This window comes from Pogona vitticeps, chromosome 3 (genome assembly GCF_051106095.1).
Source record: "Pogona vitticeps strain Pit_001003342236 chromosome 3, PviZW2.1, whole genome shotgun sequence".
Classification (NCBI taxonomy): Eukaryota; Metazoa; Chordata; class Lepidosauria; order Squamata; family Agamidae; genus Pogona; species Pogona vitticeps.
The window spans coordinates 68,721,159-68,793,247 of NC_135785.1; the positions used below are offsets into that span (position 1 = coordinate 68,721,159).

Genomic DNA, 72,089 nt, shown 5'->3' on the forward strand with positions numbered 1-72,089 from the left:
TAAACTTATGAGGTGGGCTTTAAACCTGCAAGATTATGATTTTGAAGTGAAGGTGGTCAGAGGGTCAAGGAACTGTGTTGCTGACGCATTGTCAAGAAGACCCGAAGAGTGAAGACGGCGAAGAAACATGGACTATGTATATTTGGTGACCAAAAGTTAAATGTACCTGTTTTTTTTTATCAGTCTTGGTTTGTATTAATAAAGGTGACTTAATGTATTGTAAATGTTAATGTTTAAATGCCTAATTGATATGTTTAACCTAGAGTGTAAGTATGAGTAAGTATGGTATTGTGTTATTGTATAACTGTTTTTGTGTGTTTTGATCCTGGTTGTTTTTTGGGAGAAAAGCACTTTAGCTTTCCCCCTGCAAAACAACTTATAAAGAGGGGAGGTGTTACATACAGCACTGATGGTACCTGTCTGTCATGGGGTTGGAGGGAAAGTTCCATCCTATGGGGAGTGGAAGGCGGGACATCAGGGGGGAGGTGCTGTACTGTATATATATGTGGAGCTTGTGTGGAGAGTTGAGGAGAAGCAGGAGTTGGAGTCTGTGTGTCAGACTGAGTACAACTGTGTGTCAGTTTGTACATACCTGATAGGTTCAGGTTTCTTTATAGGTAGCCAGAACTGATAGGTTCAGGGTCTGTGCTTTACTTTAAAGTGTTCTGTGTGAACCAGTTTGTTGTATGTATATGTTTGGGACGTTGCCACGTTACAGTATCTTATTTACTTGATCTTTTTATTTACCCTGTTTGTTATTTAAATAAACCTTGTTCTTTTGTTTGTTAAAAATCCATTCCTGGTCTGTGTGACTCCTTATAGGGAATGGTTGGTGGCAGCATAATTAGAGTGTGGCATACTCCAGTAGGTCTGGGGTTGTCACAATAATTTAAGATATGTAGATGACATAATATTATTCACAGAACATACCTATGACTTGAATCAATTCCTAATGAAGCTGAAAGAAGGAAGTGCAAAAGCTGGACTGTTGAATATTAAGAAGACAAAAATAATATTTATAGTATAAGTGCATAACTTTAATGTTGACAATGAAGCAACTGAAATTCTTAAAGATTTTATATTATCTATTTCAGTCATCAAATGGAGCCTTTTGGAAATCACTAATTCATAGTGGCATCGTAAGGTAGACATGCCCTGACAACACATAACTACAATGATGTTCCAAGAACCCAGGTTGCGGACCAGAACTTTCAGTTTTCATCTTTTACATTGTTGAGCATTTCAGTTCCTGGATGAAGAGGATACTCTAGTTCCATTTCAGTCTGGTTTCAGGCCTTGTTATGGAACAGAGACAGCTTTAATTGCCTGGACAAATGTATCTATGCCAGGAGCTGGATAGGGAGAATGTTTCTTTGTTGGATCTCTCAGAGCCTTTTTATACCATTGACCATGATAAACGTCTGGAGTATCTTTCTCAGATGGGTCTTGGTGGCGCTGTTTTACAGTGGTTCATATTTTTCCTGTATGGCTGAACTTGGAAAGTGTTGGTGGGAGATTCCTATTTGAGGTCCTGGCCATTGGCATGTCCTGTCCCCCATGCTGTTCAACAACTTCATGAAACTGCTAAGAAAGGTTGTCTCAAGTTTAGGGGCTTGGTATCATCAGTATGGTGACGACACCCAAATCTATCTCTCCTTTTCATCTGATTCTAAGGAAGGAATAGATTGGTGTCTGTTATCAGAAATGGTCTAGAATGATGAAGGCTAATAAGCTGAAGCTTAACCCAGACAAGACAGAGGTGCTCCTGGTCAGTCAAAAGGAAAATCATGGGATAGGGATTCAGCCTGTACTTGATAGGGCTACAGTCCCGCTGAAGACTCAGCTTTGCAACTTGAGTGTACTCATGGATTCAACTACGAGCTTGGATGGACAGGTCTTAGTGGTGGCGAGGAGTACAGCTACTGCTGCATGAGATGGAAAGTTGGCTGGCATGCCCCCCCTTCCTGCTGTTTAGTAGCCATTGCCCACTGTTTAATTTGGGGGTCCAGGAGGGTTGTGAGAACATGTTCCTCTTTTCATAAGGAGGCAAACCTGTAGTAGAGCAGGTCCTTTAGCTCAGAGGATTTATAAACAGATATGCACACATTTCAATTGGAAAGAAGCAGTGTGAAAAAAATACCTTCTTGTTTCCATGCCTGTTTATAGATTTCATTGGTCCAGACCAACATCATTTAAAGGTTTTGCTCTCACTCTCAATCAAGAGACACTGAATTATCTGCTCCCACCACTCTTGGTGCCAGAGGGTCTTTAAGTTTTATTTCTCAAGAAATCATTCCAGGATCATTCCAGAAATAGGTTTCACTTTCACTTCTTCCTCTAGCAAGCAGAAATTTAGCTTTCTGCATTCTAATGTATAGGAGAAAATGGGACTCTAGATATTAAGAATTATTATTATTATTATTACAAATATTTGGAAGTATCACATTTGAATTTGGATATATTCAGAACTATCCTAATAAGGTATTATTTGGTGATTTCCAAATATTTCTGAATCCAAATGCACATCTCTAATCTCTCCTGTTCTGCAGAATAAAACCTTTGAAAAAGTCCCACTTAGTCTTTGACACTTGACTCTCAGTTTCAGGTGTAATTGGGCAGACCCCCGGGGCTACACAAACACATTTTTGCAACATTAGCTTATATAGGGAGAGAAGGTCCTTCAAATATTAATATATCTGCAAAGGCTTTCACGGCCAGGCTCTAATGGTTGTTGTGGGTTTTTCGGGCTCTTTGGCCGTGTTCTGAAGGTTGTTCTTCCTAACGTTTCGCCAGTCTCTGTGGCCGGCATCTTCAGTCTCTGTGGCCACAGAGACTGGCAAAACATTAGGAAAAACAACCTTCAGAACACAGCCAAAAAGCCCGAAAAATCCACAACAATCCTTCAAATATCCTTTGTCTGATTCAACATATCTTTTTTATGTCATTAACAACATACAAAAGTCAATCTGTGAATAATGTGAAGTATTTGAAAACATAGAATGATAGAAAAGTGAAGGTGGAAGGGGCCTACAAGGCCATCAAGTCCAACCCCCTGCTCAACACAGGAATACAGTCAAAGCATATCTGCTAGGTGATTATCTAAGTTTGTATTCATATATTAAATAAATGTTAAAATAAAGTACTTTCCTGAAATACACAATCTCTTGTAAGAACATTTCCAGTATTCTGCAATGCGTAGCATCTGAACAACTTTGTATCTTTTTTGGGAAAAAACTCAGAACATAAAACAGCAAAAAATTTGGTTTCCACAGCAATGCTTCTGTAGTCTTGTCATATAAAGAGAAAGACTGCAGGGTGAGAAACAGAAACTGAAAAAGAAACTATATGAAATATTCCAATCACATTTTCCTTTCTGGCAACTTGCAATGCTGGTAAAACTGGAAATAATCTACTAAAAAAAAGATAAATGGGAAATGAAAGTGGTAGAAGTAGAAAGAACATGATAGGCTTGGAGGATAATGCTGCTTTACAGCAGAGTGACTTGATTAAATGACCAGAGAATGTAAACTAGGGGAAAAGTGTAAAATAACAACATTTCTAAGGAACCAAGTCGCTGAATGGGAAAATGTGGGAACTTGCTTTGTTTTAATATGAAAAGCTACTTCTGCTTTGAAGGATACTCAGCAAAAAGGTGAAAATATTCAATTTTCTGATCAAAATAACCCTCATATGAACTCATTCTCGGTGCTGAGTAGAGATGGACATGAACTGGGGTGGGGTGGGGAGGGAGAATCGGGGTGGTTCGTGATTTGTGGCTATACATGAACCACCCACAAACTATGGAAAAATGAACCAAATCATGGTTTGTTTTTTTCAAGTTTGTGCCTGGGGTAGGGGAACCTAATGCCTCCACCATCTCTGACACCAGCCCACCACCTTCTCACTGCCTCCGATCACCTCCCTCACTGGTCCTGCTGCCGTCTCCTCTTCATCCTCCTCCACTGCTATCTTTGGAGACAGTGACCCAGCTTCCCTTTCAGGAGCTAGGTCGGGTGTCTCTGCACATGTGTATGCGTATCAGTGGAATATGAAGAACAGGAGGTGGCAGGACAAGGTAGAGAGGTGACGGGGGGCAGCATGAAGGGGTCAGGGCATCCATATTGCCAAAAATGAAGCGCTGAGTGGACAAAAGTTTGGTGCTTTTTTGTTTCAGCGAACCAGGATCCCTGAACTGAACTATGAGCCAAACCATGAACCAGGCTGATTCATGTTTTTTTTTAAATTTGTAGTTTAGTTTGTGCCTATCTCTACTGCTGAGCTACTTATCTCAGTATTGCCATTCACTGAGGGCAATTGCAGACGTGATGATGAAATACACTGAGAAAGGAGGTGAGAGATATTTGCTTTTCATGCTTTCATGGAACAATCCACAGGGGAACTTTTACTTCTCCCCAGGGAGGTGAATGATTTGCTTCCTGCTACCAATGTACCTCATATTCAGGGTGATGCACAAATTCCTATTTCATCTGTTTGATTAGAAAAAGGGGGAGGCAAGAGTTATTGATATATGCTTTTACAATATTATTGTTATAATTATTAGAATAGCATAAAAAAAGAATTAAACAAGCCCTAAAATTAGTGTATTTTCCATGTATAAGACAATGCCTTTGTCTAAAATATTTAGATTAAAAATTGAGCATTGTCTTAATCATGGAAGTAAGGAGGGGGGAGGGATCAAAGCACTTTGATCCCTGCTTCCCCCCTCCACTTTTTGTGAAGAAAGTGGAGGGGGGGAAATGGAGGGGGGAAGAAAGTGGAGGGGAAAAGCAGGAATCATCAAGGCACAAGAAAGTGGAGGAGGAAAGCACTTTGTTCACAAAGAAGTGCAAGAAAGTGGAAGGGGAAAGAAAATGGATTTTTGAAACCATGCTATTTCAGCAAGACATGACCATCCAACACACATCACAAGAAAATATATGAGAAAAGAAAAATTCCAAGGCTTTTCTTACCAGTGTCACAGGGTTCCCTGTGTAAAAGGGCTCTCCCATATTATGCCGCCTTGCAGAGCTTTCAGGCTCTTCCAGAGGTGGTAATGATATTGGTGGAATATTCTCAATGTCAGCATCTGTACTCATATAACACTTCCTGGGCTTAGCTTTGACTTGAGCAGTTAATTCTACGAGCCTCTGCAGGCTGAATGGAACATCCCTCTTTTCCCCTCAGAGAGTGTTCAGCATTGCCAAAGCTTTCCAGCCACCCCACATGCTCCCTAGGAGTTGCCCCAGCAAGCCCCAATGACCACCTATTTCAGAGCAGGGTGACCCACCTCTTCTTCTGGCCTCACAAACCATTTCATCCACCCACATTCTCCCAGGGGCTTGCCGGGGCAAGCCCCAAAGATCACCTATGAGCTACAGGTCCCCACCCTCCTCTGGAGAATGGGTCTTGGGGTTGGCCTTCTGCCTAGGGTTGGGATGGTCAAGCCCTCACTTCCCTGAGGATCCTGACCATGTCATCAGGCTGCAACAACTGAAACTCATCCATTAGCACAGGGGAAGCAGGGGGCACAGTTTCATTCACAGGACCTGAAAGAGCTACAGCATCCAAGTTGGCATCCAACTTGGCTGTCTGTGTCTTGGGCATCTCTCTGTGAAATTAGTGCTACATCAAAAGTTGTCTTTCACAGTTCTCTGGACTAATGTACTGTAAATGAGTCCTAATGAATGCCAAATAGAGGGGAGTTAGTACTTCATGGGATTTGGAGATTATAGTTCTATTAATGCAGCCTAAAATACAATTGGCCTTTTTTGCAACCACATTCCATCGTTGGCTCATATTCAGCTCGTGATCTACAACAGTTCCAAAATCCTTTTCATTTCTAAAATTACTGAGCCAAGTATGCTTTATTTTGTAACTGAGTCTTTGTCCCCCTCCCCAGATTTGCATTTATCCCTGTTAAATTTCAATCTGTCATTTTCAGCCCAGTACTCAAGCCTATCAAGATCGTTTTGAATTTTGTCCAAGCTAAGTCTTGCTCATCAGTAAATCAGTTAAACCTTGCTCATGAGTGAACTGGTCATCCAAAAACCTGTGTAGCCCCTTCTCACAGGAGAATAAATATCTCCAGTGGGAATGGACTGATGGCTCAAGTGTGAGATAAAATAGATCACACTGAAGATAAGAAGCTTTTAAGCATGAACCAAACCACTCCAAATCCCCCTGTCTGGAGAGGCCTGGATACTTGGTTGAGTGGTACTCTGACTATATACACAATTATTTAAAAGTTGAAATAATCCAAGTCAGTGTTTTGTAGCCCAACAGTTTGTAGGAATGTAAATAGAGGGGGATAAATCGATGTTTAAAATTTCTACAGAAAAATGTCTAGTGGATTTATGATGGGAAATGCACCATTACATGAAGAATTTTGCTCCTTGTTTAGCTTCCATAAAGAAAAACAGAGGAAGCAAAAAAGAACGTCCTTGGGTCATCGGAAATGTTTAATAACAATTCAATGTCATCAAGTCTATTCTGGCTTATGGAAAACCTTTTCAGCATTTTCTAGGTGTAAAGTACTCAGACATGGTTTACCTGTGCCATTCTATGGCAGCTCTCTATAAGCTTGCCCAGGGGGGCCACATAATCTGGCTGGTCTCCCAGAAGCCACAGCAGAGAAGTGAATTCCTGCCCCACTGCTCTGTAGGCAGATTTTTCTAGTTCTCATTGAGTTATCCAACCAGCTCAATGTAGGTTAGGCTCCTATTTATGCTGGGAAAGATTCCTAGGGTCCCTGCTTCCCATCTCCCTCTGCTGAACTTGAGCATTTGAAATCTGATTGCTATTTAGTATAAGAAAACAGATTGCTAAATGGAGTTGTTCTATAATAACAGAGGCTGAGAACACTTGCTTTACCATTCTTCTGAATAGCTGGAATTTTACTGCCTGAATCCTATTAGCACACAGCTATTGCATTCACTTCACTACATGGTGTGTTTCCCCCCCCAGATTTACAATTGCATTCTGAACAGCCACCTCAGATATCATTGTGAGACATCAGAGCAACTTCCTTTTGATGTCTGCATAGGTTACAGTCAAGATATTCAGACCTCTTCCCCATGCAGAATTACAGAATTCTCTTCACTGGTAGCAGTTACTGATTGCCTATTGAGCCAGAGGACTGCAAGTAATTTCAGTAGTTTTCTGGTAGAGTACGGTATATATTGTGCATAAAGATGTGAAGAATATTTACAGTTTTCCCCATCCTTAATAATAAAACGGGCATCACGGTACACTGAGATTCCGCATGCAAGCAGTAGAAATCAGTGGGAGAGTTTGTGTTCCTGCAGGGGGACGAAAGAGGGGTTTGCTCCAGAATGTTTGTTTTGTCTTGCATTTTGTGTAAAAATGTTTATTTTGTTGAAAACTTCAAGGTTTCTCATGCAAAATACAAGTACAGGGGCTGTAGGGGGGGGCAAAAGCACGCATTTCTCCACGGGGGAAAAATCCCTCTCACAGAAAATTTCACAAACACTGTTGTAATGTCACCCACTGGGGAGAAGAACAGCTGAAATATTACAATATTTTTACATCTGTCTTTTTTTTAAACTTAGGAATTGGTTGCTCAGGTTCAGGATAAGGTCTTTCCATTAGGATCTTAGAAAGATGGGCGCACAGAGCTGTGCAGAGCAGCTGTCAAGTTGAAGCACAAACTGCTTGGCCCTATGGTCTGTGTGACGTTTACCACGTGGCCTCTGCTTGTTTCACCAAACAAAGAGCTCACGCTATGTCATCCCACCAGCTGACGCCAATTGTGATGTTTCCCTCCTTTGATGCACCTAGGCGTTGTGTCCTCACAAAGGGTTCTTTTTTCCTCACTGCCACCAGTGGATTTCCTTTATCCACCATATAAAAGACTTTAGTCAAACACTTGTCTGGTAACTGCCAACAGAACTTATTTATTGAAGTGTATCAAATTTAATCATAATCACAGAAGTTCTTCAGATATTCATTGTACACAATCAAATCATTAAAATACCACATATCTTGCCACATAACCAACACCACTTGTTCTATCTATTTATCTTGACCAGCTTATCTCTATTAGTATCTGTTCCTTCTCTCTCTTCTCTCACAATCTGACTATCTACAAATTCTATATCTTCCTTTATCTTATCCTGCCAAACCTTTTTATATCAACTGACTCTGCCCCTCCAATCCTCTCATAGGCTCATGCAAATAAGATCCTGATTATGAGTGACAGGAGTGATGTGGAGCAATCATCACAGTCTGTTTCAGCATAAAGCAGTTTCATCTGTTTATATGAGGTCAATCGAATGCATGGAAAAATACCGTTTGGGCAAGCTGATGGCCTGTGCCAAAGCCAACGAAGCAACAGTTAATGGCACTTTCATGCAGACATTGACTTCTGTAGGAATTGCTTTTCGGTGGCTTTTACGTAAGTCTTCTCAAACTTTGACCCTCCACTATTTGGATGTCGAATACCAGAAGCCTGAGCTGGCATGGCCAATGGGAAGAGACTGGTTATTGAAGTCCAGAACCACTAAAGGAGCAAAGGTTGAGATTTACTGTTTAGCCAGTGCATCCATCAATCTTCTTTGAAGTTATACTCAGGCTGTAAACAACTACAATAGCTGCCAAGCAAGAGTAAGTGTCAGAACAGATGGCAAAATAATGGAAAGAGTAGGGGAGAATTCTGATTTCATGAGTGCTCTTAATGAATGAGATCAGGCAATCCCACCCATCTTGATTCAAGGCATATCATGTAGCCCTATTGAATCAGGTATTCCAGGAATGAATTTTCTGCTTGATAGGTTGCTGATTGTTAAAGAAAACCCTGTTCATCTTCTGAAGCCGATGACTGTTCACGCTTCTTGTGTTACTTTTGTAAATGTAGCAAGTGCTCTATCATTCTTATCCCCAAATTAATCCTGGGTCTCTGAGCTTGCCGTATGTTAATTAAGCAGCACAGTAGTTTCTATAAGCCCCAAAATGTAAATATAGTGAAAAAGAAAATAGATTTTTGACATCATATGAATCACATATGCAGTAACAGATAATGTGAAAGAAGCAATCTACTCTGGGAAATTAACTTTTTAATTCCAAGTGAGTGAATGGGGGAAATGCTAGCAATAAGATATATCCAGTCACCTGAAAAATGCTTATAATGATCTTTTGGAAAGAAGCCTATACTACATTTTAAAGCTCCCACAGGATATATTCACAAAATTAACTGCCAATTTAAACTGAATTTATTGAGAGATGTATGATTCTTTATGGATAGGCCTAGATTTTGTATCAGCATAAGTACATTGAATATTACAATTACATCTATACAGATCTGCATAGTTAATCATAAAATTGCTTTGTCATGAGCTACGGTATTGTTAGGAAAAGAAAACCCAGAACAGAAACTGATGCTGAAGCTAGAGTTATAAATTCCGACCTTGATTTATCCTCCCACACTTAATGTGACTCAGTATCACAATATTTTGCCTTCTTGCTAACTGACAGCAGGATTTTGCATATTTGGGAAATTGAATTTTGTGCTTCTCTCTCTATCTCATATACGGCGGGTGGGGCACACTTGACCCAAGTTATCAATCTTTTTTGTTGTTGTTGTTTAGATTTTAGTCATGTCCGACTCTTTGTGACCCCATGGACCAGAGCACGCCAGGCCCTCCTGTCTTCCACTGCCTCCCGGAGTTTGGTCAAATCTTTTAACCTGGCACAATTCTGGTCTGATTTGATAATGACCAATAGCAGTCAGTTTTCAGCAAGTACACATAGAACAGCTATAGGACTGATATGTAGAACTAGTTGTTGCTGTCTACATGAACCTAACACTGTTGCAAAGGTGAACTAGAATGATAGGGCTCCTTTCCATTGACGGAGGAATTGCATGACTGCCTCCAACTTGCTTCTGTGATCACCCTTGAATCACTTTTGACTTCATCTATTGTCTAGTGTCTATTTTTACACAGCCACCCAGTGTCTGTCTGTTTCAAAGTAAGACCTATTGCATTCAATAACTTTTCTTTAGTCCCTGAGTTCTCCCAGGAAATGGACTTTAGATTGCAGCCTTCTAAATAGTCCCTGTTCTTCATTCCATATCATGTTAAAAAACTGAAACATGTCTCTGGAATCTGCTAGCCCCAAGGAGATGTCTACCTTAAGAATGTCTCCTGCTGAAGTGTTAATGTAATCCTCTACTCCATGCTAGGATGGTGAAGCTCACAACTAGACATGGGGATGAATATAAAAATGAATTGTGATATTCAACGAATATCACTAATTCATCAGATATTCGTTGCTTTGTATTCTTAAGGTCCAGAGACACCGATGAATATGAAACAATGAATATAGCCCTTTTATATCCGTCTATCCCTATCTGCTTATGCCCCTGTGGATCAGCTGTTCCTCAGGGGCATAAGCAAAGAGGGTTTTTCCCTTTGGGCAGCTTGCTAAAGCCTACTCAAAGGGAATCCCAATCCCTTGTTTACAAAAACGGGGGGGATTGCTTTCCTCAGGCTTCCCCTGTCTTTCTATGCACCAGCAGCATAGACAGGGGAAGCCTCACCAAAGGAATTATCTCCACTGTCTTTGAGCACGGGGGGGGGATTACTTTGACCCTGTTTCCCCCATCTTTATATCCTCAGTCAGGGTCTTTGCAAAGACAGTGGGGTGGGGAATCTCTTGGATCAGGCTTCTCCTGTCTTCCTAAGCATAGGTGGGCATAGAAAGAGAAGAGAAGTGGGTCCCAAGTGATCCCACAACTCCCACTTGTGGGGGTACCATTCCTAAGGTTGCTAAGCCACATGGGTGTTCTAGTGAGGGAAAACTCTCCTAGCATCCTGTGGCTGCTTCTGAGGGAAGGAGCTGCCATCATTCTCCCTCCTTCTCATTATCATAGAGAGCTTACTATAGAAGCCTTTCCTTAGGCCAATCAGAGCGCTTGATTAATTGCCTTTCTCCAGACCAACCCTAATGTAACCATTGTCCTATCTGGACCCTGTCTACTATCTGTAATGCTGTCACTACCTGTGACCTTGTAATATTAATAAAAGGACAGTCTCCTGGTGACAGAGAAGCAGAACATCAGAACATCAGAACAAGAGAACATCGCAGAGGGACAGACGACTTCTCATTCTGCTTCCTTGCTGAGTCACCCACCAGGAGTACTGCTGGCAGACATCCATCTCTGTGTGTGGCTGACTTCTTCTATCTATTGCTAAGAGACTCTTTGCTATCCTATCACCACAAAGCCCATCAGCCTGCCCATTGCCTGAACCCCAACACCCACTGTCTTTGCAAAGACAGCACAAGTGGAGGATCTCTTCTGTTCGGCTTCCCTTCTCTTGGGTCCCACTTCCCTTCTCTTTCTATGCCCGCCCAGGTGTAGGAAGAGGAGAGAAGGCTGACAGAAGTAATTCCCCACTCGTATTGTCTTCGCACAGACAGCGAGGGTGGGGGATCGCTTGGTTTCCACTTCCCTTCTCTTTCTATACGCGCTGGGACACAGAAAAATTGGGGAAGCCTGACTGAAGGGATACCCCACCCCTGCTGTCTGTTCAAAGACAGTGGGGTGTGGGGTGGAGGAATCATCTGAATCAGGCTTGCCGAAAGGGAAGCCCTCCTCATTACTCTTTGCAAAAGCTAGGCTGCTGGAACTGAAATTGTGGATCCAACGATCTGGGTTCTGTTTCCAGGGAAGCTGCTGTGGAGCAGGAGGAGGCAGCTGGGAAGGTAAGCAGCAGTGGGAAGGGGGGGAGGCTGTGGGGGCCAGGGCTTTTTTTTTTAGATAGCCCAATGGGCTGTCTAAAAAAAAAATAACCCAACGAACCAACAAATTGATTCATGGTTCCTCAGGCCACTTGGGGACAATTCATGGGTAGTCAAGTTTGATGACCCACGAAAGAAGAGAAAGCCCTCTTTTGGTGCTTTGTCCCCACCTCTAATCACAACTAATGTTGCTCTGAATATCACCTGGTAAATCTTTTAATCACTGCAAGAACAGAATGAAAGAGATACTATGTTATTTCATTTAATTAATCATTCCAGAGATAGGGGATGCCCAGTCTGGTGTGGTAAATAAAGTGATGGACTAGGAATCAGAAGGCGAGGGTTTGAATCCCCACTGAGCCATGGAAAATTAGTGGAGTGTGTAACTGATAAACCCATTCCTTAACTATCTCACTTACCGTCAAAGTCCTGTTAGGATCACTGTAAGTCAATTCCAAATTGATGATACATAACAACAAACAGAAATAGAGATAGAGAGTGGTCTTCATTCCTCAAGCTACTGAATTTATAGGAGTCTTCTGTCCCAAGAAAGACTGCAGTTTTGCTAGTTTTTACCCTTCCATCAGGTTCTTGCGTTTGCCTACAGCCATCTCAAGATAGGCAGACTTCTTCTTGTTAACCACTCTTGATTCCTCCATTGTTGTTGTTCCACAATACAGGTTACTCATTAGGACAATTGACTGTTGAGGCAAACCTATTTCAGAACATTCCATAGCTTCCCATGATCCACACAATCAAAGGCTTTGTTGTAATCTATAAAGCACAGATTGATATTCTTTTGAAATTCTTTAGTGCTCTCCCGTAGCCAGTGGATATTTGCAATGTGATCTTTAGTGCCTGTTCTTTTTTAGAATGGAGCTTGAGCATCAGGCATTTCTTGCTTCATATAAGGCAAACACCTTTGTTGTAACTCCTTGAGCATCATTTTGTTTCCATTAGAAATTAAAGCAATGGCCATATAGTTACTGCACTCCTTGACATTTCCTTTCTTAGGCTTGTAATGTATATTGAACGTTCTCAGTCTGTGGGCCATTGTTTTGCTTTCCATAGTGATTGACATATTCTTTTTTAGGATATTGACAGATTCATTATCTGTTCTATCTGTATTCCAGCTACCCCTTGTGATGTATTTCTCGTTAATACTTTCAGAACAGCTTTCACTTCACTTTCCAAAAATGCAGGTTCTTCCTTATAAGCTTCTTCTTCAAAGGAATCTATCATTTGTTTGTCCCTTCTCTATAGAACACTAACTCCTCCATTAACTAACTGGAATTCTCTTTCTCTTTTCTTTTCCTAACATGTTTACCAAATGTGTCTACCCTTTTACCAAGTTTTTAGTAACTTTGGAGAGTGCTTGTGTCCTTAAACATTGCATTTTTGGGAATAAAAAGAAACTTCTACCCTTTCTACATTTCCTTTTTCCTGCCTGAAAAGGTAGCAGTGGTTGACAGACTATTTTTCAGGCTGCTTTACAATGCTTGACAACATCCCTTTTTCTTGGTAACTCAAGATTGAAGGCTCTCAGATTTCAACATATTATTTATATATTTTATTACATCTTTATAGTGCCCTTCCACTAGAATGAATGCTCAAGGGGTACATAAGTCCTTGATCAATCAAACCTCTTGCAAGACCTATTGCTAGGTAATTTCTCTCCTACATTCTTTTTTTTTACAGTGACTTATCCTTCCTCCCATACATGAACACTTTGCCTTGGATCTCTCTGCTTGTTTTGTAACTTTCTTATACCACTCAACCTGCTCTAAATTTCAATATCAACGTGGCACTGGAATCCACTTTTTTCCAACTCCATTACACCAAAATCTAGACATTAGAGTGCTGGATGAGGCCAGGATAAGTCTGCCTTCAAATCCCCACTGTGTGACATTGAGCCAATTGCTGTTGCTCAACCTTACCTACCTTATAGGGCTTTCATGAAGGCAAAAATGGGGAGAGGACCATGCTTTGAGCAATTTTCAAGATAACTAGATTTAACTGAAACAGATAAAGAAACAAAACCCTTTCACTGAATCATAACTATATCCAGCTCCTTCACCCTCTTTCATTTCCATATTTGGATAAATATGAATGATAATAAGATTATATAGTGTAAGTTTTTATTTTTCTGTTAGAAGACTTGCTAAAGTCCATCATAAGGCAGATCTTTCTGTAATCCACTCCTGAAAGTCAAAAGGGAGCCTTAGAACTTTAAAGGTGGCGGGGGAGAAATATGTAAAATTAAATTAAAGCTTAAAGTCTGTTGCTGTTGACATCATCAGCATTTGTGCCTGTGGAATTGTGCAAAGGATTCTAGTGGATCAGTGGATGAACTGTGATCTTGACTAATGAACATCATGAGGGATATTTGCACTCATGTTTTACAAAGATTCCTGGAAAGCAAGGGACCAAACAGGAGTCTAATCCAACCAAGCAAACCACCCTCTACAAGACAAGTTCAGTCACCAAGTACCATATTATGAGTACTCTATTCTGGAGAATTAGGATTTCAGACCAGGAAGAGTGAGCGAGAGGGAGGGAGATGGAGAGGTGAGGAAAGTTTTAAAATCCATAGTGAAATGTCACACTTTTGTAATATAATAATTATTCCTTGTAAGCAAGAATGCCTGTGGCATTCTTCAGAAGCACCAATGATGTATGAGCAAGTGGCATTTCTTTTCAGGCTGCTGTTTTGACCTGACGCGAGATTTTGATCTGGCAGTCATAATATATCTTGGGAAAGAAATGCTTGCTTTTGGAAATGGCTGTCAGAACAGCAATAGCAAAATATAGCATTTCTTTTCATTGAGTCCCCCCTCCTTTAACCAGAGGGAAAAGCATGGTGGAGAAGGGTCTGGGTGATCCAGAGCCTATATGCTACTGAGCCATGAAGCTCTGTGGATGAGCCTGGGCTTGGCACTCACTTTCGACACCTCACCTGCCTCACAAAGTTGTTCTGCTACTTTAACCTCATTGGTGAAAGAGCAGGATGTAGAAATATGAACTGCTGGACAGCTCAGTGGTTTAGGTATTCGGCTGAGGCACCAGAGGTCAGGAATTCAGTTTCCCACTGTGTCTCCCTGACAGAGGTTGAACTCAATGATCCATAGGGTCCCATCCAGCTCTGCAGATCCTAATTCCACGTAAGTTGTGTTTTCTAGAGAATTAGAACAGGATAAGATTTCTTTTGTTGATGTTTTAAATTATGGAAAAAAATATATTTCTTTCTAGCTATAGCTCTGACTCATAACAGATGTTTGCATTTTAACAATCCAGCATGTTGCTCACAGCACACTTTCAGCTAATTTGAATGTTAATAACATCTACATAGAGTTTTATACAATTTGCTATTGTGGAAAAGGGTTTTCTGACATGTAAACAACATTTATTGTGATTAAAATACAAATAATCACTTAAATTCAGGGTGGGTTCATACATGTGGGAGGACTTACGCCTCCTAACAAATGAAAAAGAAAAGCTGGCTACCTCTGACATAACCATAATGATATACTACCGAGAGCCAGTTTGCTTGGCTAATATTTTAGATCAGTAGCAATATCAAGTAGATTTGAAGATGTGGGATATGTAATTCTTTTAGCAAAGTGGTTCCTGACCTGGAGGTTGTGACCCATCAAGGGGGGGTGTCGCAAAGTTTTTTCTGGGGGCGGGGTGTCATAGATTGTCTTTGTTGTGTTGTAGTCCTTATCAAATAATTTCTTCTTTGACATTTTGGCGTGGGATATCAACATCAGCATGTATGCTTTTGTGTGGGAGACAGGATATTTGAGGGAGAAAGAAGTAAATAAACTGTTAACCCTTTCCCACTAGTTGTTACGTCTCTGTGGAGATTGTCACTATAATTTATCACTCACTCACAGTTGTTTGAACAATAATTTGAAAAACCTTTCTCTTGGTGAAAAAAAATTGTTTCGTTGTTTAATTTAGAATATGTTCTTACAGTTCCTATGGCGCTCTATTAGTAAATTTAAAGAACAATGTGCAAAAGTTGTATATATGAACAAACAGTGGGCGAAAGATAAATATTGTTTAAAGCTGAATCAACATTTTAATTTCTTGCCATATTTTATTTTGTGTGGGGTTTTTTTTTCAGAGCAGTTTTACAGTATTTTCTGTTCTAGAATAAATACTGCATGCTAAGAAACCAGAAGTTGACTTGTTTCTTCTAAATGAAATTATAAGCTTTTTAAAAATGGGCTTTACTCTTTCCCAGGGAAACAACAGCTACAATGGAAGACAAGTGATTATATTTCCATTGAGAAACTTTCTAATATCAAATCAACATGACACTTCATAGAGGAAATGTCCACTATGTACTGAAAACATTAATGCAATCAAATCTTCTATTGTCACAGGGCAGACATTTTTGCTGTTCTGTTCATTAATATTTCATCTAAGATTTAATGAAAAATCATGTTCTTGCCATAAACTACAGTTAGGGAATGAAAGATAGTAATAGATAAACAGAATAAAATAAAATAAAACAAGATGGATTCAGATGATTGGGACCTGCAAGTGCTTAAAACCTTTCTGCGATCAAATACAGAGATCACTGGACTCAGAAAAACAGAGCTTAGAAAAGTTTTTTATGTGGACTGTACTAACTGTGGAATTCTTTGCAAACTTTGCTTGTAACCATACTATTATACCTTTATCTCCCTTTCATCAACTGTCAATAATCCTTTCTGAAGGGCCTGGTGGTCCAAGGACCCTGTGCACCAAGTTAGGAATCTCTACTGGTGTTACACCTCCTGTAACTCCAAGGGCTTGTAACTCAGAATCTGGCAGGCTGCCACTATGATAATAGTCATTGTTTTGATTAAAATGTTGCAAAGCCTGGAGAAGTGAAGGCCTGTAAAATAAAGGCTCTGACAGACCAAGAAATTATAACATCAAGATATTGTAACACCGGAGTACTGCAGTTGCAAACCGTGCAAATTATAGGACCTGCAGATAGCATCTATCTGTCATATCAACATGTTGCGACATTTTGCCAATAATAAAATAATTATTTCAATACTCTTCAGTTCTCTGTTTTGTTTAAGCTTTATTATTTATAAAATATATTCAGCTATTATAGTACTGTGACCTTGCTCAGTTGGAAAGCCAGTTAATTGTTTTGCCATGTTGTTAGTAAACTATTGTTCAAGCCTTGATTTTTAAAAGCAGTTTCATTTTCTGGGCTAATTTTTATACCCTCCTTAGTTATCTTAACATTCCATACACACAAAAGTTCATAGTTAGATTTCTCCTGTTATCTTGACTTAAAAGTACTCAAGATTAATATGAGATAATGGATAAAGCTGATAAAGAACAACCATTATAATAAGGTAACAAGGACATTTCTGCAATTTGTAAGAAGTATTTGGATCACATTGCTGTGCTGTTTTAAAACTTGTTTGCCTGGAGGGGTATTTTAAAAGAAAATATATAGGACAAGAAAGCAAAATGAAGACATTAAAGCCGATCCATTTCAGGAAGATTGTACTCCAAGACACTTTCTCTGACCTCATAAGTGTCAACTGATACAATAGAATGTCAACATTTTTATATGTACAGGATTAGATAATTCCTGCAAGTAATGAATTTTTGTTTTGTTTTACATTTTAAATAAAACAAACAATGCTGTGTATGGAGGTCTGGCAGAAGGATTCCAGATTGCTACAGCAGTAGCCAAATGGTAACTTGTTTTAGAGATATTTAAGCTGCGATCATTCCTGTGGGTAAGCCCCACTTATCTCTTCTTGGATGCACACCTGAACATGATGAAGGGATTTGAGTGTGTCAGTGAAACTGAGAGCAATACTGCTGGGAAGCCAGACTTCATTACGAGCCTGGAATCCTAGCAGGGTCACCCAAGGCAGAGTGGTCACAGTTGAGACGCCAGACTATGATTCATCCACCCACATCAACTCCCTGCTCTGCTACAGAAACTCACTGGGGGTGGGAATGGCAGTAGTCAACCATTCGTTAAGTATCTCACATACCCTGCAAACCCATTTATGATAAGCATATGTCAGAAGAAGCTTGACAGCTCATAAAAGACACATTTTCTCCAAACATGTTAGAATTGCCAGTGCAGAGCCTCCTGCCCTCAGTTGAACTTGAGGGTACCCATACTTGTGGTTTATATTACAAAACTAGGTTCCAGTCATTTAAATGGAACTTTTCCTTTCAATACAAACTGCAGAGCTGATTGATCTAGATGACCTGAGTAAGAAAGTACAGAATACTATAGTCATATAACATACTAAAAATAATGAAATTCAAGCATAAGATCTTTAAAATAAAATAAAATGAAATATGATGATTTAAAACATTAACATCAATAAATCTACAAACAGTTAAATTCTTACAATAGTTGTTTTAAAAATATGTGCTTTCACGCCTTTCCTGGAAGATATACTGAAAAGAAGCTCAAATAATGAGATTCACTGGGAGCAATTAAGTACAGAAATTATTTCTGGACCTAGATTACTCCCATTGAATTAAACTGGGTGTTCATGAAGAATGGATATATCTATTTGGGCTGGGATTGCCCTAAGATGTAGCTTTGTTGAACAACTTATGATGCTTTACCCATTCTCTGTCTATTTACTATAATATTCAAAATTATTCTCAAATTCAAGATGGGAATATGTAATACTCCCGTCAATGTTCCCTATACTTAGAATATTGTTTTTAATTACAATGCTTTTCAACAAAGACACTCCTGAAAACCACATTTTTTCTTTGTCTCTGCAATGCAAGTCTGAAAAATAATTTCCTGTGAGAAAAATAGAATGTGTATTTGGAAATAGTGTTTGAGTACACAAATATCTCTAATTAACAACTAATCTTTCAGAGCTCCAGTTTTGCTTATTTAGCTTTTAGTGAACCAAATGGGAACAGAAAACAAGTAACAGAACCTTGGCTGTTAATTGCAAAGTAACACAGGGTTTAAACTAGGAGACCTGACAGACTATCAAGTATTTTCCCCTGTGATACTGAGCTGTCGAAGGAGGACCCATTGTCTCTACCTGCATCTCATTCATGCATGACTTTTCATATTGCAGCTCTAGTTAATTATGTGCTGTCAAGTCAGAACTGACTTCCAGAAACCCTAACAGGGCTTTCAAGGTGAGTGAGATATTTAAGGAGTAATTTTACTACTTCCACAACCCCAATGATTTTCCACAGCCAAGTGAGGATTTGAACCCTGGTCTCCAAAGTCCTAATCTACCACTCTGTCCATGACACTGCACAAGGACCCCATTGCAGCTCTATTCTAATGCAAAACTGGTTGGGCATTCTGGATGTGACTGGAGCAACTCTAATTTGGGGAATAGTCACAGCAATTTTTGCTTGGGTGTGTTTGTGTCTCCCCCCCCCCCCTTGGTGTATACAATTTGGCATGGTACAGAAAAAGTGGTTAGAGGAATATTTCCTTCTCTCTTTTCCAATGATGCCAAATAGCTGGTGATTTAAAATGACCATGAGGAAGATATTTTTCACACCATTCAGTGTGAGTGGGGGTGGGAGGACCGCTGTCTGTAGAAAAGATCAAGGTCTGTTCAAGTGCTGTACCATAGCCATTGGTAGCTATTCTTACAGTGCTTCCATTGTACACTGAATTCCTTTGGTGGAACTCCAAGCACTTGAACAGACCTCGATCTTTTCTGTAAACAGTAGTCCTCCCGCCCCCACCCCCTATTCTGTCCTTGTTTGAATGATACTAGTCATATGAGCATGGTGATGCAAGCCAGCCATCGTTCCAGGAAGGATCCATGGGAAGGGGGGACATGCTGGCCACTGTTCTGCTACTCATTGCAGTTTAACTTGGAACCATATCTATAGGAAATGCAGATATATTGTGAAGGAGGATTTAGGGTTAACTCATGGTAAGTCCAAATGTAGCCCAAGGAAGTGAACTCCAGACATAATGGCAACATTAACAGAAACAGGAACTAGAAAAACTCTCCAGGGACATTTAGATCTGCTCCAGGAAAATATATTTGCTGGCTTTTATTTCAATCCCAAAATGTTAAACTGGTTTGTTTGTTTGTTTGTTTGTTTTTATGCAAAAATCAGTAAATGACTTTCAGCATTTTGGCATCTTGGATTTTATTTTATTATTACTTTTTGAGTACAGAAAATAACAACAAATAGTCAGCAACTGAAAGTGGAGACATTGAAAAAGTGCTCCCCATACACATCCTGGAAAACACAGAGGATATGTTTGTTTGTTTTTATTTCTTTAGTCTTCTTTATAAAGGGACGTGGTGGCGCTGCGGGTTAAACTACAAAAGCCTCTGTGCTGCAAGGTCAGAAGACCAGCAGTCATAAGATCAAATCCACGTGATGGAGTGAGCTCCCGTCGCTTGTCCCAGCTCCTGCCAACCTAGCAGTTCAAAAGCATGTAAATGTGAGTAGATAAATAGGTACCACCACGGTGGGAAGGTAACGGCATTCCGTGTCTAGTCGCGCTGGTCATGTGACCACAGAAACTGTCTATGGACAAACGCTGGCTCTATGGCTTGGAAACGGGAATGAGCACCGCCCCCTAGAGTCGGACACGACTGAACTAAATGTCAAGGGGGACCTTTACCTTTACCTTCTTTATAAACTTCCTTTCCAGCATGAGACCAAGGCAAGTGCTTCCCCCCCCCCCATGATTTGTGCAGTTTGGACAAATTATGAATATTTTCTTTTGTGAAGTTTAGAGAGCTCATGCTCTGAGCAAGTGCAAAAGGACAATTTGACTGTGCATTTCTACTTCTACTTCTACTTCTTCAGTGAAGGCTGATGGCCTTTGAAGCCTGGGCCATGGCTACTCAAATAGAAAAACTCAGTTGCCTTCTCTGATGGACGGCCTCTGTTAGCCTCTAAAAACAATAAGCGGTCTTGTGGCAGCTTTTGTTTGGCATTATTCTCAAGGACTGCAACTCACTTGATCAAATGCCTTTGATGAAATGGTCCTCAGTCTGTGACAGATTAAAGAAAAGCAAATCTGTCAGCCTTTAGGGTGCCATAAAAGTTCTTTCTGCAACAGGCTGACATAGCTAACCAACCAATAATTGTATTAGTGTTAAATGATATAAGAATTGCCATATTTGAGGGAGGAAATAGCTAACCAACCAATAATTGTATTAGTGTTAACTGATATAAGAATTGCCATATTTGAGGGAGGAGGACTGTCTGCACAGAATGCTATAGTCCTTAAAATAGTCTTGTTATAAGTATATCTTATTCAACACATCCCTGACTCCCACTGTCTCCTGCAACATTTCCCAAAAATGTTTCTAATATGTTTTCTCTGTGAATCTTTCACACATTTCTCATTTTGTCTTCTAAAAGTATGCTCCAAAGCAGCTGTTCAAATATCTGTTTTTCGAATGGATTGATTTTTTTAAGCCCAAATGAATTTGAACTATATACAGACCGTGGTGAAACCTGAATATGCTGTGTATGCCAGAAGGACAATCTTTTTTTTCTTTTTAAAGGGAAATGGTAAGTAAATGAAGAAAGCATTGTGTTCTTTACACTTTGCATGTTATCTTCCAACCACATTGAGGTTGACAGCCATCCAACCCTCTGCAGGAGCAGATTGTTGTTACATAGACAAAAGCCACTAGAGTCTGAGAAGCCAATGAATGGACCAAGGGAGAGAGTATCTTCTCAAAGAACTAGGGTAGGGAGGGAAGGATGAGGTATGCCGGTGACCTTGACTGTTGTTGCTGTCTGTGCATCAGTAGGATATAGATCAGAGATCGATTTCTCAGTGTCTGTGTTGGCCAGCCACTGCTAAGCTAGCAGGGACTCTTATTCACTTAACCCCACCCTACATTTTGATCTGTTTCTCATGGCACTCCCATCTCTGATCTCCATTCCTATAGCATTACCACCATGAGCAAGGTGAAGGTCTTCCTAGCCTTTCAATAACTACTCTAATGTTTCCTCACTCCATGCATATGCCTCCCTAGATACGTATGTGTACGATAACATTGGAAAGGCTACATTTTTGGAGTACAATTCCCAGAAACCTCTAAATACTTGGAAGATTTGGGGAGACACAACCAATAAAGGATGATCAACTGCATGAGTCCCTGACACTGTGGATTATATTGTTTGGGACTCTAAAGCGTGTTCTAACCTGCAACAGACTGTCTACCAGAGACACTGCTACAGAAACCAGACCTTGAAGCAAACCTAGATGCCATCTCTGCTCACATATTTACACAGGAAACACCATCAGAGGACCAAACAATACAATTCCCAATATCAAGGACTAATATACCTGCCTATCCTCTAATGTGATGTATGCTATCTAAAGACAATAAAATAACAAGTTTTTTTGTGTCTCTGTGTGTACAGTGATCCCTCTCTCATTTGAGTCGTTTTCTAGTTTCCCTTTCTTTTTCCATGTGGCTTAAGATCAGAGTAGATAACAGTTAAGATGCCATTAGAAGCCGAGTTCTCTTAAAAAGTGATCACAATTACTGCATCTCCTTCGCAAGTCTTAGTTAAAAGAATTAAAAAGAAATCTGTTTATCCTAGCATGAAGTTGCCTCACTTTGCATGTTGCAAAATAGCTTGTTTGAGTTTGCTTCTGTTCCTCGGAAGGTAAACATGAGCTTCATTTGAAAATCTGTTTATTAAGGCCTAGAGATTTGAAAGAACTGTGTGTCTTGAGGATTACAGTAGAAAGTACACATTTCCCTTAACATGTGATTTAACTCTTAGGCTGTTACAGTAATTCTTATCTTCAGTTGCAACCAAGTTGTAAGAATACGTAATAGTTCTTGTCTAAAGATGGGCACACATGAAAAATGGTGATTCGTTTCAATTCATGATTCATCAAGTTCAACAAATTACAAATAACAAATTTACAGTTTTTTTCTGATGAATCGATTCATCAATATATTTTTGCCTTTAAAACTCTATAAAATGCCCCGTCAGCATCTAGACGCACCAAAATCACAGATAAGCTTCCCCTGACCCTTTCTACAAGCCTTTAATGTTTGGTGAAAGTGCCCTTCGTGGGGGTGGGTGGCAGATTGTTTGTTTCAGATAGTGTGGGAAGAAAAACTATGCCAGACCCTTGCAGAAATCTTGAGCTGGGGAAGTTTTTGCAAGACAGAGCAATCTTCCCTCTGGCAGGATCCTATATAGAGACCCGCTAACTTTCCACCTCACCCACCTCAACCGTTTTCCAGGTGGGCAGGCATTGCAACCTTCCCTCCCATCCTCTCTGGTGCTGGGGTGGCCCAGGCCTAGGCTGGTTGTCCTTGGTGATTCTGAAGGAATGTTCCCATGCTGATCAGGTTACTACTTGGGGACTAGGACACTTTTTGCCTTCCCTGCCATGTGGCCTGTTCCTTGTGGCAGTTGACTTATTTCTACTGGCAGCTTAGTTGCACTGTTGTTTAGTTTTTCTCCAGCAAACAATTATGTTGTCTGTTTGATTCTGGCCCTATATTCTTCTTTTGTCTGTATGGCAGAAAAAGGGGATGGAGGAAGGAAGGTGACACAATACATTTTGGGTTATGCTACTGCAGCCCCTGCAGCCAACAGGGAGGTGGAAAACAACTGGGAGCAGTCATCTTGGAGCAGGTAATGTGAGCATTCCATGGTAGGGTTAAGTTAGAGCAAGCTGTTGACCACAGGCCACACAATGCACTTAACACCCCTTTGACTAAGGACCACAAGTTGCTTTCTTGTGTTTGGGTTAATTTGACCAGGAAGTACCTCCGTTCTCCTCTCCTTTTAATTTCTAGGAGTTTGCATTCATACATTTATATATAAACAGAAAAAGACTTTTCTTTTCAGGCAGCCTTCTCCCTAGTGACTGGCTAGGAGTTTTTCTTTCTTTCTTTTTAATGGGATCATAATTTATTGTATTTAGATTTTAATACTTTTTTTAAAAAAATACTGTAAACTGCCTTAGGTCCTTTTTAGGTGAAAGTGGGGAAATAGGTATTTTGCAATAGATAAATAAATAAAATCAACATTTCAATGAATGTGCACATGTTTCCAGTCCCTAGTGGCATCTCCCTCTATCTTCCCTGCAAAAGAAGCAGTGCTGAAGCAATACATATGTAGTGCTGGCTATTAGGAGTTTCACAATTGAATCAGCTACCGTATATACTCAAAAATATGATATTTCTGTATCTGCTTTCATTCATTGACTACTGATAGTGTTGATTTTTAATCAAGGAGATGTTTTGCAACTCGTCATTTGTACACAAATATCAAACTGTAAAAAGTTCTGCAATTTAAGAATGAGAAAAAGATCTGGAATTTTACAAGACTCTACTAGAAATGTTTATACTATACTATACTATACTATACTATACTATACTATACTATACTATACTATACTATACTATACTATACTATACTATACTATACTATACTACGCTACGCTACGCTACGCTACGCTACGCTATGCTATGCTATGCTATGCTATACTAAACGGTTGCTGATGCTGTTGTGTTCTCTCATTCTGGTGTCTAAGGACAATTGTGAAACTATCACTACTTATTTGATGAGAGCAACTCCTTTTATTCTTTGAGCAGATTCCATTGGAAGATTTTGTGAGGGGGTTGTTCCGGCTGTCCCTGGTGGGCTATGTGCCTTGGACCCACATGCCCTGTGGCAGGGCAGCCTGAGATTGCAGAAGGCAAGAGTGAGGCCCCAGGTAGATGTGAGGAGGCAGAGACAGATGAGCCTCACCTGGAGGGTGGGGTGGAGGTCTGGTGAATTGGCCAGAGGAGGAGGAAGAGGGGGAGGACTCATCACCTTCAACAAACTCAGAGGGTAGGACTGGACAGATGCATCAGAGGAGCCCCCTCTCATCTCTTGCACCTTTGGTGAGTACCAGCTATCACTGCTGCAGGACTCCTAGACAGACCAGTGAGTCTGTTTTGTCAAAGCTAAAGGATCTGAGGGAAGAACACCAAGAGTTGGCCAACTTCAACAGTGGCAGATACACCTGGATAAGCCCCAATCCACTGGTTCCACTGCAACTCAGAAGTGGCACTGCTGGAGGAACAAGTCCATGTGACAGATCCTCTAGAGGTGGGACAACCTCTTTGTACTGAGGGAGATTCATTGGCCTGACACTACTGACTTTCCCTACTGGCATTAGATGGAAAAGGTCAATTTTGGAACTAGCCCCCAGCCCTGGATTAGAAATACCAGGGGGGCGCTAAATAAAACTTGAGCTTGGCCAAGGACTGAGAGCAATTGGGGGGGGGGTAAGCTAGAAGAGTCCTCCTGTGGACTCTCAGGATGTGAAGAGCCAGATGCTCTAATGATCTTTGTACCCTGTCCCTCAACTCTAATAAAAACGAATTCTAGTAACAATGAGAGTCTGGAGTACATAGAGCCTAAAATCAAGGAAACTCTCCTGGCCACCTTCATTCTGGGTGGTGGTGGTCACAGATTTAAACAAACATTTTAGCAGAAGGAATGGAATATATGTAATGCATTAATTAAATGATAATCACTGGGTATCTGAATATGAGGTGAGATATTATTTGGTGTCAGCCTTTGAACCACTGTGAGCTTTAGGGGAAACCATAGTAATATTTTTCTGAGGAGCAACTTCTTCTGGCAAATTCCTGGCTGAAAAGCAGAAAGTAAACTGAATCAGGCAATAGCATGTCTGTGTAAAAATTATTTACCCTGTAGTGACATTCAGGTGGCCTGTTTCCATTTATTGTGTCCACTTTCCCACTAGATATAAAGCTGAAAGGAAATGGCAAGTCTTGCAGATATTACAGTGGCCACCAATCAAAGTCACTTCCCCTCAGCCTGAGCTCCAGATAAGGGGCAATCGACTCACAAATTTCCAATATTATCTCCGGCTGGAATGCAGCGATCACTTCTTGCATGGAAATTCTAGTTAATGAAAACATTGTTTGACTGTCTGTTACAAATAGGGGCTTCCGCCAGAACAAGTTGTAAAAGGGAGAATGAAGAATCCCGCTCATCTGCCTCTTGTTCATTTAGTGTGCTTCACCATACAGGGAAGCCAAAAAAATAAAATAGAATAGAAATAAAGCAGATTACATGGGTGCAACTGGTATGCCTAGATGCTTTGGGCAAAGAAATCAAAGCTATCATTCTCCACATAGACATTACAACAGACATGAATTAATGATGTTTCAACCCTGTTGACAACCTGATATCTGTGACAGCATGCAGTAGCAACAATTCATTCAGTGTTCCTAAGAGATAGGCATCCTCTCCATTCAAAACAGAAAGAGAAATGATTTGTATTAATTATGCATGCTCCAGCTATATGTCCATCAGAGTTAGTTCTCTTTTGTAGGAAAGCTACATCTTAGTGACCAACAGCATTTGGCACCAAATGAAAGGCTAAAAAACTGGAGAACCAATAAGAGGATATTAGCACACTGTCAATTTTACATTGATTAGTTCTACATTTGCCCAGACATACTGTTGAAGATCCATGGGAGGATTTGAGCCGATAGGATTAGTAGAAATAAGACCACCCAAAGAGGTTTAACCCTCCATATTCTAACAGGATGCACTTTAGTGCTGCCCCTCCCTCTCAATCTCTTATAGTATTTTCTTCCGATGCTTTGAATATGTTGTGGAGTATTTATTCCATTTACTGTGAATCAATGCTCTTATAAAATCTAAGCTCATGGTAGGAGACCCTTAATTTTCAGCATCATCTTGGGGGTTTTGTGTATGTAATTAAAAGTGATTCCAAGTGCCATGGCTGGGGAATATTAATCAGAATAATATGGGGGAAAGTAATTGCTCCTTTGATTTTAGCAATTCAGGTCAAATATCTCAAGGGAACAGATGTATTTTGAAAGGAGCCAAATTCACTTAAAATGCTATTTTTCTGAAGTTACTTGTTGGCAATTCAATACACTGATGTTCTAAGGAAAGTTTATTTAATGTTGTATTTTTAACTATACCTCTGCTGCATGATTGTAACCATAATCCCTTTGATTAAAGTTGAGTAATGTGTAAGTCACAGAAGCAATCCTAGTAAAGTCAGACTAATGGCTCATTCCATCTAGAACTCTCTTGAAATCAGTAACTGAATTCTCGAGCTAGCCAAAAGATAATATTTTATCATGAGAAATATCAGATTTTACTTTTAACTAGCTATCTGTTTTACAAGTAATCCACCAATGTTGATGGATTTCAGATAATTATCTGAGTAGAAGTACAATATGATAAGGAACATATGTGGTCGGAGGGCTCTATCCCACTCTGTACTCTCATATTGGGCATATGGATCAGGACAAGACATCCTGAGACATATTCTGACTCACTCTTTCCAAAGTCTGGTTTTCTGTCAAAACAAAAACACACTGCTACAATTGGTGGAGAAATGCAAATTGCTATACTCTGGGGGAAGGGGAAATGCTGTGCCGTCCCTTTCAGAGATCTGGTAAAACTCAGCATTGCAGCCAGAATTCCACTGAGAATGTAGATCAATGTGCGTGAAGTTGTGCAGGTTGGAGTGCAAAATTGCCACTAATTCATGGTGCGCCAGTTGTGTGACATGCCACATATTTTGCCAGGTGTGGGGTTCAGTGACCTCCAAAGTCATATCTCTGCTTGGGCCAGGAAAGGAAGGAGAAGCCAAGCCCTTACTATCTGATACCCTTCATTTCCTGGATCCTGCACTGGTAAAATTTTAGTCTGTAAAGTCACTCAGTACCCTGGTTAACCCCTGGTACTCATTTTTTGACTCCCACCTTCCACTGATATAGTGCAAGAAAAGGTGCTGCTTTTGGGATGCACCTTCTTCCTCTTCTTCAGGAGAAGCAGTGATGTCCCCTCACTTTTAGCCTGCCAATCACGAAAGGCAGCGGGAACCTCAGGAAGGCACCATGCACTCAAGGATTGTCAATCTAATTGAAGTGTATAAGTAGCCTGTACAGAAGTTCTAAACCTCAGTTCTAGACCTCAGTTCTAGACTGACAGCCGAGAAAAAACAGCACAAAGTTGACTTGAAGAGTACTATTAATGCAAGATAAGGAGGATAGCAGAAACGAAAGGCTAGCTTGCTTGGCAGAGTCCCAGAGGTGGTGCTATTTCACTCTGTTGTACCCAGAAAGAGCAAGATACATTTGAGTATAGAAAAGGAAAGCAAATAGGGTGTGAGTAGGAAACACTGGCTGAGAGTCAAAGGCAGTAGGGTTGTGCCAATTGGTGGAAGGTAATTGGTGCCAGTAGTTTAAGGAAGCAGCCAATTGTGTTAAGGACAATTGTTAGAATGTGCACAATTGCTGTGGCATTCACCTTCAACCACTAAAGATTTTGGGCCTAGGGCTGGGAGGCAAGTTTATGCCAACGGCTGATGTCTGAAAAGTTGTCTTGATGTCCAGTCCTGCAGTCTTTAATTGTTACTTGTAACTTCAACATCAAGCATCTCTCCCCTGTGCTTCTTGATGGTGTCTTGTTTCTCAACCTGGTCTATCATCTCTAAAGGTCCCTGGACAAAACTGGTCCAAAGGAAACACAAATTTGAACCTCTGATTCAGGTCTCAAACTGAATCATGGGCCTTTGCGCAATCTTAGTATAATTACTCTACCAGTTACGGCATTTAAGTACTTATGGTTTCATTGTCTTAGTCATATATCTTTTACAGTCTCTTTTTTTCTGGTGCAAAGAGGGGCAGATTTTATTAGCACTGTATAAACAATCACCTCCTCTTTTTATTTGCTGAACAGAAATCCGACAATATTTTTTTTATGACTGTCACCAAAAGGCTGCGAAACAGTGAATATGTGTGCTGAGCAAATGGCAATGTTATTGACTTTGATAAAGGGGATTCTCTGATTATTTCTACATCACACTCAGCACTTCAAGGCTATACTCCTGTGTGAATTATTAGAGGTTATGTTGGGCATGAAAAATATAGTGAAACCATATACAAAGATCATGGCCAATCTAAACAATTTGCCTCTAACCATAATATAGCTAGGGCAATAAAGAAAAACTTGGCGTGTAGTGTTCCAACTGCTCTGTTTGGGTAACAGACAGTTGGTGAGACTCAACAACATACTCTGCAGAACATGTATTTGTACATTAAATCACCTAAATCAATGGTTCCCAACCTTGGGTAACTCAGGTGTTCTTGGACTGCAACTCCCAGAAAGCTTGGAAACCACAGCTGGTGGGGAAAGCTTCTAGGAATTACATTCTAAGAACACCCAAGCTTGGGAACCACTGCCCTCAACCATTCCAATGCACCATCCTCAAAATGGCAGAAGATTGTGCCTTTTTAATTTGGGGAGCATCCATACATGATCAACCCAGGGCAAAGGCACAGCTATAACTAGCAATTTGGGTGCTGCAGCAAGTGGCATGGTCTTCCACCCACTCCACACTGATAGATAAGTACGAGCCACCAACAACCACTACCACCAGGAAAACTGAAGATGATGTGCCTCTCCTGCTAGAAAGAGGGAGTTTGTGGTTTACTTTAAGGAAAACAAAGAGATCCAGGAAGTGTTATTGTTTACTTTTGCACCCTCTAAATTTTGGAAAGCCCAGAAAAGAGTTGCCATAAGTCAGTATTGACTTGATGGCACATGGTTATCATTGCATTTTGGCAACTTGGGGCAGAGCCCTGGTTGCCCCATTCTAGTTACAGCCCTAAGGAGAGGTTGTGCTTGTCATATCAGGAAGAGAGCTCTTCACTGTGGTTCTATATGTGTAAAATATGATTCCAGCCTCTATTGTGACCTGCCTGTTGAAACTAATGTGGATGTAAACTCCCCAAGATCTAGTATAACATTGTCTGATGGTGACCCTTGTCAATATATTGAAGGAGAATGGAACTTGTAGTCAATGAGAATGAGAGAAAATTGAGTCAGTTAGGTTTTCAAAATGAAGGGAGTTGAAGACATGGGAATGTGGAGAAGGCTGAGAGGCCGTTTTTCCTAATTTACAGCCAGGTTGGTACAGAGTGAAGCCTGATAAGAATGCAAGGACAAAGAGGCCCGAGTGCGAAGACCCAACAAATTCCTTTCTAATTGGAAAGGAGATAACACACCTGCATCCCCATGAGAATTGGGAGTGGAGTGAGCAATTACGCCTCTTTGAGTTAATTGGTTTACAGTCATGAAGGAGGAGGTCCGAGGAATGTAGAAAAATGGACGATGGGTTATGTTTTGAAGAAAGACCATTTTGTGGAAGAGAACTTTTTCCTGAGAGAAGTTCTTGATGGTTTGTGTTATGTAGCTGAAGGAAAAAGAATGTAGCATAGTAAGGAAAGAAGGAGGTGGGGTAGCCCATCTTAGCTCAGCTTTTAGTGTTTGTTATTTTAATGGGAAGTAGTTGTTGTACTTAACTATGGTAATCCTTTGAACATGTCTTTATGCTAATGCTTAAACAAACAAACTGTTTCTATGAAACTATATTTTCTTTATTAAAAATAATTATAAAAATTCCCACTGAGGACTAGTCTCTTGGATCAGCAGGGTTTGGCTAAATCCAGAGGAGTGGTAAAGGCCATTGAATAGCTACCACAGAGAAGTTCTATTTAAATGAGCTGTTGTGAGTTCTAAGGAATCACAAAGCCCATGTTGCAGTACTTGCAAAGTGCTGAGTAGAGTATTCTTTAAGGTCAGACTTGTTCAAGGCACAGATGCTTTGCGCTGCTGAAGGTTGGGGACTTGCCTCAGTGTAAAGTGGTAGATTTGTGTCCTGTGGAACTCTCTGCCCGAATGCCATATGCTCTTTAGGGAGAGTTGGTCATGACAACCCTTTGCAAGATTTTCTAGGTATAGCGTACTTGGAATACTTTACCATTCATACGTTGTCATTGTCAGGCATCCCAGGTGTATGCAATACTAATTGGCTTTTCTATTTACCAGGTTTGCCTGCATGGACATTTTGCTGAAGAGTTTGTTTTTTTGCTGGGATTTCTTTTGTTCCCCACCACCACCACCACATGGCCTAGGAGGTGGGGCTTTCCCTCCTTACATTCTCTGACTCTGACTCTGACCTAGGTTGGTAATGGCACCCAGCTGTCCTTTAAAAAAAAAAAAAAAAAACTAATTTTACTGATCTGATTTATTCATTTATCATGGTTAAAGTTTGATTTATTGTTATTTTTGTTTGCTTTTATTATTCTTAATCTTCTAGAATAGTGCCTTGCACTAATGGGGGAGGTGTTTATAAAAATCTATGAAATAAATAAATAAAAATAAGATATCCAAGAGTTGAGAAGCTGTGGTCTGGCTGCCAGAAGGGATATAATGGGTGTTCTGTTTCCATGTGGCAAGTATTGGTTGCAGTAGCTCCCATAACAGGCCAGTGAACCTGCAGAGTTAGGTAACCCAAGTTAGGAGGAAAGGGTCTCCAAAAGCCAAGGTCAGAATCACAGACAGTTAATCAGAAGGCCCTTAAGCATAGTCCAGGGAACAAATTCAGTTTTTGCCTTGCAAATACCATTGTTCATTCAAGTGCAAGAATCCAGGGCAGAGTCCATTAGCAAGCCACAGATGGACCCCAACAGAGTCAAGGAATGTCTGGAATACACTTAGTCAAAATAAAAGCATAATCATCAAGTGCCTCTGATAATTCAGGCAACAGTTAGTAGCATTTTCATATCAACACTGCCAGCACACTGTATCACAGTTGTATAATCTCAGAGACTACTAGCAATGGTTTCTACTGGTGAAGTTCCTTAATCTGGTGGAGCCTTACGTGGCAGTCTTGGATACCTTCTAAGCAGGGCCATTCAGCTCTAGCTCTTGAAGTCTTCCGGTTGTCTCTGTTTCAGACATGTGGGAGGATGCAAGAGAGGAGAACACTGGAAGCTGTTTACCCTTGCCTGGTTTGTTTGCTTAGGACACCAGAGACTCCAGCCACATGCTTAAGCAAGGCTACATTAACCTGGATGCCACCACAGCTCTGGAGAGGCAAGTAAGGGAAGGGACTGGTAGAGACAAGTTGCTGAAACTGACTTCTTTTGCTAATCTGTACAAGCCTTCTCTAAAAAGGGTGCTTCCTGGGGCTAAGCTCTCCTCTCCTTCCTACTTTCCAGAACCCAGATTCCGGGGAACTCCAGTGAAGTTAACTAAGTCTCCAAGCTGGCAAGTGGCACCCAAGGGTTCGGAGACTATAATTCAGCCCTATGGGACTGTGATGGGATGCGGGAAGGCAGGGGGAAGAGATGCTGCACCACTAATAAAAGCTGTTCTGAATTAAGAAGCTGAGCTGGAGCCCCTGGTACTATTATTGGGGGACTGCAGGGGTGTGCAAGACGCACAGTATCAAGGGAGTGCTCTTAGATAACATTCATTCCTCTTAATGTCTAATTCAACATAAAGTATTTGGGGGTGATCCAGTTTGCACAACCTAACACAGATTTAAAAATGTAGAAAATTAAGCAAAAATGGGTAGCATTGGAAGGGCAGTTAGGATGTAAACGACTGTAAATTTTATTCTCCTTGTGTTTTTTCTTTTTGTACTAAAGTATATATACTCTTCATGTGTATTCCAGCTGTGCACACTTCTGCATTCCTTTTCCAATTCACACATGCTAGGTAGTCTAAAGTTTGACTAAAGCTTTTTTGTGTCAGCCTTTCTAATGCAGTATGCATTTTTCAACTATATTCCTGGTTTTGTAGACATTTCCCCCTCTCTGAAACACATCAAAAATGTATGAAATCCTGAGACAAGATGTGTTCCATTCTATTGCAAGACCAGGGAAGTATGAAATAGATCTTTCTGTAGGGAAATGAAACCCAACAGATTTCTTTGTACATCCCTAAATGACAATCTAAGCATTATTTGCCACAGCCCTCACAGTTAAATCCCTGTGTGAAATGCCGCTATTGTAAAGAGATTCTGGCTTACGGCTTTCTTATTCTCTCACTTAACAGCTTCAAAAACAAAAACAAGATCTGAACCCCTTTGGGCATAGAGGCAGTCTGAGCGAGAAATTCACTCCACGCTAGCAAGCCGACTGTTTACAGATGGAAATGGTGTCTTTCACTTGCCTTCTTGTGTTCAGTTAATTTTTAAGCCTCATCCTTAGGCTTCAAAGGGGACACCAGGGGGAAAAGGAGAAGTATAAATGTTTAACATGAATGGCCAAGGCAGAAAAGCCACTGGCAAGCCGGCCGACGTGCTGCCATGCATTTCACCTTTCCAAAGGAAAAACACTTTCAGTGTCTTTGGGCAGAAAAGAAAAAGAGGTTCAGCAGCAGGCCTCACACTTAACAGTATCATAACAAGGTCACCTGCTCTCTTTTCTTTGGCCTTATCAACATTTCTGAACTTTAAAAAAGTGGTCACATGAGGCCTTTAAAGAAAATGTACCAAATGAGTAAAGTAAATACTGAGAGCAGGGATATTGAGAGGGGAGGAAGAGAGAGTGTGTGTGTATGAGAGAGAAATTTTCTTTTCTGTTTGCCTTTGAGCTGTGCAAAATGCCTCTGTCATGAGCTTTCCTTGTCACAGATGCCATCTTGTTCTTATTTCTGTTTGTTATTGGGTAGTAGTGTGTTGAATTAATACTTTTTGGAGGGGCAGATGGAGCAATGTTCTCCACTCTGGCATAGTTACTGAGAACTGAAGTTTGAAAGTGAAATGTCTCACCCACTTTGGAAACTGAGGGTCAAACTGCAGTGGGACCTCAACTTATGAACGTCCCTACCTACGAACATTTCGACATACGAACGGCTCTGTTCGCAAAAATCTGTATCGACTTGCGAATGTAGCCTTGACCTAGGAACGAAAAAAAAGGCAGGGGAAAAGGGCGGGAAATTCAAATTTCCCCTGCCTTTTTTTCATTCCATTCAAACCGTTGGTGGCAAAGAGGCTGCTCTTTTGCCCCAATGGTTAGGAAAAGGGACCCCGAAGAGGTCTCCAATGGCGGCGGGGAAGCTCCCAGGACTTCCTGCTGCCACCGGAGACCTCCAGGCAGTCCCCCACCACTGCAATCGGTGCCTTTGGAGGTCTCTGGAGGCTTCCTGGGGGTCCAATCATGGCAGCGGGAGACCCCCAGGAGGTCTCCAATAGCAGCAGGGAAGCCCTGAGAGGTCTCCCAGGGCTTCGCCACCACCATCGGAGACCTCCTGGGGGTCCGATGGCAGCGGCGGGGGAGCAATTTTAAATTTCCCACCCTTTTCCGGTGCTGCAATGGGTGCCTTCAGGCTTTCCCGGGAGGTAGACCAGACCTACCAGGGGAAGCCCTCAGGAGGGCTTCCCCTGGTGGACCTGATCTACCCCCTGGGAAAGCTTGGTAGACCGGCCTACCGGGGGAGGGATTCCCCTGGTAAGCCCAGTCTACCTCCCAGGAAAGCCTGAAGACACCAATTGCGGGGGCGGGGGACCCCCAGGAGGTCTCTGATTGCAGCGGGGAAGCCCTGGGAGACCTCCTGGGGGTCTGATTGTGGTGGCAGAAAAGGGTGGGAAATTTAAAATTGCTCCCCTACCGCCATGATCGGACCCCCCAGGAGGTCTCTGATGGTGGTGGGGAAGCCCTGGGAGACCTCCTGGGGGTCTCCCACTACCACGATTGGAGGCAGCAGTCACCCAGTGCCGGAGGTTTGAGCTAGCTGGGTGCTTGGCCGCTCGCCCCTGGCCACGGTGGAGGCAGCAGAGTGCCGGGAGTCTTTGGACTGGTAAATCCTTTTAAAAAAACTGTTCTGGGTGGGTTTTGGTAGGTGGGTTTGGACTGGGGGGTTATGTTTCCGTGCTGTGCTGTGTTGTGTGTGTGTGTGGGGGGGGTTCAGTCCCAGCGTGGGACTTGCTCTGTTTATTTTTAGTTTTGGTATTTATTTATTTATTTTTTTGAAAATCTGGAACAGATTAATCCCATTCCCATGCATTTCAATGGGAAATGGTACTTCGACTTATGAAAGTTTCTACTTACGAACGCCATTCCAATATGGATTAAGTTCGTAAATCTAGGTACCACTGTAATGGTACTTAATATATTTGTAAAAGATATATCATCCCAAGTGGTTATAGCTGTTCATCTTACTATGAGATCATCCTGCATTTAGAGCCCTTTGTTTTATGATTGGTCATTGGAAATCAAACATGGGCTTCATTTGAAGATCTATTTGCTGGGCATGTATCTAAGGAGATCCTGCTGGGAAAACAGGTAAATGGGAGGAAATAGAAAACCTAGGTTGACCCTGAGAGTATAACTTGTCAGTGCTAAGTGAGTGCACTTTAAACAATGTAAACTTAGGAAGATACCTTATATAGAGCCAGCCATTGGTCTATTTGGTAATGATTGACAGTGTGGTTCCGGAGGATTTAACTGGAGTTTTCTCTCTCATACCTGAAGATGCTTGGGATTGAGCCTGTGGTCTTTCACATACAGAACTAGAGCTTCCCCAATGCATCTTGGATACACTTACCGAGAAAATCTCAGATCTTATTGACAACTGAGACCTAGCTACACAAACCCTGCTATGGTTTACAACTACAGGGTTTGCAATCCACATTAATAATGGAAGTCACCATGATACGAATCCTCTCAACCTCTGCAGCACTTTGCTTTTTCAAGCAACATTGATACTGGTTTCACACTGGTGTACAACAATGGCTTAGATCCATTTCCCTAGGAGGCTGGGGCTGAGGCTGAAGGCCAGGTATGTTTGCATGGACATTTTGCTGAGGAGTTTGTTTTTCTGGGTTGGCTTTTTGTTTCCCCCCATCGCACAGCCTAGGGGGTTGGGCTTTCTGCTTTAAATGAAAGTGAGCCAGGACCCTGGGCCCTTTTCTCTAGGAGGCTGGGGCTGAGGCTGAAGGGAAGGTATGTTTGCATGGACATTTTGCTGAAGAGTTTATTTTTCTGGGCCAGCTTTTGTTCTCCCCCACCACACAGCCTCTGATTCTCTGATTCTATCTCTGACCCTAATATGGCAAATAGGGAGGGTGGGGTTTCAGCTTTAAAGGAGGATGAGCCGGCCCAGAAAAAGAAACAGACTCCTCCTCTCCAGGCCTCTCATAGGCTCATGCAAATCAGCTCATGACTATGAATGGCATGAGTGACGTGCGACGATCATCACAATTATGTTCTATTGTTTTGATACCTCCAAGAGCTATTATGGAATCATGGAGGGTCCAGCCATGCTATCATATCAAGGGGCTTTAGTTCTTCTTAAAACTGGCATTTTGAGCCTTGTAGCTTCAAAATAGAGTGTACCGCTTAAAGATCAGGGGTATATGGATCCAATGCACTGGATCCATTCCAGTCGGATTTCAGGCCGCGTCATGGTATGGAAACGCCATTGGTCACCCTGCTTGATGACCTACTGAGGGAAGCCAATAGGGGCAAAATGTCCTTGTTGGTTATCCTTGATATTTCAGCCACCTCTGATACTGTCTACCATGGTATACTCCTGGGACAACTTTCCGAGTTGGGGATTGGTGGCCTGGTTCTTGCCTGGCTCCAGTCCTTCTTGGGGGACCAATTCCAGGGAGTCCAGGTTGGAGAGACTGTATCGGCCTTGTGGCTCCTCAATTGCGGGCTGCACAGGGCTTGATTATCTCCCCAGTGCATTTTAATATCTATATGAGGCCGCTCGGAGGGATCATCTGGGTGTGGCGCTTTGTGTCATGAGTATGCTGATGACACACAGCTCCACATCTTTCTTCCAACAGCAGTTGATGCTGTGGCATCCCTTGAGCTCTGCCTGAGGGCTGTACTGCAATGAATGTAGGAGAATGGACCGAGGCTGAACCCAGACAAGAAAGAGGTCTTGAGGGTGGGCGCCCCCTCCTATCAGTGGTTTGGGAAGTGCCTCTCTTTTGGGGAAGCCACTCTCACTACAAAGAGTGTGGTCCACAGTTTGGAGGTCCATCTTGACCCAGTGCTTACCATGGAGTTCCAGGGAGTGTCTGTGGTCCGTACCGACCATCTACATCTTCAGCGGACTGCCCAGCTTTGCTACTATCTTGGTGTTTGGGCGCTCACCACTCTGGTCCATGTGTCTGCAGTCTTGAGATTAGACTACTGTAATGCACTCTGCATGGGGCTACCCTTGATGCAGAAACTACAAATGGTCCAGAACATGACCGCCAAACTATTAACTGGGGTGAAAAAAATATCATCATATTCCCCCCCCCCCGGCAGCCTTACACTGGTTGCCCATTCATTTCCGCATTGACTTCAAGGTATGAATGCTTACATATAAAGCCCTTAATGGTTTAGGACCTTAATATCTGGCAGATCACCTGCTCTCACCTAGCTTTACTCGTGTCACTCGACCTAGCCAGGATGTGTGGCTGAGGGGCTTAACCCTGAGAGAGGCCCGAAGGAGAGAACTAGAAACCAGGCCTTCTCAGCAGTGGCCCCTCACCTCTGGAACACCTTGACTCCTGAGATTCACCTGGCACCCTCGCTGGGAGTTTTTAAGAACAAGCTGAAGACCTGGTTCTTCAGACAGGGCTTCCCCCTTCCATCATTTAGTTTCCTGTGCTTTCCCATCTTGGATTTTGCTTACTTTTCTTTTTTGTTTGGATATTGTCTGTTTTAATTCTTGTTTTATATTGCTCAGACTATAAGCCACCCAGAGTAGATTCATTTGAATCTAGATGGGTGGGGTAAAAGCTGAATAAATAAATAAATAAATAAATAAATAAATAAATAAATAAAGAAAGAAAGAAAGAAAGAAAGAAAGAAAGAAAGAAAGAAAGAAAGAAAGAAAGAAAGAAAGAAATACCTGAACTACATCCCCAAACACTTGAGTGCATCATCTTTTTAGTTCCTTTACTATACAATTGTTGAAAATGTTCTACACATCCTGTATCCAATCTTTAATTGGTGTAAAGCTGCATATTACAGGCTTATCCAATTTACACCTGTCAAGAACACTGTACTAGAATGAACTATTGCACAGAATAAAATCCACTTCAGTGATACATGAATGTAATATGATAGAGCGTTTTGTTTTTCACACACTTATTGATGAATTCTGAAGTGCAGAACAAATTTGAGGAAATCAGGTCACAAGCTCAAATGGAAGTATGAGGTGTGTAATCAGAAAAAGCACATACTCAAGTTCTTTGATCAGTAAGAAAAGCACCAGAAAAAAAGGATTATGCAGCACCACGGATTTCCATAAGGCTCCAGAACCATCTGATTCCTATAAAATTACACATTTCCCCATGGAGCTCTCTTAGCAAGTATTCTGGAACTCCAATCTGGGGAGCTTTCTTGCACTTTCAAACTTCTCCACTACCTGTGCTTCAAAAGAAAGGAAAAGAAAAGAAAAGGATCTGCAATTACCAGGGTTAGTAATCTTAAAAAAAATGCTATGATTTAGCTTAGCCTTGAACCGACCTTTCTTCATTTCCAACCATTATATTAAAACTAGCCAGTTTGCTAACTGAGGCTGGTTACATAACGGTTAACCCCTTGTTACAGCAGCGCCTTTGGCAGCTGTAGGTCCATTTCCAGTCACAATTCAAAGTACTGGTTTAAACCTATAAAGTGCTAAATGGCTTGGGTCCAAGCTATGTCAAAGACTGCATCTCCAGTTATGAGCCTGCCTGGGTATTAAAATCATCGGTTCTTAAAATGGGAATCCTGTTTTTTAAAAATAATAATAATAACAAATAAATGTGTTTTAGTACAGTTTTCATCCACTAGTGTTAATATTATTATATTCATTTAATTATTTTTAAATAGTGTAAATATTTATTCTTCTTAGCATTTAATATTCTTTATTCTTTAATACTGAAAGCTTTCCCGGGTGCTTTGTAAGAGAAAAGTAGGATTTTCAATATTTTAAATGAATGAATCCTACTTTCAGTGGACGCTGCATTGTAAAATTGTTCTTGATCCACAGTGTAACCATATTCTCTACCCAGTACGTCTGTTCTAACTGCTATATCAGTGACCTAAATTCTCCTGTCATCAGTCTTATTGCAGGCTTACGGCAATGCCCATACAACAGATTGTCAGTTATTAATGGAGCTGGCAGACCTGTTATTCAGTGGTCAACTTTGTGCAGTCATGCTATTTCTTTATAAAAGGAACATAGAAATTGATGTGTGTGTGTGTGTGTGTGTGTGTGTGTGTGTGTGTGTGTGTGTGTGTGTGTGTGTGTGTGTGTGTGTGTGTGTGTGTGTATGTATTTAAATGAGAAACAATTTAGGAGAGTGGTACATATGTAAATCCTACTCTCAGGTGTGCAGGGAGGCCAGGTAACCTTAGACAATCCCAAGTGGACAAATTGTGAACAAATTGAAGTGTAGGAGACCAAAGGCACTTTTAAGGTAAGAAGTAAAGCTGACATTTCCCTGCGAAGACATAGAACTGCTTGATGTATGGGCTTGTACTTTGTTTATGTCATTTTTTCTCACTTTGGCATATTTCCATCAGCTTTTTTGTGTTGTTTTGAGATGTTTCATGCCCAGCTGGATATACTGGTCTAGATTCAATCCAGTTCTGCCATGTATTGAAGGAATCATTGCCCCAGCTTGGACATGTTACTTTTCTGGACTCCATTCATAGAGCCATCAGAAAGAAATAAAAAAAGAAACCTTTTCATGCTCTTTTCCCCCTATTCAAGGAATATGTTATAATCATATTTTTGGAAGCAGATATTGGTGGAAATCAGTATCTCTTTCCATGTGTGGGAATATTCTGTGAAAGGCTCCCTTCATATGGATATTTTGGATCTTAGTTAGGCATTCTTCGGTCTTGAAAGACTATGGTAATGTGCTCTGTACGGAGGATTTGGAACAGTGTCTAGTGTGACTGAGGAGGCCAATTCGAGAATGACAATCCCACACTGAAGACAAATCCAATCTGTCCCTTGTGCAGCTCCCTGCTTTTGCTTCTTTTGCTACTTCCTCTTTGCCTTGGCCTGCTGGACAAGGGTCTCTTCAAATTGGGAGAGGTCATGATGCAACGCCTGCCTCCAGTCTGAACACTCAGATGTCAGGGTTTCCCATCTGTTGAGATCTATTCCTAAAGCCTTCAGATCCCATTTGTAGATGTCCTTGTATATCTGGGGCAATTTCCCTGTACTAATTCTCCATACAGGAGATCCTTTGGAATCTGACCATCAGCCATTCTCACAACATGCCCAAGCCAACGTAGACGGTGCTGTTTCAGTAATGAATATATGCTAAAAATTCCAGCTTGTTCTAGGACTACTTTATTTGGAACTCTGTCCCACCACGTGATACCAAAAGTCCATCGGAGGCAACGCATATGAAAGGTGTTTAGCTTCCTCTCCTGCACAAAGGGTCCAGGATTCACTGGAGTACAGGAGTGTGCTCAGGACACATGCTCTATAGACCTGGATCTTCGTATGTGTCGTCAGCTTCTTATTGAGCCATACTCTCTTTGTGAGTCTTGAGAACATGGTAGCTGCTTTGCCAATGTGTTTATCCAGCTCGACATCTAGGGAGAGAGTGTCAGAGATTGTTGAGCCAAGGTACACAAATTCAACCTCCAATTCTTGTGTGGAGATGGTAATAGAGGGAGGTGAGTCCACGCCCTGGCCGATGACTTGTGTTTTCTTCAGGCTGATTGTTAGTCCAAAGTCTTGGCAGGCCTTGCTAAATGATTCATGAGTTGTTGGAGGTCTTCAGCAGAGTGGGCAACAATGACTGCATCATCGGCGAAGTCCTGCATGGATTTCAGTTGGACTTTGGTCTTTGCTCTCAATCTAGAGAGATTTCCATTTGATCTAGTCTGGAGATAGACACCTTCTGTTGCAGTTCCAAAGGCGTGCTTCAGCGTGATAGCAAAAAAGATCCCAAAAAGGGTTGGTTGAAGGACACAGCCCTGTTTCACTCTGCTTTGGATGCCAAAGGGATCTGATGTTGAGCCATCAAAAACTACAGTGCCCTTCATTCCCACATGAAAGGACCTGATGATGTTAAGGACTCGAGGCGGACATCCAATCTTGGGAAGGATTTTAAAAAGGCCATCCCTGCTAACCAAATCAAAGGCCTTTGTGAGATCTATGAAGGCCACAAAGAGTGGCTGTTGTTGTTCTCTGCATTTCTCCTGCAACTGTCTGAGGGAGAATACCATTTCAGTGGCAGATCTATTAGCTCGAAATCCACACTGTGATTCTGGATAGACTCTGTCTGCAAGCACCTGGAGTCTCTTCAGTACAACACGGCCAAGCAGCTTCCCTACAATGCTGAGAAGAGAGATGCCGCAGTAGTTATTACAGTCACCCCTGTCTCCTTTGTTCTTATACAATGTGGCGATGTTTGCTTCCTTCATGTCCTGTGGCCCTCCACATTCCCTCCAGCAAAGACAAAAGATGATGATCTCTTTACAGCACTTCAGGACTTCAACAGGGATGTTATCCTTTCCAGGTGCCTTGCCAGAGGCGAGGGAATCCAAAGCCACTTTTATTTCTGCTACAGTTGGTTTGCTGTCCAATTCTTCCAAGACAGGCAGGCACTCAATGTTATTTAATGCTTCTTCGGTTACTACATTCTCTCTGGAATATAGCTCAGAGTAGTGCTGCACAAGATGAATGGCTATTTTTCTGTGGCAGTTCCCACAATAATACAGTGGTGCCTCGCATTGTGACGTTAATTCATTCCACAAAAATTGCTGCAGAATGAAAATGTCGCAATGCAAAATAAAAAAGCCCATAGAAACACATTAAAATACGATTAATGCGTTCCTATCGGCTTAAAACTCACCGTTCAGTGAGGATCCTCCATGGCGCGGCCATTTCTGGTGCCTCTTAAGCAAGGAATCCGTCCCAGAAAACAGCAGGCAGCCATTTTGTTTACCCGGTGGCCATTTTGAAACCGCCAATCAGCTGTTTTAAAATCGTCGCTTTGTGATGCTCGGTTCCCGAAGCAGGGAACCGATCATCGCAAAGGGAAATTCCCCCATAGGGAACATCGCAAAGCGATCGCTATGTGAAGCACCACTGTATAGGGGAAAAAAACATATAGCACAACATTAATATAATTCCTTGGAACTATCCAAGATGCAGCAACTGATATCTCCACAACAAGATAGAAAAAAAAAAAACGTGGAAAAACATAGCAAATTATACTAGACAGTACTGAGGTAAATGGATAAGTAGTCTGAATAGTTTTAAGATTTTGGTTCAGTGTACTTTAATTGTAAAGATGGCTTTCTATTTGCTTTTCACTACTTGTTTCTTTTCTTAGTGTAACTGAGAAAATAAAAATAATACAGTGGGGTCTTGACTTGAGAACTTAATCCGTATTGGAAGGCGGTTCTCAAGTCAAAAAGTTCTCAGGTCAAATCTGCATTTCCCATAGGAATGCATTGAGAACCACTTGATCCGTATCTGCTCTTTTCCATCCATAGAAACTAATGGGAAGCTACTATTCCGCCTTCGACCACTTGAGGGGGATATTTTGTTTCTTTTTTTCTTAGGTCAAGAAAGGTTCAGGGAAGGCAGGGAAAATACAGTCCAGGCAGTACAGTACCAGGCAGTCTGAAGACTGTCTCCCAATCCACTCTCTAAACGCTGGGAGGAGTGAGGAAGCAGACAGGCACACTTTTCACTGGCCAACAGTTAACTGAAAGTTCAAATTTTGCACTTTCCCTGCCTCCCACGTGGGTTTTTTTTCACTTCGTAACTCAAATCTAAGTATGTACGTAAGTCAAGTCAATATTTTCCTATGAGAGTGGTTCTTAAGTCAAAATGTTCTTAACTCGGGCCGTTCTTAAGTCAAGACCCCACTGTATATCGTAGTGTATCTTCAATGAACTCAATGCATTATACATTGATGTTTATCTCCCAGTTTTTATATTTACAAAAAACTCTGTGAGGCTGGTCATGTTAAACAAGAGTGTCTGGCCCAAGGTTTCATCCTTTCATCAGTGAATTTCATCCTTCCAATGGATCACCGAAATCCTACCTCAACCTCCAATGGACACTTCATGTAATCCTTATTTTGCATCTCTTCCATTGCTGTTTTCTTTTGCTTCATTTGTGCTTTTCACTGATGTCTTTTTCTAGCATTTGAAATGAAGATTTGTTCTGTAAGCTTCCTTGATGGTTTTAAATCAAAATGAGGGATATAAATCCCTTCAATGAATGAATAGGTCGCTTGTAAATGGCTGCATTCCAAATTCAGTCTATCCAATTTGAAAGATCAATGAAGGATATAGACATACATATGCAATGTAAAAAGTCTTAGTGGTTTTCGCTGTTCTGCAACCACAGGTACTGAAAAAAAGATGTCAAAAGCTATTATGTAAGCGTCCAGGAAGAAACAGATTGCACACTAAGATAGGATGAGCTGATAATCATAGGCAACTGCAGTACAAAAGCATAAAGTGGAACCAAACATCATCAGAAGATTCAGCCTTAGAAATATTTTTAAACTTTTATTGAAGGAATATGAAACAATAAATTCAACAACAACAAAGTAATAGTACAGGTATTATAATTAGAGATGGGGACAAATACAAAAATGGTGATCCATATTGATTCATTGTCCATCAAGGTTAACAGATCGATGGATACAAATATACAAATATTCTTTAAAAAAAAGGGAAACAATGTGTTGAAAAAGTTATCTTGTGAATGTGGTTGTTTAAGCAATCTGAACTGATGTGTTAATTTTTCCATTGGGCCAATATGTCTTATTCTGTTTCTCCATGCATGTAACGATAAATTAAAATGGGTGGCTGATGAAAATGTTAATGCAGCAAGACCCCCATATCTGTGGGAGCTTGGTTCCAAGCCCCTGCCCTGCAGATAAGAGTGAACACTATAATATGATGGTGAAACAGTGTTTCCTGAAGTGTGCACCGCCAAACCTACCAATGGGTTCTGCGGAAAAGGGAAGGGAACACAGAGTTAGGTCACTTCCCCCTCGCACAGCTCCTCTGTAGTGCCTGGTTATCCTGATCTCGGCTGCCTCCTTGGGTTGCCTTGCTCTTTTCTGGCCAGACCAGTCCTGGCTGACCTGGCTGCTTGCTTATGGGCAGGCAGTGCTGTTTCCTGAGCTGCCTGCTGCATCACCTGGCTGCCCCCAGAGCTGCCTGTCCCTGTCCTCACCTACACCCCCATTATCGTCACCCTTATAAGAGGTGGCCTGAGTCAGCCCTACAACCCTCCACCTACCTCCTGCAGTAGATGAAGGGGCTGAGCTGCCAGAGGTGGGAATGGGTAAGAGTGGAAGCCACCCTTTATTCCTCTGATTCCTAGCAAGCTGCTGTGGCCTGGTGGCAGTTCCAAGGTGGTTGCAGAGGAGGGGAGATCCCTCCTGCCTGGGACTGAAGGCAAGATAATAATTGCAAAGGAACATAAAATGAGAAGGTGTGTGTGTGCTTATAAGACACACACACACGCACACAGAGAGAGAGAGAGAGAGAGAGAGAGAGAGAGAGAGAGAATATCTTTCCTTCAATCTAAGAAGTAAAATGGAAATTCAAACCCAGGTTAGTGATGCTAAAAGACCGGGGGTTGATACTTTATCTGATCATGACAAAATAAAAAAAAGGAAGTGGGAAAAAATATACTAAAGGACGATGAAGAAGAGATGCAAGGATGATAGATTCCTTTGAAGAAGGAGTAATGCTTAATGGATGTCATGGACCACCACGAAAACACAAATCAATGGTTTCTAGATCAAATCAAGCTGAACTCTTAGTAAAAGTTAAAATGACTGAACTTAGGCTATCATATTTTGGATATATCATGAAAACAATAATGGTAGGAAGTGTTGAAGGCAGTAGTCTGAAAGTCTGAACATGACATGCCCAGTAAAGGAAGCCACAGTCTTTAGTCTGCAAATGGGGCCTATGAGGGGATCCTGGGGTGATCCTGCAGAAAAATCTTCTGCATTCATGAGTATCCATGCATCAACTCCATGTTTTTACCATCACTGCAAAGCCTTGCACTGAAGGACCCATGATTTCTGTGGTCTAGTCAGTGGTTGCAAATAGGATCTATGATCTGACATAGGTTTAGGGACGATAACATCAAAAAATCCTATGAAATCATGTGGATCCTTAAATTTATGAGTAAACCAGGTAAAATGTGCTTTGAGATCATTCAAAGCCAGAAAGGGAAAAGAACATTAACTTCACAGCTTAAATGAGTGAGCTGCTGTATATTATTATCTATTTTTAAAATTATTTCCACAGGCAGGGCTAAGAATGTGTGGCCAGGAAGGAGTTAAATGATTTCTTCCACACTTATGGACATGACGGGGTTAAAAGCGACAGACACCTGCCCTGTGGGCTGACTGGAGACACATTCTGATTGGTCAAAATGCTATGTTATCCAAATAGGTCCTTTGGAATTCTCAGAAGTTTTAAAAAAGGCAGTGATTTCAGACTAAGGGTTTAAATTCAGTAATTAAAGTGTATGAATTAGAGCTGTGATTTCCTCAATATTTGTGGATGAAGAAACATAAGTTAAAATGGTTTTCTCCCCAGATATGCAAATTTGGTCTTATCTACATTTTTCATCTCTTTTCTAGTAGCTGACGAAATGGTTGCTTGTGTCTTTATGGGGGTAAAACAGTGTTATTATTTTAAAAATCACAATTCAAAAACCTAATACTTTGCTTTCTATGGTAAATGAAGATGTTATGAGGACAAAGCTATCCAATGTCTTGGAATATTAATTAAAGCCACCAATGGGATCAGCTTTCTTGCTGCAGTCAGTGGTATGAAAATAGTTAAAGCCACGTAAGCCTAAAGAATCAATAATATCTGTACTCAGACTTTGGTAATTCTTTGTATGAGGAAAGGACTCGCTTCTTCAGAAAAGCTGAATTGTAATGTACTTCCTTGGATGAACCTCCCAAGCTTTTATCCTGGGAATATATTAAAAACCTTGATCAAATATCTTGTAAAACATCTAAAGCCACAAGCAAACTGAATAGCACCTCCCAGTTTGCAGAAAAAGCTCAAGCAATAGCTAAGTTGATGGTAACCTTGCTAGGTCTATACAAGTAGTATTAATGCCTGGATTTTCTCTTTACTACCACTAATGCACGTACCTAGTGTGGTGGTAGTAGTTAAAGTGACTGCCTGGGACTCTGGAGAACATAATTTGATTTTGCGCTCGGTCGTGGAAACTCAAAGAGGAGGAACAGAACTGGCAAAAGCACCTCTGAAATATGACACTTAACCTTGAAAACCCTGTCATGGTTGCCACAGGCTGGTTTCAACTTGTTGGCACATAAAAACAACAATAACCACCAATAGTGAAAGAATGCACATTCACTGCACAACCCCGAAATAGATCAGTAACTGCACTGAAAAATAATGTCATAGGATATTATACAAATTTTAGTTCATTACTTCAGTATTTGTATAATACTTCAGTATTATACAAATACTGAAGTAATGAACTAAACATGACTGAGATATTGGAGCACCTCTCTTGTGAAGAAAAGATAAATGAAAATTTGTGAGAAGTCTGTATACAGTTGTGGGAGGAGATATTAACGCTGATATTGAGGAAAATGCTGGGTTTATAAAATGATGCATGGGGGAGGAAGATATTTTGTGTCTGCCTGGCAACAGGCTTTTTGTTTCTGATCATGGGGTGTTCTTGGCAAAGATACTGGAGTGGCTTGCCATTTCCTACTCCAGGTGGATTGCATTTAGTCGGAACTCTCCACTATGTCCTGTCCGTCTTGGGTGTCCCTGCATGGCATAGCCCATAGCTTCTCTGAGTTACTCAAGCCCCTTCGCCACGACAAGGCAGCAATCCATGAAGGACAAAAGTGGGAGGGACCTAACAGAAGCAGAAGACGTCAAGAAGAGGTGGCAAGAATACACAGAGGAATTATATCAGAAAGATTTGGATATCCCGGACAACCCAGACAATGCACTTGCGGACCTTGAGCCAGACATCCTGGAGAGTGAAGTCAGGTGGGCCTTAGAAAGCCTGGCTAACAACAAGGCCAGTGGAGGTGATGGCATCCCAGTTGAACTATTTAAAATCTTGAAAGATGATGCTGTTAAGGTGCTACATTCAATATGCCAGCAAGTTTGGAAAACCCAACAGTGGCCAGAGGATTGGAAAAGATCAGTCTACATCCCAATCCCAAAGAAAGGCAGTGCCAAAGAATGCTCCAACTACCGAACAATTGCACTCATTTCGCACGCGAGCAAGGTTATGCTCAAAATCCTGCAAGGTAGGCTTCAACAGTATGTGGACCGAGAACTCCCAGAAGTACAAGCTGGATTCTGAAGAGGCAGAGGAACTCGAGACCAAATTGCTAACTTGCGCTGGATTATGGAGAAAGCCAGAGAGTTCCAGAAAAATATCTACTTCTGCTTCATTGACTATGCGAAAGCCTTTGACTGTGTGGACCACAACAAACTATGGCAAGTTCTTAAAGAAATGGGAGTGCCTGACCACTTTATCTGTCTCCTGAGAAACCTATATGTGGGACAGGAAGCAACAGTTAGAACTGGTCATGGAACAACTGAGTGGTTCAAAATTGGGAAAGGAGTACGGCAAGGCTGTATATTGTCCCCCAGCTTATTTAACTTATATGCAGAATACATCATGCGGAAGGCTGGACTGGAAGAAACCCAAGCCGGAATTAAGATTGCCGGAAGAAATATCAACAACCTCCGATATGCAGATGATACCACTCTGATGGCAGAAAGTGAGGAGGAATTAAAGAACCTTGTAATGAGAGTGAAAGAGGAGAGTGCAAAAAACGGTCTGAAACTCAACATCAAAAAAACTAAGATCATGGCCACTGGTCCCATCACCTCCTGGGAAATAGAAGGGGAAGATATGGAGGCAGTGTCAAATTTTATCTTCCTGGGCTCCATGATCACTGCAGATGGAGACAGCAGCCCTGAAATTAAAAGACGCCTTCTTCTTGGGAAGAAAGCGATGACAAATCTTGACAGCATCTTGAAAAGCAGAGACATCACCTTGCCAACAAAAGTCCGAATAGTCAAAGCTATGGTTTTCCCTGTCATGATGTATGGAAGTGAGAGCTGGACCATAAAGAAAGCAGACCGCCGAAGAATTGATGCCTTTGAATTGTGGTGCTGGAGGAGGCTCTTGAGAATCCCCTGGACTGCAAAGAGAACAAACCTATCAATTCTAAAGGAAATCAACCCTGAGTGCTCCCTGGAAGGACAGATCCTGAAGCTGAGGCTCTAGTACTTTGGCCATCTCATGAGAAGAAAAGAGTCCTTGGAAAAAACCTTGATGTTAGGAAGGTGTGATGGCAAGAGGAGAAGGGGACGACCGAGGATGAGATGGCTGGACAGTGTCTGCGAAGCAACCAACATGAACCTGACACAACTCCGGGAGGCAGTAGAAGACAGGAGGGCCTGGCGTGCTCTGGTCCATGGGGTCACGAAGAGTCGGACACGACTAAACGACTAAACACAACACACACACACTGGCAACAGGCTTAGGACAAATAAAAGAAACAAATTTGTCAGCCAACTTACTGTCAGTATGGGATTCTTTGCCACACCAGGTATAAACATGTCAAATTTGTGAAAACCATCAATTTTATTATCACTAACAAAATCAGTTAAGTGCTTGCTAGTCAAAGTATGGTTCAAACTGTACTCCCTTATATCTGCTTTTACAGACTAATTAGCATAAGGACTGTGATATTTATACAGAGAGTACAGGAGCCTCATCCTCAGCCTATGACTGTTAAAGAAAAGAAACTGCTCTCAAGACAGATGTAAGGCAAAAGGGAAGGAGCATACTCTTTATTGCTCAACAAAATTCATTTACTAATGTAGAGTCCAAGGTCTACACAGGAACCGTTACAAAGTTCATGACTCCTGCTGCCTGTCTAACAAGGAGTGCAATAAAGCAGCAATCTTCCTTCAGAAGAAGAAAGATAAAGGATGTGAGCCTAGAGTAGCCATCTACATATAGATTTAGAACATACAAGAAGACAAAGATGCCCGACTATACAGTTGCCTCATTGGTTTCGAATTGGAACACTTGCTACATGGAACTATGAAGCAAGTGATCTGATCTGATCAAATGATCCCAACCATTAGAAACTATCATAGGCAAGTCAGTGTGTTAGCATTTGAACAATCTCTCTCTCTCTCTCTCTGTCTACTCTTGTCCCAGCTCCTCACTTCTTTCACCATTCAACAGGTGAACAGACAGCAATAGGAAAGAGGAGCAGCAGTAGCCAGGCTGAAGGACCCCAGAGAACAGTGGTCTCTCTACTAGGATATGAGAGCATGTTTCTAAGGATTCCTGCCTTTGGCATTGGCCCAACCCTGTATTAGAAAACAAGTTAAATTAAACCCTACATTCACTGATAGAAATTTTAATTACATTCCTCCAATTTATTTTTCTCATCTTATAAGTGACTCTTCAATTGTTACCATGATCAAAGCCAAGCCATTCTAATTAGATGCCTTCCATCCCAAGTATGGGGAACATCAGGCTGTTCTCCTTCCTGTCTGCATGTACAGATACTTCAGAGATGGCCTTAGGCAATTAAATCTGCTGGCACTTTGAATGTTTTCTCTCTGTTTGTAAATGTTTTCTCCAGTTCTGCAAATAGAAATTTTACTTTACCATCCAAGGCCAAGTCAACATAAAGGAGGCTAGGACAAACACAAATATCTGAAATCTCTATTGTGCTAGTTTTGTTCAAGCTATTCAAGAGAAAAAGCAGAATGCTTCTCCAAATGTGTATTACCTTAACATTTTCTTAAGAGTATGGATGCCTTAAATATTTATCAAGGATATTTATGAACTCAAGCATATAAAACCTGCTCTGTTTCTCAAGGATGTGAATTTCAGTTATGCTCAATAGTTTGAAGTGTTAAATCTTTCTAAAGTATAGGGGTGCTCAAACATTGGCTAGATTCAATATTGTATTTTATTTTCTGTAGTGCTACAAGAAAGAGTTCAGGATATCTCTGTTCATTTCCTTGTAGGGTTCACAAGGCTGGGTGTGATTATACTGCCCATTTTATGCAGGGATCTGATTTAAACAACTGATCAATTAAAGGAAGCATTTGGATGAGCAAACTAAATGCTCTGTATAAATGAGATATTTTGGAATGAGGTTTGCAGAAAAGGTTGAGAATACAACTGAGAAATTTCAATATCTTAAACTTTTTGCTTCAGTTGTATTTAGGCTGGTCTATGAATGAAATAAATCTTGGATTCTGAATCAGTAATTTTGATCCATAGAACATGCATCCACTTTAAAGTGATAAACACGGCACAAAGCATTTTAAGCCTTCCCACTACCATAACTGGTTTAACAGCTGCCTTTCAGTAACCAATAGCTGTTCAAATGTCAGACTGAGTCTTTTTATTACTTTCTGGGTACATAGGCTGAAGCCCCCTTTGGTGTCTAATAAATGTCAGATGTCCTAAGGGAGACAGCATGGATTTTCAGATAAGGTAACATTTTTGTATCAAAGAACCCTCCTGGTTTTAATATAGAAATGATTCATCTGAAAACAGAAATGGACATTTTTGAATACTGGGGTGCAGTCCTAAATACACTTATTAAGAACAAACACAGTGGGATTTGTTGCTCAGTATATGTGCAGAGGATTGTGCTGGAAGACTGAAATTGTCTTTATGAGCAGGCAATATGTTGTTCCCCAAGCTACACATTCATGGCTGAGTTTTGAAGGTCAGACTGGCAGGTAATGCAGTCTCACTCTATTGATTGTACAAGTGGTTTGCTGCTTTGGGCATGCTGAAGATCAAACAAATAGCTTGTGTTTAAATTGTGCTGGAATCATTTCAGCAACAGGCAAGACACTGGCAAGATTGTAACCCTGAAGCCTTCTACTTGTTTCATCTCTCTATATATACATATACATATACACGCGCACACAGAGAGATAGTTTCTGTGTGGGATATATATATCCTCCCTTGTCTCGCGCAACTTGTCGTACTCACAAATAATCTGTTTCATTGCATGGAAGCTGTTTGAGTCATGAGATCCAAAGGGAAGTCTTTTATTACTGAAAATCTCCCCCTGCCAATTGCTGTTCTGCCAGTGTGCCTTATGCAAGAGGATTTTGGCCTATATAGGTAATAATTCAGAACATGTTTTCTTATTACTAGTTTAGCAGAAAATTAGGCCAGAGAAATTGTTGAAATTAACTCATTTTCATGACAAAATTGATGCAACATTTTGTGGTTGAGGAATCATATTGAACTTGATAGGTACTTTTGAATACACATTAAGGGGACTTCAGAAAGTTTTTTTACAGGGTTTTTCATCTCTCAAATGTGCAAAAAAAAATAATAATCATACCACACCGAAAAACCAACTCTGTTGCAATATATTTGAACACATCTTAGGTGCTGAGGACTGTTTATTTAAAATGCAGGTGTTTTCTATGAGCAAGCAACATAATCTAGCCACATTTCTAATCATGATGATAGACAATATATAACATTCTCATTAACTAGATTATTCACAAAATAGGTAGACCTAAACAGAAGAGATACTTTGAAGAGGAAGCCTATGACAAAGAACCTGAAGTTCTAAAGTGAAATGAAAGCTACTCTGAAAGCTTGGGAGAAACAAAGATAGATGGAATACTGAGAGAATATTTTTAAGCCACAGAAACTAAATCTGTCAAAATCCTAATGAGAATATGCCAGCCAATATGGAAAACAAAGCAATGGCCCACAGGCTGGAAATGTTCGATATCAATATTAATTCCAAAGAAAGGAGATGCCAATGAATGCAATAACTATAAGATCATTACTGTAATTTCCCATTCAAACAAAGTGATGTTCAAGATGTTGCCAAAAAAAGTCCTTTACCTTATACAGAGTGAGAAATGCCTGATTTTCAAACTGGATTCCAAAAAGAAAAAGGCATTCAAGATCCTATTGTAAATATTTGTTGGGTACTGGTGCACACCAAAGAATTTCAGAATATCAGTTTATGCTTTTTAGATTACAGCAAAGCTTCTGACTGTGTGGATGATGAGAAACTATGGATTGTTCTGAAAGAAATGGGTGTGTTTCAATACTTGATTGTCCTGATGCATAACCTGTACTGTGGACAAGAAGCTTCTGTTTAGACAGGATATGGAGAGACAGAATTGTTTGCTATAGGCAAAGCTGCCAGACAAGGGTGCATTTTTATCTCTTAATCTGTTCAATGCAGAGCATATCATCTGGAAAACCAAATTAGATTCAGATGGTGAAAACTCTTGGAAGAAACACCAATTATTTGTTACACAGCTGACACCATCTTACTGGGAGAAAGCAGCAATGAATTGAAATTATTTTTAGTGAAAATGGAAGGAAGTGCCAGAGCAGGCTCCTTCATGGATTGCTGCCTTGTCGTGGCGAAGGGGCTTGAGTAACTCAGAGAAGCTATGGGCTATGCCGTGCAGGGACACCCAAGACGGACAGGACATAGTGGAGAGTTCCGACTAAACGCAATCCACCTGGAGTAGGAAATGGCAAGCCACTCCAGTATCTTTGCCAAGAACGCCCCATGATCAGAAACAAAAGGCTAAAAGATATGACGCTGGAAGATGGGCCCCTCAGGTCGGAAGGCGTCCAACATGCTACTGAGGAAGAGTGGAGGACAAGTACAAGTAGCTCCAGAGCTAATGAAGTGGTTAGGCCAAAGCCGAAAGGACGCTCAGCTGTGGACGTGCCTGGAAGTGAAAGGAAAATCCAATGCTGCAAAGAAAAATACTGCATAGGAAGCTGGAATGTAAGATCTATGAACGTTGGGAAGCTGGAGGTGGTCAAACAGGAGATGGCAAGAATAAACATCGACATCCTGGGCATCAGTGAACTAAAATGGACAGGAATGGGCGAATTCAGCTCAGATGACTATCATATCTACTATTGTGGTCAAGAATCCCGTAGAAGGAATGGAGTAGCCCTCATAGTCAACAAAAGAGTGGGAAAAGCTGTAATGGGATACAATCTCAAAAATGATAGAATGATGTCAATACGAATCCAAGGCAGACCATTCAACATCACAATAATCCAAGTTTATGCACCAACCAGCATTGCTGAGGAGACTGAAATTGAACAATTCTATGAAGATTTACAACACCTTCTAGAACTGACACCAAAGAAAGATGTTCTTCTCATTCTAGGGGACTGGAATGCTAAAGTAGGGAGCCAAGAGATAAAAGGAACAACAGGGAAGTTTGGCCTTGGAGTTCAGAACGAAGCAGGACAAAGGCTAATAGAGTTTTGTCAAGAGAATAAGCTGGTCATCACAAACACTCTTTTCCAACAACACAAGAGGCGACTCTATACATGGAAATCACCAGATGGGCAATATCGAAATCAGATTGATTATATTCTCTGCAGCCAAAGATGGAGAAGCTCTATACAGTCAGCAAAAACAAGACCTGGAGCTGACTGCGGTTCTGATCATCAGCTTCTCATAGCAAAATTCAAGCTTAGACTGAAGAGATTAGGAAAAACCACTGGGCCACTCAGGTATAATCTAAACCAAATCCCTTATGAATATACAGTGGAAGTAAAGAACAGATTTAAGGAACTAGATTTGGTGGACAGAGTGCCTGAAGAACTTTGGATAGAGGCTCGTAACATTGTCCAGGAGGCAGCAACGAAAACCATCCCAAAGAAAAGGAAATGCAAGAAAGCAAAGTGGCTGTCCAACGAGGCCTTAGAAATAGCAGAGAGGAGAAGGGAAGCAAAATGCAAGGGAGATAGGGAAAGTTACAGAAACCTGAATGCAGACTTCCAAAGAATAGCAAGGAGAGACAAGAGGGCCTTCTTAAATGAACAATGCAAAGAAATAGAGGAAGATAACAGAAAAGGAAAGACCAGAGATCTGTTCAGGAAAATTGGACATATTAGAGGAACATTTTGCGCAAAGATGAACATGATAAAAGACAAAAATGGGAGGGACCTAACAGAAGCAGAAGACGTCAAGAAGAGGTGGCAAGAATACACAGAGGAATTATATCAGAAAGATTTGGATATCCCGGACAACCCAGACAATGTAGTTGCTGACCTTGAGCCAGACATCCTGGAGAGCGAAGTCAAGTGGGCCTTAGAAAGCCTGGCTAACAACAAGGCCAGTGGAGGTGATGGCATTCCAGTTGAACTATTTAAAATCTTGAAAGATGATGCTGTTAAGGTGCTACATTCAATATGCCAGCAAGTTTGGAAAACTCAACAGTGGCCAGAGGATTGGAAAAGATCAGTCTACATCCCAATCCCAAAGAAAGGCAGTGCCAAAGAATGCTCCAACTACCGTACAATTGCACTCATTTCACACGCTAGCAAGGTTATGCTCAAAATCCTACAAGGTAGGCTTCAGCAGTATGTGGACCGAGAACTCCCAGAAGTACAAGCTGGATTCCGAAGAGGCATAGGAACTCGAGACCAAATTGCTAACTTGCGCTGGATTATGGAGAAAGCCAGAGAGTTCCAGAAAAATATCTACTTCTGCTTCATTGACTATGCAAAAGCCTTTGACTGTGTGGACCACAGCAAACTATGGCAAGTTCTTAAAGAAATGGGAGTGCCTGACCACTTTATCTGTCTCCTGAGAAACCTATATGTGGGACAGGAAGCAACAGTTAGAACTGGTCATGGAACAACTGAGTGGTTCAAAATTGGGAAAGGAGTACGGCAAGGCTGTATCTTGTCCCCCAGCTTATTTAATTTATATGCAGAATACATCATGCGGAAGGCTGGACTGGAAGAAACCCAAGCCGGAATTAAGATTGCCGGAAGAAATATCAACAACCTCCGATATGCAGATGATACCACTCTGATGGCAGAAAGTGAGGAGGAATTAAAGAACCTTGTAATGAGAGTGAAAGAGGAGAGTGCAAAAAACGGTCTGAAACTCAACATCAAAAAAACTAAGATCATGGCCACTGGTCCCATCACCTCCTGGGAAATAGAAGGGGAAGATATGGAGGCAGTGTCAAATTTTATCTTCCTGGGCTCCATGATCACTGCAGATGGAGACAGCAGCCCCGAAATTAAAAGGCGCCTTCTTCTTGGGAGGAAAGCGATGACAAATCTTGACAGCATCTTGAAAAGCAGAGACATCACCTTGCCAACAAAAGTCCGAATAGTCAAAGCCTTGATTTTTCCTGTATTGATGTATGGAAGTGAGAGCTGGACCATAAAGAAAGCAGACCGCCGAAGAATTGATGCCTTTGAATTGTGGTGCTGGAAGAGGCTCTTGAGAATCCCCTGGACTGCAAGGAGAACAAACCTATCAGTTCTAAAGGAAATCAACCCTGAATGCTCACTTGAAGGACAGATCCTGAAGCTGAGGCTCCAGTACTTTGGCCATCTCATGAGAAGAAAAGAGTCCTTGGAAAAAACCTTGATGTTAGGAAGGTGTGATGGCAAGAGGAGAAGGGGACGACCGAGGATGAGATGGCTGGACAGTGTCTGCGAAGCAACCAACATGAACCTGACACAACTCCGGGAGGCAGTAGAAGACAGGAGGGCCTGGCGTGCTCTGGTCCATGGGGTCACGAAGAGTCGGACACGACTAAACGACTAAACACACAACACACGCCAGAGCAGGACTGCAGTTGAACATGATTAAGAGAAAAATCATGACTACAGAACAGCTATGCAATTTTAACATTGACAATGAAGAAATTGAAATAGTGAAAGAATTTGTATACCTTGGCTCAATCATCAATCCAAATGGAGAGTGCAGACAAGAAATCAGAAGACTAAGACTTGGAAGGGCACAATGAAGGAATTGGAAAAATATCATCAAGTGTAAGGATGTGTCATTGGAGAGCAAGACAAAGATCATCCACATTATTGCAATCCTGATCATAATGTGCGAAAACTAGACAGAAAAGAAAGCTGAGGAAAAAAATTGATTCATTTGAAATATGGTGCTGGAGGAGACTTTTGCAGATACCCTAGTCTGGCAGAAGGACAAGTAGGTCCTAGAGCAAATCAAGCCTGAACTATCTCTGGAGGCAATAATGATGAAACTGAGGCTCTCATACTTTGGGCACATCATGAGAAGGGAAGATTCTCTGGAAAAGTTAATCTGGGAAAAGTTGAATGCTGCAGGAAAAGAGGAAGACCAGATATGAGATGGACTGACTCCCTCTCATTTGTAGGATTGTCATAAGTCATGGGACATGGTGCTGCAGATTAAACGGCAGAAGCCTCTGTGCTGCAAGGTCAGAAGACCAGTAGTCGTAAGATCGAATCCACAAGATGGAGTGAGCTCCCATAGCATGTGAAAATGCAAGTAGATAAATAGGTACCATTTCGGTGGGAAGATAACAGCATTCCGTGTCTAGTCATGCTGGCCATGTTACCACGGAAACTGTCTTCAGACAAATGCTGGCTCTATGGCTTGGAGATGGGGATGAGCACTGCGCCCTAGAGTCGGACACGACTGGACTAAATGTCAGGGGAACCTTTACCTTTACCTTTAACATAAGTCATAGGTGACTTAATGGCATGGAATAATAACATTCTCATTATCTAAGCTTTTAAGAAAATAGATAGCAAGAGATAAATAAGGTATTAGTTTTAAAGAATGAATATCCCAAGTTCCAAACTCCTTGAGTCAGTTTTCAAGTCTGGACAATGAGAGTTAAAATAGGATATTACATATAATAACTGGTGAAAGAGCCCTTCTGTGATTAGGCATGAAATGAACGTATGGGTTTCTCACATTTTTTTATTTCCCTAAAGACACACTATTGTTGATCTTCTGCTTCCCTTCATTATTTATACTTCTGTGCTTTCACCTTGTAAAATATATTTGAAAATGTAAATAAAATGGCAGGTCAGCTTTGTTCTAATCATGGACAGAACAAGATTTCACAAGTTCGCTCTACAAATAATGAATGTGTCTTGCTGTCAGCTGGTGCCACCACTTTTTAAGCTTTCAAGCACTTTACAGAGACTTGGGACATGTGCAGTTAATTATGCCTTTTCTTCTGGCTGCACTGCTTCTCTTGCTTAAAATCACAAGGAAAACACAAGGGGTAACTTTATCCTTGGGGACAGTGGCTGGAGAGAACAGAAGCGTGTTTCTGTAATTACACTTTTGAAAGTTCATGTGATCTCCAGAACATAGCATTAAAGTTTCCATTTATGTAGGTCCCTCATCAACTAAACTATATAGAAGCAATTATGAGGCCAGCACAGATGACCAGATCCACACCACCTCTATGAACATGCTAAGTGAAGGCATGCAGGATTCTTAAGAAAATCCTCATCTTTCTGTATCTGGGGGGAAAAATCCAATGTGTTCCAATATGATGATTTTATTTTTAGAATTTTTCTTTTTGATGCTATGTTGTGATCTTGGGGTGGGCGGAACCTTTCATGCTCTACTTCCCCTTTTCCAACAGAAGGACCAGATAAAGACTCTTGTTTGAACTCAAATGGTTTTATTAAGGATAACTCATTTTTACCACTGATGGTTTCTAACTGTTCTAACTTGGGTTTGGTCTCAGGTATCTTCACTGAGGGACATGGTGGCGCTGTGGGCTAAACTGCAGAAGCCTGTGCTGCAGGGTCAGAAGACCAAGCAGTCGTAAGATCGAATCCATGTGACGGAGTGAGTTCCCGTCGCTTGTCCCAGCTCCCGCCAACCTAGCGGTGCGAAAGCATGCAAATGCAAGTAGATAAATAGGGACCACTTCGGTGGGAAGGTAACAGCGTTCCGTGTCTAAGTTGCACTGGCCATGTGACCACGGAAGATTGTCTTCAGACAAACGCTGGCTCTATGGCCTAGAAACGGGGATGAGCACCGCCCCCTAGAGTCGAACACGACTGGACAAAAATTTTCAAGGGGAACCTTTACCTTTATCTTCACTGAGCCATTTAACTCTCTACTTTCTACTTTGGTGGCTACAAATTCTTCCTGTATGTAGTCCAGACTTGGGAGGGGGTTCAGGGTTGACACAGTGGTAGTATTAAACTGGCTCTTTATGGGTAATAATAGGCCCAGTTCCCGCTGGTTTCCCACACTTTCCTGCCAAGCGTCTCTCAGTATTTGGGTTGGAAATTCCTCCTGCCAAGGTATGTCCCATGCATAGCTATCCATTCTTGGTTCTGCCATGAATGGATGATCCCTTTTCCTCCTCTCTCTCTCTTGTCTCGATTGTTCTCTTCTCTCTCTCTCCCTCCCAGGATGGGGTTTCCCGGCACTTGTCTTCACCACTCACACTTTGCCTCTTCTCTGGCGACTTTAAGTTGGATCCTCTCTCTGATCCATGGGCCTTCCTTTATTATCCACGCTCACCCCTCTGGTAGTATTTCATCAATCTTACTTGCCTCTGCTCACAAACTCTGAGCTTCTCCAAGGGATTATTCTTCTCTCCTACTCTTCCTTCTCACACCTTTTCCCCCTTTTATCTCCTCTTCTTTCCCTGTTGTCTTCACCACCAGCAGCTGTAACTCTTTTCCTGTGTTTTCTTCATCCCCTGGGCTTTTTCTAGTTTCTGGGTTTTCCTCCCCCCCCCCCCCCCCGCTGGATCTCTTGCAGTGTTTCTTTCTCTCCCTCAGGAGTGTCTGTTAACTCACCCTGATGATGTTTTATGGAAGAGGGGACAGCACGCTGATAAGGAGAGTCATCTCCCTATCAGTTCCCACACATATATATATACATGTATGAAATCAGATCCTTACCATCTTACATTAATATAAAACTGTCCAAAAGTGCTGATTTCAGCTACTGTGTTTCCCCCAAAATAAGATAGGGTCTTATATTATTTTTTTTGCTCCAAAAAGCACATTAGGGATTATTTTCAGGGGATGTTTTATTTTTTTCATATACAACAATCTACATTTATTCAAATACAGTCATGTCATCTTCTGGTTAGTGCACAATGGTGGAGGGTGGGGTTTCACTTAACTGGGGCTTATTTTTGGAGTAGGGCTTACATTACGAGCATCCTGAAAAATCATACTAGGGCTTATTTTCAGATTAAGTCTTATTTTTGGGGAAACAGGGTAGATAGTCCTATATTAAAGGGCAAGTCCTAACTCCAGTGGGGCTGGGTGGTAGTTTTATTTACGTATTTTTAAAAAAGACTACCCATTCTTCTTCCTTTGTTTGTACTGTTCTTGGAACTGAGGCTATGGAAGGTGGTTCTGCCTGTCAGCAAAATTCACAGATAAAAATATAGAGTATTGCCATTTTGCTTTTGCTGCAGGCATACTAGGTAAGTGATAGCAATGTAGTATTCAAATTATAATAATTATGTGGGATTAAACTATATCTGGATATCTTTGAATATGAAGATTTAATGTAAAATGTGTCTTATGTCCTCCTTTTTAGTAGTCTTTGTCCTCCATGGCCTCCTTTCTGGTGATGCATTCTCGGTCACTCTTAATTCAGTATATATCAACAGGGCAAAAAAAAAAAAAAGTTCAGCTGGATCAGGTAAAGCATAGCTACAGGAGACTACAGTGCTGTAGAACAGGGGTCTCCACATCTGGCCTATGTTGCCATTTTGTCTGGCCCATTCCCTTCAGCCCATGTGTGAGTATGGGGGTGGGGGGGATGTGGGCGGGTGAGCATCCAAGCATGTGTATGAGTGGGGGAACGGGGGCACAGGCAGGTGTCTGTTTGGGCTGGAGGTGGGAGGAGGTGTACATGTGTGGGGGCCATGTATGTGGGTGGGCATCGAGGCAGGCGGGCAGGGGTGTGCATGCATGTATGAGTGCATACATGTGTGATGATCCATATTTATATTCATCCCCATCTCTAATCTGGATATAATTCAAGTCACAACATCATAACTTTGCCTTGTTATAATGTGAGCCAGAGCCTTTACTCCACCCATGACTGAATGGGTAGCACTCTAGGAGTATATAGAGGCAGCAGACACCTGCAAGAAGGAACTGGCACCCCCCTTCAGTGCAAGAGACATCTGTGTCCATGCTGTCCCATCAACATTAGGAACAGGCCCAGAAGCCTTCCAAAGAGAATATGTTTTGCAACAACAAGAGCTGAAGCAAGTCACTGCTTAGGATTCTATAGAGTATGAGAGCCCTCATTTGAATAGAAGGTTGCGGCCTAAGTCTGCATTATCTAGCAGAAGGCCAGAGGGTCCACAAGCCCTCCGTGGATCAGCCATGCTACCAGTGAAAGGTTAAGAAATCAGCTTTCTACCAGGAGCACAGTGTTGATTCCCACTGCTTATTTGCTCATATGTTCTGGGCATTGGAGATGACCAGGACGTCAGTGCTCCAGGGCCAGGAAACAGAGCAGAATGGAATGGTAGGATAAGAGGGGTAGCATGGGATGGAGAGAATGGCATGATATCACTTACTGCACCATGGCTGAACACTCATTAGTGGCCTTCTCCCCAGCTGTCATAACATTGGAATCCGCCTTATCACTGACACCAAGGGAGACTTGCAACCCTCTTTCTAGCATTCTTCTTGCTGTGCTTTCCCAGCAGTACAACTGTGAGGGTGCAGCAACTGACATTTCTCCACAACTGAGAAGATACCATGAGAATGGAGAAAGGAGGAGGAGCAAGAGCAGAAATAACAGCAGCCAACCACATTTGGAGCATCCATCCCACCACCGCGGACCCTACTGCCAAAACATTTGTAGCTCCTGGCAGGGAAGTCAAGATACTACGCTCACTTCTAGGCACTAAGTGAACTTCCAGGGGACACCTTCAAAGACCCTTCACCCACTACATTTGGTTCATTGATGGCTCTGTCTGCTACATCCAATGGGTAAAAGTGTAAATCTAATGTGTCCAGGTCTTGTTGCTACTACCAGTGCATCTCAGCTTGTATGGGAGACAGTAGTTTTCTTCCTTCCCCTGGTAACAGAAGACAGGAAAAGCAATTTTTTTCCACAAGGCTCAAGTAGAGGCTAAGGGTGCTTTCTCAAGGGAGTGGGGGCTGGTTCTGTTTTCTCCATTGAAAGACAGCATAAACAACCTGACTAATTAGCTTGTCTCCTAGTCCATCAACCACGTCTATTATCTTCTGGCTGTGGTTCTCTGTCTGGCTCATTACAAAGCTGGGTAGGAAGACCAGGATAGCCTCTATGCTTTCTCATTTTCCACAAGAGTTTGCCTTAGATGCTAGTACCTACCCAGAGAAGACATGAAGTCCAGTCATATGGCCATCTGAGGATCTCAAAGGGTTTTCAACAGAGGAAGAAAGTACTTAAAGAATTCTAGAGCTGCCATTCAGAGGTGCAGCGTGGGATGGAAGAATGAGAGTTGTGGCATGTACAGTGGAACCTAGACTAGAGTGGTGTTTCTTCATGCCAGAAGGAAGTGCAGCCACACATGAGGAGGTCCAGCAAGTGGCTCGCCACCCTAGGTAGCAGAGGCAAGGTTGCTGGTCATTCTGGATATAGTGGATGTGGGTCAATCTAGTCCATCATTCTGAAATAATTCACTTCCTATCCTGCTCCCACCAAATCCTCTTGCCCACCTGCTTTCAAATCTTTAGTATAGAAATGCACCTGAAATTAGGAGTAATGGCATGTAACACAGAGACTCCTTGTTGGTCTTTGTTTGGAATGAAAATAAAGGAGTATATAAAGAACTAATGACAACTTCTAACACTGATGACTTCTAATGCAGTAAATTATGCAGGAAATAATTATTTTTCCCTTATAAAAACCTGTCACCTGAACAAACAAAACATTTGTACTGATGTCTTAAAAAATACTACTGGCTTCTAGAAACATCTTTGTAAAAAAACATCTCTCTTTTTTTCTCTTTCAGCTGTACTTTTTCCTCAGGGACTTTAACTTTCTGTTCTCTGTATTTGTTTTCTGCAACCTTCAGTGACGCCAAATAGATTATCTTCTCTCCTTTGCTGCCACTACCCACAGAACTTTGTAAACGGTGTCTTGTTTTATGATAGCTTCCAGAAACCTTTGGCCATGATCAGCAAGAGAAGTAAATGAAAAATTCAAGGTGAGCTTATAAGTTCTAAAGTTCCCCCAAAGTCTGTAGTTACTTAGTCCTTGTCTTCAGACATTTATAGGTCATAAAAATCCATGACATTTTAATTAGATGAAGAGCTACACTCACCCCTCAGGTATAAAACTCCAGGCAAACAAGACCTCCAAGAATCCAGAAATTAAAATGGCTTGTTATACTTCATGCCTAAAGAATGAGGGGGGAGGAATCTCCATTTTATAGTTGGATGTGCTCTGCAGCATAGGTGTAAGCACACAGTAACTATCATCTTACAAACTGCTAGAGCTTTCCCTTGAAATATCATGGTTTGGTCTGAAATACTACTTATTTATTTTTTATTTCCTCTCACATTTCATCCTGGAACTGAGTTCATCTCTCTGTTTCTCTTCCATTAAAACAGAAAAGCAGAGTCTTGGCTTTATAAATGGTTTGATGCATTTTTTTTTCAAAATTTGACTGGTGCCTGAAAAAACATTTTATTTTTAAATTTCTGCATTTTACATTTCTGCATTTTACAGCCATTGCTCTTCATCCGCATCTGCTGAGTTGGTACTTTTTATTTTATTTCAGAACTCAGAAGCCGATGTCAAATGCAGCTACTTCTACAGCAGAAATAAATATTAGGAAACTCTGTAAGTAAATAAAATACATGTTGCAGTATGGTGTACTATTGTTCAAGTTTCCATACATTCAGTTCTATGTTCCCCACCTCAGTCACTGTCATTTCTCTTTTCTACATTAGTTGGCATCCAATAGCATCATCATCATCTCTCTCTCTCTCTCTCTCTCTCTCTCTCTCTCTCTGTGTGTGTGTGTGTGTGTGTGTGCTTAAGAAGCAATTCCTTTTACCTTCTGCTGGCCCTGTGCTCCCTTTAAGCATATTCTATTGGAAGCAAACTTGCCGAAAGAACATAATCAAAAGATGTAGTTTTAGAAGAGGAAGCTGTTTCAGTCTGTGCCTGCATAATGGGCAAAAGCAAAGGAAATATAAAAAATAAAATAGATAAACAAGTTGCGGCACCTTAAAGACTAATTGCTATATTTTAATGTGAGCTTTCATGGACAAGTCTACTTCCTCAGATTTGTCTTTATTATTAGGTCTTCCTCTCTTCCTACTGCATACCCCACTTCTCCCAGAAAGAAGACAGATTATCTCAATAAAGGAAGCTAATTCTGTTACTTTGCAAGAACTGAGCAGAACTTACTGGAAAAGACAATATTGCTAAGAAGGGGGCGGATACAGTAGAAAGAGAGAACAACAAAATGAGGTGTTGTTGATCTGCAGGATCTGAGCAGAGCTGTTAAAGCTATGGAATTTGGGAGGTCATTAATTAACTCATATAGCCACACATCAGAAGTAACTTGATGGCACATAGCATGGAGCTCCAGCCACAAACAGAAGCAAATGCGCAGATACACTCACTTGGGAGTGTGCACATGATGCAGTGGTGTGTGCCCATGTGGTTAGAGGGAACATTGACTGGAAAACCTGTCCCCAAACTTCCCCAAATTTGGTACAGAGCAAGAGCAAAACAAAACAAAAGGAACTGGTACATCCTGGAAAAACCAGATTACAAATGAGAGACAAAGTCTCAGAATGTAGAAAGTAGAAACAAGCTTTTTATTCTGCATTTCTTGATTAATTAAAAAGCTCTGGCTCAACACATTTTGGGCGAAGCCTTCTTCACGTAAGAAGAAGTATTAAGAAGTAATAAGCCTGTATTATCCTCAGGAACTGAGCATAATTCAAAATTACAGGGTTTTTTCTTGGGGGAGGAATGCCATTAGTTTTAGAATTCACTTGAAGAATGCTAATTTACTCTGCTGCACAAAAACATCACTGCACTCTCATGCAGTGTTAATTTGCATGACAAGGTTCGAGCTACATGGATCAATGTGGTCTGACAGATTGTCAGCTTTAGACAGCAGTGATATAGGTTCAGCTGACTTGATAGGTCAGCTGAACCTATAATTGCAATGCCCTCTATGTGGGGCTGCCTTTGAAGATGGTCCGGCGATTGCAACTGGTCCAGAATCTAGCTACGTGGTTGGTGAGTGGTGGGGCCACTAGGGAACATATCAAGCCGATTCTGATTAAATTACATTGGCTACCAGTTGCTGCCTGAGCCCAATTCAAAGTGCTTGTTTTGACATATAAAGCCCTAAATGGCTTGAGCCCTGGATACCTGAAGGACCGCCTCCTTCCATATGAGCCTACCTGGCACTTAAGATCTACCCAGGGGGCCCTTTTGAAAGAGTTGTCCCTCAATGAGGGAAGAGGGAGGGCTTGTAGACAAAGGGCCTTTTCAGCAGCTGCCCCCAGACTATGGAATGCCCTCCCGACTGAGATTCATCTGGCGCCGACGCTGATGACATTTTGTCGCCAGGTCAAAACCTTCCTGTTCCAGAAGGCTTTTAATTGAAATAATATCAACAGTGGGTCCTGATGGCAATTTTTAGAGTATCTATTTTAATTTAATTTTAATTGTTTTATCTTTTTATTGTATTTTAATTGCTGTAAGCCACCCAGAGACCTTTGGATAGAGTGGGCGACATAGAAGTTAAATAAATAAATAAATAAATAAATAAATAAATAAATAAATAAATAAATAAATAAATTAATTAATTAATTAGTCGTGTCCAACTCTTCATGACCCCATAGACCAGAGCACGGCAGGCCCTCCTGGCTTCCACTGCCTCCCGGAGTTTGGTCAAATTAATGTTGGTAGCTTCAGTGACACTGTCCATCCATCTTGTCCTCTGTCATCCCCTTCTCCTCTTGCCCTCACACTTTCCCAACATCAGGGTCACCTACCCAAACATTTGATTACGAATAGCCAGACAGAATTTGGCCACTTGTCTCGTAATATAAGGGGTATTGTCAGAGAGTAGGAGCTGGACATAATCCTCCTCTGATTTCCCGGGAGATTTACAGATAATAGGTGATAAAAGCTCCATACGAAGATCCCGGTAACAAGTACAGAAAAGGAGAACATGACCAACTGATTCAACTTTATCACTATTACAAGGGCAGAGTTAATCTGATGTAGGCAAACCTAGAAATCTTCCTTCCAAAAGCATTGAAGGAAGTACATCGAGCCTAGCTAGCATAAAAGTCCTTATGGTTTTAGATGACATAGTGCTGGCTAAATACGAGGTGATAAAAGCAGATTTCTTTAGAAAATTATATTTCCCTAACTGGCCAACATGGTCCTCTAGTTCAATGTCCCGTACCCTTAACTTCACTGCTTTGATGGCACCCTTGAGACCCATTGCTATAAGTATACTGGGGGAAAAGCCAATTTTCGATAACTCTTCAGTTATATGCTTCTTCCACTCCGACTGAAAGGAATCTAGTAGGGTCAGTGGGGCCAAGCCTTCTAATGCAAAAATCAGTTTAAGCCAGTATTTCACCATAAGGACTTTAGCCTGTGCTTTGATGGATATTAACCCACCCTTTAAGCGAAGAGCCACATTGGAAGTACAAGATGGAACTCCAAGAATGGCTCTCGCGAATTTGGTCTGAACAATCTCCAGAGGTTGTAGATTAGCGTAAGTGAATAGTTGAGAGCCATAAAGCATTTGTGAAATAATCCTGGCCTTAAAAATTTGTATTGCCGATGGTACATGTTTACCCCCATCAGTATGGAAAAATCTTCTTAGTGCTCCAGTATTTTTCTGGGCACTCATTGCTGCATGGTTTACATGAGTAAGCCAGGATCCTGAAGAGTGAAAAACTATGCCAAGGTATTTGTAGCATGCTACTTACTCTACAGGGTGTCCATTTAGAGACCACTTATGCTTTATTCTCCTACTCATAACCATAATCTTGGTTTTTGCATAATTAATTATTAGTTGTTCTTTATTACAGTAAGAGGAGAAGGATCTCAGGAGTCGTCTAAATCCTACTCACGTTGTTGACAGTAAAACAGCATAATCAGCATAGAGTAAGATTGCAATTGGGCGAAAGGCAAGTTTGGGTTGATGAAAATTGGGGTTACTTAAATTCCCAACTAAGCCATTGATATAGAAGTTGAACAAGGTGGGGCCTAGTATGCATCCTTGTCTCACTCCATTAAATACAGGGACTTGGTTGGATAAGATCCCCACGGAATTACAAAGAAACTGCAAATGCATATTTTCATGAAGTCACCGCATCAATAGGAGAAGCCATTTATCGATATTTGTGGACTCAAATTTTGACCACAGGCAGTCCCTTGGTATGAGGTCAAAAGCAGATTTGAAATCTATGAAGGCTGCATATAGAGCACCACCTTTGGGGGCAGAGTATTTAGATGCCAGGTGGTGTAAGATAACCCCTGGTCTATGGTGGATCTTCCCAGCCTAAATCCTGCTTGTTCCTCTGCAAGTATATTCTCCTCAAGGAGTCTTCTCTTCTCATGAGATGGCCAAAGTACTGGAGCCTCAGCTTCAGGATCTGTCCTTCCAGTGAGCACTCGGGGTTGATTTCCTTCAAAATGGATAGGTTTGTTCTCTTTACAGCCCAGAGGACTCTCAAAAGTCTCCTCCAGCACCACAGTACAGTAGTAGTAGTAGTCGTCGTCAAAAACACCAGGCACAGTCAATTAAAATAATTTAAAACTGAAGTATCTGTTAAATATTGGTGCAGTATTGTGCTGCTCCTGTTGTTGTTGTTGTTGTTGTTGTTGTTGTTGTTGTTGTTGTTGTTGTTGTTGTTGTATTTCCAGGAGGGCAAGTGAGCATTGTATATTTTCCGACCTTGCATATCTGATGTAAACATTTCAAATGAAGGGGAGAAAAAGACTTGAGATGACAGTTCAGCTGAGAAGCACAAAACATACTCGTGTAGTATTGTGCATTTCAGTGTGCAAACGTATTTCAAACCCAGCATGTTGCCTCATGAGGAAGTGATTGCAGCAAAGTTGTCTAACATATATCATGGTGCGACACACCGTCACTCCAAAAATTAGAGAAAAAATATGTCGGTTGTTGCAAAAGACTATCCATGGGACACAAGCAACTCAAAGCATTATATGGGAACAAAGAACTCTCTTTCTACAGTGTTCTGCATATGTGGCTGATAATGCCAGTGTTAGCTATGGCAAAGAGAGCAGTGTTTCCCAAAAAACTAATGGATGCCAAGCAAGAACATGTACCAGCAAACCGCGTGAGACACATAAATCACCCTAACTCAAAGCATGCTGCAACAACCTTTTGTTGCTACTATAGAAACCATAATTTTTTATTCCCATTTCAAGACTTCTGCTAGAAGAAGAGAGCCATTACAGGGTTTTTATGTGAGTGTTACTGGAGGTGAAATGTTGCAATCAATTAAGATGCATAGTCACAAAGTAATTGTCTTGTTTTCCAGCAACCTATATAATAGCAAACTCTTACCAGCTATTTCCAGAAGGAAGGAAGATTACCCCAAAAGATTGCAAAAATGCTTTGGAGCATGGAACAACAAATGCATGGCCAACAAGGTGGCCAAAGAATATTTTCTTCACCTAAAACATAATCTAAAACTATTAATGGATTGTGCTAAGGACTGAGGAGCCAAATGTTTCAGAACTATTCACAAGCTCTTGAACTGGCTCAACAGACAACTGGAGAGAAGGATCACAGACAAATTTTCTGGAGACAATGAGATGTAAGTGGAATTGATTGGTGTACGCTTTTGTTTCTCTCTCACATGTTGTTGGCAGAATAACAACAAAGGGCTTTAGTGCATCTATATTTTGTTAAAGAAAATGAATAAAAAGAACAGTTGATGGTGGTGAAATTGAGTTGGTGTGTTAACATGTTGCTTTTGAAAAGTATAAACCATAGGATCTTGATTTAAAATTGTGCTTTATTGTATTCATTTAAGAAATAAAATATTCAATGAAGAGCAATGCTGTCCTGAAAACTGTTCACAAATGTACATATACACACTCTCCTTCCCTCAATTAGAGTATACGTGCAGGTTCTTGACAGAGCCAGGTACCCAGAACTACTTGCAGTTAAGACTTTAAGAGAGATACTCCGGGCAAAGTGATTATTTCGGGTGTGATCATTTGATTGCACCCTTAGTTACAATACTAGGACTGTTTGTGTTTGCTTGTGTCTGAATCTATGCGTGTGCATACAGATGAACACCTGCAGTCTTGTCTCAGTTCTGAGTGGCTCACTTTAGGACATTAGGATCTCTCTTGCTCTCCCCCCAGCTCCTTGTTTTGTTATTTTAGTTGTTTGTTTGTTTCTTAGTATGATAGTTTGTTATAATAGCTATCTTCTGCTTCTCTTCCCTTATGTTTGCTGGTTTGGAAGTAGGCAAGTAATTCTACAAGAAACTATTTAGATGGTGCTGCATAAGCAACTAACATCTGTTTGCTTTTCTATATTCCATATTCATGGGAATGTTCCCTGCCCCTCCCCTCAAAAATCCAGAAACACACAAACAGCAGCATGGGCCTGGAGAAGGACTTGGAGTGCATCTGAAATGGCACAGCATGAGGAAGACACCAATCTGTGCAACTTTACTTAGGAACAGACCAGGTGGGGGCATTGCACATCCCTAGTCTGATTATGATTATACAGTATTTTCATATGTTACATCAGCATACACAAATTGAATGCAAACTTTTCTTTTTTGATGACAAATATTCCCCTTTCAAGTGACCTTTGTTCTTCATGTCCTCCTCTTTGGTGATGCAGCAGTGGTCATCCTACACTCATTTGGTTTATTTGTTGCAACAGCAGATGCGGCATTTAGGTATGTGTGTTGTACAAAACTACATGTGCAAGTTATTGGTACACTGCATGAGCTGATGCCCCATCCTATAAAAAATGCAGGTGTGTGTGATCCTTTTACTTTGAAGACTGGACAACATCCTCGTTGCTTCAAAGGCAAAGAGGATAAGCAAGTACAGGATATACTACATGGCAGACAGCACTCTGCTGCCCAACTACTAATCACCAGGGCTCCTTATCATGGATCAGCTGAACCCTGGGCAAGAAATGCTTTGAGTTCCCACTCCCTGGTGCCATTGCAGGACCATCCAAAAGGTTTACAGGGTCTGGGGCAGGTGTTCTTGTCCTCTACAAGACCTCCTGCATGGGGATACAAAGTCAACTTCCACAGAATTTTACTTAGTGCGAGCAGCCCGTTTGAGCACCCCTTTGGGACCATGTAAGGAGCCAAAATTGGGAGTCAAGGTAGCTGTAGGAACAGACAAACAAAATTAAACAACTCTGGCTTTCATTCATGTAGGAGCAAGGTAGTCTCTTATAGACATCTGGTATTTGTTGATTCAGAAACATTCAGAGACCAGCTTAATAGAATTTCAAAACTTAAGGCCAGGAAAGGTAAAGGTAAAGGTTCCCCTTGACAATTTTTGTCCAGTCGTGTTCGACTCTAGGGGGCGGTGCTCATCCCCGTTTCCAAGCCATAGAGCCAGTGTTTGTCCGAAGAAAATCTTCTGTGGTCACATGGCCAGTGCGACTTAGACACGGAACGCTGTTACCTTCCCACCGAGGTGGTCCCTATTTATCTACTCGCATTTGCATGCTTTCGAACTGCTAGGTTGGTGGGAGGTGGGACAAAGCAACGGGAGCTCACTCTGTCACGTGGATTCGATCTTACAACTGCTTGGTCTTCTGACCCTGCAGCACAGGCTTCTGCTTGAACCAAAATGTTGCTATTGTTGTTGTTGTTTGTTTTGTTTTTAACATCTTGAGATGGGAAGCAAATGACAGAGATCCAACCCAGGCCAACCTCCTGCCAAATGAAACAGCTGAAAATTGATGAATGTTTTTATTTTATTTTATTTTTTATTTTATTTTTGGACTTATATACCGCCCCATAGTGCTACAAGCACTCTCCAGGCGGTTTACAATTTCATTATACAGGCTACACATTGCTTAACAAGTGGCTGTCCTATAAGTAACTTAGCTCTTTCATCTTCTATTACTTTAAGCAATATGTTTGCTACAGTGAAGAATGAAGCACTCCTTACAATCAAGGACAATGGGGATCAGTCGATAACTTCTGTATCTTCTTCCCTAAAAAATTCATTAAATTCTCCAAAAGACTCCCTCCCTCTTTTCCAGAGCCATGTCTTTTAATCACTCAAACAGTGAATGCAATATTTGAACATCTACAAAGGCTGTGCAATGTAATGAAAGCGCTTGAGTGTGCTTTAGAAAAACTTTGAAAGGGTCTTTCCTGATTTGAGAGGAACTCACAGCCAAAGGGATCAAAGTGGGAGGCTCCAAGAAAGGTCAATAGGAGCAATCATTCACATAGAGCAAACAGCTCACCAACTGATGAAGGGACCCAGCTCTTCAGAAATTTTTCAGACCTCATGGGTTTTCTTGCACATTGCTCCAACAGCTGTTAATAGAAGGAAATGGGACTCATATATAATGATCATAACAATGTTAATCCAATAGTTAAACAGCCAGTCACAGAAAATAGACTTAAAATCAATAGCCTGGCTCCCTTATAAATGGGGCCAAAAGACATACTGCTCACATTTGAGCATACTATAATAGTGCTCCTGCTGTTCAAAATGAAAACATTTCTGGGGAATTTCTAAATTATTCCTGTAAAAGTCATCGTGGACACAATCTCCCAACCGTTGTCTCAGAGAAGTTCAGCACCACAGAACGCTTGAAGGAGTTCTCAGAAAACTGACCTCAAAAAGTTAAAAAAAAAAATTGCTGGATTTTCAATAGTTCTGTCAAAAGTAGAGACAGGGACAAACTAGCACAATGGCAGTTCCTGGTGGTTTATGGTTTGTTGATGTCCATGTACCACAAATTGTGCCAACTTTTTTTAAATAACCAGTTTGTGGTTTGCTCAGTTTGGACCCATCTCTAAATGAAACGAGGCTTTCTGTGTAGCTCAGCTACACAAAAAGCCCTCCCTTCATGGGCCCCACCACCTACCTTGCTTACTCTAGGCCTTTGCTACTGCCACACTGCTCAGCTGAATAAGACAATACAGTGGTGCCTCGCATTATGACATTAATTTGTTCCAGCGAAATCGCTGTAGAATGAAAACATCATAAAGCGAAAATAAAAAAGCCATTGAAATGCATTAAAACCTGGTTAATGCGTTCCAATCGGCTAAGAACTCACCGTCCAGCGAAGATCCTCCATAGGTGCGGCCATTTTCGGGTGCCTGTCCAGCGAAAAATGGTTCCTAAACACAGCGGGGAGCCATTTTGAGCACCCGCCGGCCATTTTGAAAACCCGACGATCAGCTGTTTTGATCGTTGGGAAGCAAAAATCGGTTCCTGAAACAGGGAACTGATCATCGCGCAGCGAAATTCCCCCATTCAAAACGTCGGTTTTTGCGATCGCAAAAACCTCATAATGCGGATTTGTCGTTAAACAGAGCACCCGTCTTGCGAGGCACCACTGTACAGTGGTGCCTCAACTTACGGACATCCCTATATATGAACAATTTGACCTACGAACAGCTCCGTTCACATAATTTTGCTTCAACTTGCAAATGGAGCTTCGACTTATGAATTAAAAAAACATGCAAAAAGCAGGAAATGAACTTTGGAGTGCCTGGTACTGCCTGGTACTGTAATTTTAAAATGCAAAAATTGGTTTAAAAGGTGCTTAGTTTGGTTTAAAGCTGCTTGGTTTTAAAGGTGTTTGGTTGAAAAGCCGTTTGTTCTTTCCCTCCCTCCTTTCCTGCCCTTTTTTTAACCTTAGGGCATCTTAGGTGTTTTTTTTTAAAAAAAAACTCTCCCTAGTGGTAGAGGACGGATTAAACGCTTTTGCATTAGTTCCTATGGGAATGAATGCTTCGACTTACAAACCGTGCTTCGACATAAGAACAAAAAACAGCCAGAACAGAGTAATCATTTTTCCAGTGCATTCCTATGGGAAATGCTGATTCAACGGAAAAGACCTGGAACAAATAAGGTAAGTGCTGGGACCTATGAAGGGGGGCTTTTGGTGCGGAGAATGAAGAAAGACAAAATGCCAATGATGAAAAATTCGGCATTTCGTTTTCTTTTGTGAAAGTGCAGTTCCCCAAACTACCATAAAACAAACCATGGACCAACCCAGTTTGCGGGTTGTTTTGATTCATGGTTCATTTTGTACTTGAGATGGGGAGATTCATATTCATATATGAATATCCCCCCAGAGGTGCAAATAATGAGGGTTCGGCTCCCTGGGGCCAGACTGAGCAGTCACTATTCTGCCAATGCTGAGGGCTCCGTACTCCCTTCCTATCACTCTGGAGCTCGTGATGGATTAGCTCACTAGTTCTTAACCTTGGGTTACTCAGGAGTTTTGGACTGCAACTCCCAGAAGCCTTCACCACCAACTGTGCTGGCTGGGGTTTCTGGGAGTTGCAGTTCAAAAACATCCGAGTAACAAAGGTTAAGAACCACTGGATTAGCTATTCTGAGAACTGACAGAGAGGCTTGTCATCCCGCCTTCTACCAGGAGTGGCTAATCCACCGTGAGCTCTGGAGTGAT

General features: G+C 41.4%; 2 long non-coding RNA genes across 2 annotated transcripts; both read left to right on the forward strand.

The window, feature by feature from the left end:
* The first annotated feature begins 4,257 nt into the window (after positions 1-4,257).
* On the forward strand, positions 4,258-21,550 carry LOC144588381 (uncharacterized). The gene is made up of 2 exons (XR_013543911.1): positions 4,258-4,350; positions 16,007-21,550. It is a non-coding gene; the product is annotated as an uncharacterized LOC144588381 (long non-coding RNA).
* A 39,660-nt stretch (positions 21,551-61,210) lies between these two features.
* LOC140705499 (uncharacterized) lies at positions 61,211-67,387 on the forward strand. Its single transcript, XR_012084893.2, has 3 exons — positions 61,211-61,613; positions 62,190-62,251; positions 66,973-67,387. It is a non-coding gene; the product is annotated as an uncharacterized LOC140705499 (long non-coding RNA).
* The last annotated feature ends 4,702 nt before the right edge of the window (positions 67,388-72,089 follow it).